Source organism: Leptosomus discolor, unplaced genomic scaffold (genome assembly GCF_034619465.1).
Source record: "Leptosomus discolor isolate bLepDis1 unplaced genomic scaffold, bLepDis1.hap2 HAP2_SCAFFOLD_27, whole genome shotgun sequence".
NCBI lineage: Eukaryota > Metazoa > Chordata > Aves > Leptosomiformes > Leptosomidae > Leptosomus > Leptosomus discolor.
In genome coordinates this window covers 1965630-2037718 of record NW_028237782.1, presented here as the reverse complement: position 1 = coordinate 2037718, position 72089 = coordinate 1965630, and positions in this window count along the sequence as shown.

Below are 72089 nucleotides of genomic sequence, written 5' to 3'. Positions count from 1 at the left end.
CATCTAGAGTTAAAGCCCAATATTAGAGTAAAAGCGCATCGTCTAGAGTTAAAGCCCAACATCTAGAGTTAAAGCCCAACATCTAGTCGTAAAGCCCAATGTCTGCAGGTAAAGCCAAAATTAGAGAGGTAAAGCCAAACATCTAGATGTAAAGCCAAACATCTAGAGGTAAAGCCTAACATCTAGAGGAACAGCCCAATATATAGATTTAAAAACCAAAATCTAGAGGTAAAGCCCAATATCTAGACGTTAAGCCCAAAATCTAGAGGTAAAGCCCAACTTCTTGATCTAAAGCCCAAAATCTAGATGTAAAGCCCAAATTCTAGATCGAACGCCCAAAATCCAGAGATAAAGACCAATATCTAGAGGTAAAACCCAACATCTAGAGGTAAAGCCAGATATCTAGAGGTAAAGCCCAACATCTAGAGGAAAAGCAAAATATATAGATTTCAAACCCAAATTCTAGAGTTCAATCCCAACATCTAGAGGTAAATCCCAAAGTCTAGATGTAAAGCTCAACTTCCAGATTTAAAGTGAAAAATCTAAATATAAATACCAATACCTAGAGGTAGAGCCCAAAATGTAGAGGTAAAGCCCAACATCTAGAGATAAAGCCAGATATATAGATCTAAACCCCAAAATCTAGAGGTGAAGCCCAATATCTAGACGTAAAGCCCAAAATCTAGATGTAAAGCCCAACTTCTAGATCTAAAGCCCAAAATCTAGATGTAAAGCCCAACTTCTAAATCTAAAGCCCAATATCTAGAGGTAAAGCCCAATATTTAGAATTTAAGCGCATCATTTAGAGGTAAAGCCCAAAATCTAGATGTAAAGACCAACTTCTAGAGGTAAAGCCCATCATCTAGTCCTACAGCCCAATGTCTGCAGGTAAAGCCCAACTTACAGAGGTAAAGGCAAACATCTAGATGTAAACCCCAAAATCTAGAGGTAAAGCCAACATCTAGAGGAAAATCCAAATATACAGATTTAAAACTCAAAATATAGAGGTAAAGCCCAACATCTAGGGGAAAAGCCAAATATATAGATATAAACCTCAAAATCTAGAGGTAAAGCCCAATATCTAGAGGTAAAGCCCAAAATCTAGATGTAAAGCACAACTTCTAATCTAAAGCCCAACATCTAGAGGTAAAGACCAATATCTAGAGGTAAAACCCAACATCTAGAGGTAAAGCCCAACAACTAGAGGAAAAGCCAAATATATAAATATTTAAAACCCAAAATCTAGAGGTAAAGCCCAACATCTAGAGGTAAAGCCAGATATCTAGAGGTAAAGCCCAACGTCTGGAGGTAAAGCCCATCATCTAGTCCTACAGCCCAATGTCTGCAGGTAAAGCCCAACTTACAGAGGTGAAGGCAAACATCCAAATGTAAAACCCAAAATCTAGAGGTAAAGACCAACATCTAGAGGAAAAGCCAAATATATAGATTTAAAACCCAAAATCTAGAGGTAAAGCCCAATATCTAGACGTAAAGCCCAAAATCTAGATGTAAAGCCCAACTTCTATATCTAAAGACCAAAATCTAGATGTAAAGCCCAAATTCTAGATCTAACACCCAAAATCTAGAGGTAAAGACCAGTATCTAGAGGTAAAACCCAACATCTAGAGGTAAAGCCAGATATCTAGTGGAAAAGCCGAACGTCTGGAGGTAAAGCCCATCATCTAGTCCTACAGCCCAATGTCTGCAGGTAAAGCCCAACTTAGAGAGGTGAAGGCAAACATCTAGATGTAAACCCCAAAATCTAGAGGTAAAGCCCAACATCTAGAGGAAAAGCCAAATATATAGATTTAAAACCCAAAATCTAGAGGTAAAGCCCAATATCAAGACGTAAAGCCCAATATCAAGACCTAAAGCCCAAAATCTAGATGAAAAGCACAACTTCTAGATCTAAAGCCCAACATCTAGAGGTAACTACCAATATCTAGAGGTAAAACCCAACATCTAGAGGTAAAGCCAGATATCTAGAGGTAAAGCCCAACGTCTGGAGGTAAAGCCCATCATCTAGTCCTACAGCCCAATGTCTGCAGTTAAGCCCAACTTACAGAGGTGAAGGCAAACATCTAGATGTAAAACCCCAAATCTAGAGGTAAAGCCCAACATCTAGAGGAAAAGCCAAATATATATATATTTAAAACCCAAAATCTAGAGGTAAAGACCAACATCTAGAGGTAAAGCCAGATATCTAGGGGTAAAGCCCAACATCTAGAGGAAAAGCCTAATATATAGATTTAAAAACCAAAATCTAGAGGTAAAGCCCAACATCTAGACGTAAAGCCCAAAATCTAGATATAAAGCCCAGCTTCTAGATCTAAAGCCCCAAATCTAGATGTAAAGCCCAAATTCTAGCTCTAACGCCCAAAATCTAGAGATAAAGACCAATATCTAGAGGTAAAACCCAACATCTAGAGGTAAAGCCAGGTATCTAGAGGTAAAGCCCAACATCTAGAGGAAAAGCAAAATATATAGATTTCAAACCCAAATTCTGAGTTAAATCCCAACATCTAGAGGTAAAGCCCAAAGTCTAGATGTAAAGCTCAACTTCCAGATTTAAAGTCAAAAATCTAAATGTAAATACCAATACCTAGAGGTAGAGCCCAAAATGTAGACGTAAAGCCCAACATCTAGAGATAAAGCCAGATATATAGATCTAAACCCCAAAATCTAGAGGTGAAGCCAAATATCTAGACGTAAAGCCCAAAATCTAGATGTAAAGCCAAACTTCTAGATCTAAAGCCCAAAATATAGATGTAAAGCCCAACATCTAGAGGTAAAGCCCAATATTTAGAGTTTAAGCGCATCATTTAGAGGTAAAGCCCAAAATCTGGATGTAAAGCTCAACCTCTAGAGGTAAAGCCCAACATCTAGAGGAAAAGCCAAATATATAGATTTATAACCAAAAATCTAGAGGTAAAGCCCAATATCTAGACGTTAAGCCCAAAATCTAGATGTAAAGCCCAACTTCTTGATCTAAAGCCCAAAATCTAGATGTAAAGCCCAAATTCTAGATCGAACGCCCAAAATACAGAGATAAAGACCAATATCTAGAGGTAAAACCCAACATCTAGAGGTAAAGCCAGATATCTAGAGGTAAAGCCCAACATCTAGAGGAAAAGCAAAATATATAAATTTCAAACCCAAATTCTAGAGTTCAATCCCAACATCTAGAGGTAAAGCCCAAAGTCTAGATGTAAAGCTCAACTTCCAGATTTAAAGTCAAAAATCTAAATGTAAATACCAATACCTAGAGGTAGAGCCCAAAATGTAGACGTAAAGCCCAACATCTAGAGATAAAGCCAGATATATAGATCTAAACCCCAAAATCTAGAGGTGAAGCCAAATATCTAGACGTAAAGCCCAAAATATAGATGTAAAGCCAAACTTCTAGATCTAAAGCCCAAAATATAGATGTAAAGCCCAACATCTAGAGGTAAAGCCCAATATTTAGAGTTTAAGCGCATCATTTAGAGGTAAAGCCCAAAATCTGGATGTAAAGCTCAACTTCTAGAGGTAAAGCCCAACATCTAGAGGAAAAGCCAAATATATAGATTTAAAACCAAAAATCTAGAGGTAAAGCCCAATATCTAGACGTTAAGCCCAAAATCTAGATGTAAAGCCCAACTTCTTGATCTAAAGCCCAAAATCTAGATGTAAAGCCCAAATTCTAGATCGAACGCCCAAAATACAGAGATAAAGACCAATATCTAGAGGTAAAACCCAACATCTAGAGGTAAAGCCAGATATCTAGAGGTAAAGCCCAACATCTAGAGGAAAAGCAAAATATATAGATTTCAAACCCAAATTCTAGAGTTCAATCCCAACATCTAGAGGTAAATCCGAAAGTCTAGATGTAAAGCTCAACTTCCAGATTTAAAGTCAAAAATCTAAATGTAAATACCAATACCTAGAGGTAGAGCCCAAAATGTAGAGGTAAAGCTCAACATCTAGAGATAAAGCCAGATATATAGATCTAAACCCCAAAATCTAGAGGTGAAGCCCAATATCTAGACGTAAAGCCCAAAATCTAGATGTAAAGCCAAACTTCTAGATCTAAAGCCAAAAATATAGATGTAAAGCCCAACATCTAGAGGTAAAGCCCAATATTTAGAGTTTAAGCGCATCATTTAGAGGTAAAGCCCAAAATCTGGATGTAATGCTCAACTTCTAGAGGTAAAGCTCAACTTCTAGAGGTAAAGCCCAATATCTAGACGTTAAGCCCAAAATCTAGATGTAAAGCCCAACTTCTTGATCTAAAGCCCAAAATGTAGATGTAAAGCCCAAATTCTAGATCGAACGTCCAAAATACAGAGATAAAGACCAATATCTAGAGGTAAAACCCAACATCTAGAGGTAAAGCCAGATATCTAGAGTTAAAGCCCAACATCTAGAGGAAAAGCAAAATATATAGATTTCAAACCCAAATTCTAGAGTTAAATCCCAACATCTAGATGTAAAGCCCAAAGTCTAGAGGTAAAGCCCAAATTCTAGATGTAAAGCTCAACTTCCAGATTTAAAGTCAAAAATCTAAATGTAAATACGAATACCTAGAGGTAGAGCCCAAAATGTAGAGGTAAAGCCCAACATCTAGAGATAAAGCCAGATATATAGATCTAAACCCCAAAATCTAGAGGTGAAGCCCAATATCTAGATGTAAAGACCAAAATCTAGATGTAAAGACCAAATTCTAGATCTAAAGCCAAAATCTAGTTGTAAAGCCCAACTTCTAGAGGTAAAGCCCAATATTTAGAATTTCAGCGCATCATTTAGAGGTAAAGCCCAAAATCTAGATGTAAAGCCCAACTTCTAGAGGTAAAGCCCTACATCTAGAGGTAAAGCCAGATATCTGACGGTAAAGCCCAACTTCTAGAGGTAAAGCCCAACTTCCAGAGTTAAAGTCCAAAATCTAGAGGTAAACACCAATACCTAGAGTTAGAACCCAAAATCTAGAGATACGCCAAATATATAGATTTAAAACCCAAAATCTAGAGATAAAGCCGAACATCTAAAAGTAAAGCAAAACATCTAGATGTAATCCAAACATCTAGAGGTAAAGCCTAACATCTAGAGGTGAAGCACAACATATAGAGGTATAACCCAACATCTAGAGATAAAGACCAAACTCTAAATGTAAAGCAAAACATCTAGATGTAAAACCCTACATCTAGAGGTAAAGTCCAATATCTAGACCTAAAGACCAACATCTAGAGGTAAAACCCAACATCTAGTGGTAAAGCCCAACGTCTGGAGGTAAAGCCCAGATTCTAGAGGGAAGCCAAAAATCCAGATGGAAAACCCAAATTCTAGAGGTAAAGCCCAACAGCTAGAGTTAAAGCCGAACGTCTTGAGGTAAAGCCCAAAGTCTAGAGTTAAAGCCCAACTTCTAGAGGTAAAGCCCAACATCTAGACGTAAAGCCAGATATCTAGACGTAAAGCCCAAAATCTAGATGATAATTCCAACTTCTAGATCTAAAGCCCAACACCTAGAGGTAAAGACCAATATCTAGAGGTAAAACCCAACATCTACAGGTAAAGCAAGATATCTAGAGGTAAAGCCCAACGTCTGGAGGTAAAGCCCATCATCTAGTCCTACAGCCCAATGTCTGCAGTTAAGCCCAACTTACAGGGGTGAAGGCAAATATCTAGATGTAAAACCCCACATCTAGAGGTAAATCCCAAAGTCTAGATGTAAAGCTCAACTTCCAGATTTAAAGTCAAATAATCTAAATGTAAATACCAATACCTAGAGTTAGAGCCCAACATCTAGAGATAAAGCCCAACATCTAGAGATAAAGCCAGATATATAGATTTAAAATCCAAAATATGGAGGTAAAGCCCAACATCTAGAGCTAAAGCCCCTAATCTAGATGTAAAGCCCAATTGCTAGATCTAAAGCCAAATACTCTAGAGGTAAAGCCCAACATGTAGAGGTAAAGACTAAGATCTAGAGGTGAATTCCAATATCTAGTGTTAAAGCCCGACACCTACAGTGAAAGCCAAACATCTAGATGTACAACCCAACTTCTAGAGGTAAAGCCGAATATCTAGAGTTAAAGCGCATCCTTTAGAGTAAAGCCCAAAATCTAGAGTTAAAGCCCTACATCTAGAGGGAAAGCCCAGAATCTAGATGTAAAGCCTAACATCTAGAGGTGAATTCCAAAATCAAGTGTTAAGGCCTGACATCTACAGTTAAATCCAACCATATAGATATAACCCCCAACTTCTAGAGGTAAGGCCCAAAATCTAGAGGTAAAGCCCAACAGCTAGAGTTAAAGCCGAACGTCTTGAGGTAAAGCCCAAAGTCTAGAGTTAAAGCCCAACTTCTAGAGGTAAAGCCCAACTTCCTGAGTTAAAGTCCAAAATCTAGAGGTAAACACCAATACCTAGAGTTAGAGCCCAAAATCTAGAGATATGCCAAATATATAGATTTAAAACCCAAAATCTAGAGATAAAGCCGAACATCTAAATGTAAAGCAAAACATCTAGAAGTAATCCAAACATCTAGAGGTAAAGCCTAACATCTAGAGGTGAAGCACAACATATAGAGGTATAACCCAACATCTAGAGATAAAGACCAACATCTCAATGTAAAGCAAAACATCTAGATGTAAAACCCTACATCTAGAGGTAAAGTCCAATAGCTAGACCTAAAGACCAACATCTAGAGGTAAAACCCAACATCTAGTGGTAAAGCCCAACGTCTGGAGGTAAAGCCCAGATTCTAGAGAGAAGCCAAAAATCCAGATGGAAAACCCAAAATCTAGAGGTAAAGCCCAACATCTACAGGTAAATCCAGATATCTAGGGGTAAAGCCCAACATCTAGAGGAAAAGCCAAATATATAGATATAAAACCCAAAATCTAGAGGTAAAGCCCAATATCGAGACGTAAAGCCCAAAAAAAGATGAAAAGCACAACTTCTAGATCTAAAGCCCAACATCTAGAGGTAAAGACCAATAGCTAGAGGTAAAACCCAACATCTAGAGGTAAAGCTAGATATCTAGAGGTAAAGCCAAACGTCTGGAGGTAAAGCCCATCATCTAGTCCTACAGACCAATGTCTGCAGGTAAAGCCCAACTTACAGAGGTGAAGGCAAACATCTAGATGTAAAACCCCAAATCTAGATGTAAAGCCCAACATCTAGAGGAAAAGCCAAATATATATAGATTTAAAACCCAAAATCTAGAGGTAAAACCCAATATCTAGACGTAAAGCCCAAAATCTAGATTTAAAGCCCAAATTCTAGATCTAACGCCCAAAATCTAGATGTAAAGCCCAAATTCTTGGTCTAACACCCAAAATCTAGAGGTAAAGACCAATATCTAGAGGTAAAACCCAACATCTAGAGGTAAAGCCAGTTATCTAGAGGTAAAGCCCAACATCTAGAGGAAAAGCAAAATATATAGATTTCAAACCCAAATTCTAGAGTTAAATCCCAACATCTAGGGGTAAACCCCAACTTCCAGAGTTAAAGTCCGAAATATAGAGGTAAACACCAATACCTAGAGTTAGAGCCCAACATCTAGAGATATGACAAATATATAGATTTAAAACCCAAAATCTAGAGGTAAAGCCCAATATCTAGACGTAAAGCCCAAAATCTAGATGAAAAGCAGAACTTCTAGATCGAAAGCCCAACATCTAGAAGTAAAGACCAATATCTAGAGGTAAAACCCAACATCTAGAGGTAAAGCCAGATATCTAGAGGTAAAGCCCAACATCTAGAGGAAAAGCAAAATACATAGATTTGAAACCCAAATTCTAGAGTTAAATTCCAACATCTAGAGGTAAATCCCAAAGTCTAGATGTAAAGCTCAACTTCTAGATCTAAAGCCCAAAATATAGATGTAAAGCCCAACTTCTAAATCTAAAGCCCAACATCTAGAGGTAAAGCCCAACGTCTGGAGGTAAAGCCCAGATTCTAGAGAGAAGCCAAAAATCCAGATGTAAAAACCAAAATCTAGAGGTAAAGCCCAACATCTACAGGTAAATCCAGATATCTAGGGGTAAAGCCCAACATCTAAAGGAAAAGCCAAATATATAGATTTAAAGCCCAAAATCTAGATGTAAAGCCCAAATTCTAGATCTAACGCCCAAAATCTAGAGATAAAGACCAATATCTAGAGGTAAAAACCAACATCTAGAGTTAAAGCCAGATATCTAGAGGTAAAGCCCAACATCTAGAGGAAAAGCAAAATATATAGATTTCAAACCCAAATTCTAGAGTTAAATCCCAACATCTAGGGGTAAACCCCAACTTCCAGAGTTAAAGTCCAAAATCTAGAGGTAAACACCAATACCTAGAGTTAGAGCCCAAAATCTAGAGATATGCCAAATATATAGATTTAAAACCCAAAATCTAGAGATAAAGCCGAACATCTAAATGTAAAGCAAAACATCTAGATGTAATCCAAACATCTAGAGGCAAAGCCTAACATCTAGAGGTGAAGCACAACATATAGAGGTATAACCCAACATCTAGAGATAAAGACCAACATCTAAATGTAAAGCAAAACATCTAGATGTAAAACCCTACATCTAGAGGTAAAGTCCAATATCTAGACCTAAAGACCAACATCTAGAGGTAAAACCCAACATCTAGTGGTAAAGCCCAACGTCTGGAGGTAAAGCCCAGATTCTAGAGAGAAGCCAAAAATCCAGATGGAAAACCCCAAATCTAGAGGTAAAGCCCAACATCTACAGGTAAATCCAGATATCTAGCGGTAAAGCCCAACATCTAGAGGAAAAGCCAAATATATAGATATAAAACCCAAAATCTAGAGGTAAAGCCAAATATCGAGACGTAAAGCCCAAAATCTAGATGAAAAGCACAACTTCTAGATCTAAAGCCCAACATCTGGAGGTAACGACCAATAGCTAGAGGTAAATACCAACATCTAGAGGTAAAGCCAGATATCTAGAGGTAAAGCCCAACGTCTGGAGGTAAAGCCCATCATCTAGTCCTACAGACCAATGTCTGCAGGTAAAGCCCAACTTACAGAGGTGAAGGCAAACATCTAGATGTAAAACCCCAAATCTAGATGTAAAGCCCAACATCTAGAGGAAAAGCCAAATATATATAGATTTAAAACCCAAAATCTAGAGGTAAAACCCAATATCTAGACGTAAAGCCCAAAATCTAGATTTAAAGCCCAAATTCTAGATCTAACGCCCAAAATCTAGATGTAAAGCCCAAATTCTTGGTCTAACACCCAAAATCTAGAGGTAAAGACCAATATCTAGAGGTAAAACCCAACATCTAGAGGTAAAGCCAGATATCTAGAGGTAAAGCCCAACATCTAGAGGAAAAGCAAAATATATAGATTTCAAACCCAAATTCTAGAGTTAAATCCCAACATCTAGGGGTAACCCCCAACTTCCAGAGTTAAAGTCCAAAATCTAGAGGTAAACACCAATACCTAGAGTTAGAGCCCAACATCTACAGATATGCCAAACATATAGATTTAAAACCCAAAATCTAGAGGTAAAGCCCAATATCTAGACGTAAAGCCCAAAATCTAGATGAAAAGCAGAACTTCTAGATCGAAAGCCCAACATCTAGAGGTAAAGACCATATCTAGAGGTAAAACCCAACATCTAGAGGTAAAGCCAGATATCTAGAGGTAAAGCCCAACATCTAGAGGAAAAGCAAAATATATAGATTTGAAACCCAAATTCTAGAGTTAAATCCCAACATCTAGAGGTAAATCCCAAAGTCTAGATGTAAAGCTCAACTTCTAGATCTAAAGCCCAAAATATAGATGTAAAGCCCAACTTCTAAATCTAAAGCCCAACATCTAGAGTTAAAGCCCAATATTTAGAGTTTAAGCGCATCATTTAGAGGTAAAGCCAGATATCTAGAGGTAAAGCCCAACGTCTGGAGGTAAAGCCCATCATCTAGTCCTACAGCCCAATGTCTGCAGGTAAAGCCCAACTTACAGAGGTGAAGGCAAACATCTAGATGTAAAACCCCAAATCTAGAGGTAAAGCCCAACATCTAGAGGAAAAGCCAAATATATATATATTTAAAACCCAAAATCTAGAGGTAAAGCCAGATATCTAGAGGTAAAGCCAAACATCTAGGTGTAAAGCCCAACATCTAGAGGTAAAGCCAGATATCTAGGGGTAAAGCCCAACATCTAGAGGAAAAGAAAAATATATAGATTTAAAGCCCTAAATCTAGATGTAAAGCCCAAATTCTAGAAGAAAAGCCAAATATATAGATTTAAAACCCAAAATCTAGAGATAAAGCCGAACATCTAAATGTAAAGCAAAACATCTAGATGTAATCCAAACATCTAGAGGTAAAGCCTAACATCTAGAGGTGAAGCACAACATATAGAGGTATAACCCAACATCTAGAGATAAAGACCAACATCTAAATGTAAAGCAAAACATCTCGATGTAAAACCCTACATCTAGAGGTAAAGCCCAACGTCTGGAGGTAAAGCCCAGATTCTAGAGAGAAGCCAAAAATCCAGATGGAAAACCCAAAATCTAGAGGTAAAGCCCAACATCTACAGGAAAATCCAGATATCTAGGGGTAAAGCCCAACATCTAGAGGAAAATCCAAATATATAGATATAAAATCCTAAATCTAGAGGTAAAGCCCAACTTCTAGATCTAAAGCCAAACATCTAGATGTAAAGCCCAAATTCTAGATCTAACGCCCAAAATCTAGAGATAAAGACCAATATCTAGAGGTAAAACTCAACATCTAGAGTTAAATCCCAACATCTAGGGGTAAACCCCAACTTCCAGAGTTAAAGTCCAAAATCTAGAGGTAAACACCAATACCTAAGGTTAGAGCCCAAAATCTAGAGATATGCCAAATATATAGATTTAAAACCCAAAATCTAGAGATAAAGCCGAACGTCTAAATGTAAAGCAAAACATCTAGATGTAATGCAAACATCTAGAGGTAAAGCCTATCAACTAGAGGTGAAGCACAACATATAGAGGTATAACCCAACATCTAGAGATAAAGACCAACATCTAAATGTAAAGCAAAACATCTAGATGTAAAACCCTACATCTAGAGCTAAAGTCCAATATCTAGACCTAAAGACCAACATCTAGAGGTAAAACCCAACATCTAGTGGTAAAGCCCAACGTCTGGAGGTAAAGCCCAGATTCTAGAGAGAAGCCAAAAATCCAGATGGAAAACCCAAAATCTAGAGGTAAAGCCCAACATCTACAGGTAAATCCAGATATCTAGGGGTAAAGCCCAACATCTAGAGGAAAAGCCAAATATATAGATATAAAACCCAAAATATAGTGGTAAAGTCCAATATCCAGACGTAAAGCCCAAAATCTAGATGAAAAGCACAACTTCTAGATCTAAAGCCCAACATCTAGAGGTAAAGACCAATAGCTAGAGGTAAAACCCAACATCTAGAGGTAAAGCCAGATATCTAGAGGTAAAGCCCAACGTCTGGAGGTAAAGCCCATCATCTAGCCCTACAGCCCAATGTCTGCAGGTAAAGCCCAACTTACAGAGGTGAAGGCAAATATCTAGATGTAAAACCCCAAATCTAGAGGTAAACCCCAACATCTAGAGGAAAAGCCAAATATATATATATATTTAAAACCCAAATCTAGAGGTAAAGCCCAACATTTAGAGGTAAAGTCAGATATCTAGGGGTAAAGCCCAACGTCTGGAGGTAAAGCCCATCATCTAGTCCTACAGCCCAATGTCTGCAGGTAAAGCCCAAGTTACAGAGCTGAAGGCAAACATCTAGATGTAAAACCCCAAATCTAGAGGTAAAGCCCAACATCTAGAGGAAAATCCAAATATATATATATTTAAAAACCAAAACCTAGAGGTAAAGCCCAACATCTAGAGTTAAAGCCAGATATCTAGGGGTAAAGCCCAACATCTAGAGGAAAAGAAAAATATATAGATTTAAAGCCCTAAATCTAGATGTAAAGCCCAAATTCTAGATCTAACGCCCAAAATCTAGAGATAAAGACCAATATCTAGAAGTAAAACCCAACATCTAGAGGTAAAGCCCAACATCTAGAAGAAAAGCCAAATATATAGATTTAAAACCCAAAATCTAGAGATAAAGCCGAACATCTAAATGTAAAACAAAACATCTAGATGTAATCCAAACATCTAGAGGTAAAGCCTAACATCTAGAGGTGAAGCCCAACATATAGAGGTATAACCCAACATCTAGAGATAAAGACCAACATCTAAATGTAAAGCAAAACATCTAGATATAAAACCCTACATCTAGAGGTAAATTCCAATATCTAGACCTAAAGACCAACATCTAGAGGTAAAACCCAACATCTAGTGGTAAAGCCCAACGTCTGGAGGTAAAGCCCAGATTCTAGAGAGAAGCCAAAAATCCAGATGTAAAAACCAAAATCTAGAGGTAAAGCCCAACATCTACAGGTAAATCCAGATATCTAGGGGTAAAGCCCAACATCTAGATGAAAAGCCAAATATATAGATGTAAAACCCAAAATCTAGAGGTAAAGCCCTATATCTAGACCTAAAGCCCAATATCTAGACGTAAAGCCCAAAATCTAGAAGAAAAGCACAACTTCTAGATCTGAAGCCCAACATTAAGAGGTAAAGACCAATATCTAGAGGTAAAACCCAACATCTAGAGGTAAAGACAGATATCTAGAGGTAAAGCCCAACGTCTGGAGGTAAAGCCGATCATCTAGTCCTACAGCCCAATGTCTGCAGGTAAAGCCCAAGTTACAGAGGTGAAGGCAAACATCTAGATGTAAAACCCAAATCTATAGGTAAAGCCCAACATCTAGAGGAAAAGCCAAATATATATATATTTAAAACCCAAAATCTAGAGGTAAAGCCCAACATTTAGAGGTAAAGCCAGATATCTAGGGGTAAAGCCCAAAATCTAGAGGAAAAGCCAAATATATAGATTTAAAACCCAAAATCTAGAGGTAAAGCCCAATATCTAGACGTAAATCCCAAAATCTAGATGTAAAGCCCAGCTTCTAGATCTAAAGCCCAAAATCTAGATGTAAAGCCCAAATTCTAGATCTAACACCCAAAATCTAGAGGTAAAGACCAATATCTAGAGGTAAAACCCAACATCTAGAGGTAAAGCCATATATCTAGAGGTAAAGCCCAACATCTAGAGGAAAAGCAAAATACATGGCTTTCAAACCCAAATTCTAGAGTTAAATCCCAACATCTAGAGGTAAAGCCCAACTTCCAGAGTTAAAGTCCAAAATCTAGAGGTAAACACCAATACCTAGAGTTAGAGCCCAAAATCTAGAGATATGCAAAATATATAGATATAAACCCCAAAATCTAGAGGTAAAGCCCAATATCTAGACGTAAAGCTTAAAATCTAGATGAAAAGCACAACTTCTAGATCTAAAGCCCAACATCTAGATCTAAAGCCCAACATCTAGAGGTAAAGACCAATATCTAGAGGTAAAACCCAACATCTAGAGGTAAAGCCAGATCTCTAGAGGTAAAGCCCAACGTCTGGAGGTAAAGACCATCTTCTAGTCCTACAGCTCAATGTCTGCAGTTAAAGCCCAACTTACAGAGGTGAAGGCAAACATCTAAATGTAAAACCCCAAATCTAGAGGTAAAGCCCAACATCTAGAGGAAAAGCCAAATATATAGATTTAAAACCCAAAATCTAGAGGTAAAGCCCAATATCTAGACGTAAAGCCCAAAATCTAGATGTAAAGCCCAGCTTCTAATCTAAAGCCCAAAATCTAGATGTAAATCCCAAATTCTAGATCTAACACCCAAAATCTAGAGGTAAAGCCCAACATCTACAGGTAAATCCAGATATCTAGGGGTAAAGCCCAACATCTAGAGGAAAAGCCAAATATATAGATATAAAACCCAAAATCTAGAGGTAAAGCCCAATATCTAGACGTAAAGCCCAAAATCTAGATGAAAAGCACAACTTCTAGATCGAAAGCCCAACATCTAGAGGTAAAGACCAATATCTAGAGGTAAAAACTAACATCTAGAGGTAAAGCCAGATATCTAGAGGTAAAGCCCAACATCTAGAGGAAAAGCAAAATATATAGATTTGAAACCCAAATTCTAGAGTTAAATCCCAACATCTAGAGGTAAATCCCAAAGTCTAGATGTAAAGCTCAACTTCCAGATTTAAAGTCAAAAATCTAAATGTAAATACCAATACCTAGAGGTAGAGCCCAAAATGTAGAGGTAAAGCCCAACATCTAGAGATAAAGCCAGATATATAGATCTAAACCCCAAAATCTAGAGGTGAAGCCCAATATTTAGATGTAAAGCCCAAAATCTAGATGTAAAGCCCAACTTCTAGATCTAAAGACCAACATCTAGAGGTAAAGCCCAATATTTAGAGTTTAAGCGCATCATTTAGAGGAAAAGCCAGATATCTAGAGGTAAAGCCCAACGTCTGGAGGTAAAGCCCATCATCTAGTCCTACAGCCCAATGTCTGCAGGTAAAGCCCAACTTACAGAGGTGAAGGCAAGCATCTAGATGTAAAACCCCAAATCTAGAGGTAAAGCCCAACATCTAGAGGAAAAGCCAAATATATATATATTTAAAACCCAAAATCTAGAGGTAAAGCCCAACATTTAGAGGTAAAGCCAGATATCTAGGGGTAAAGGCCAACATCTAGAGGAAAAGCCAAATATATAGATTTAAAACCCAAAATCTAGATGTAAACCCCAACTTCTAGATCTAAAGGCCAAAATCTAGATGTAAAGCCCAAATTCTAGATCTAACGCCCAAAATCTAGAGATAAACACCAATATCTAGAAGTAAAACCCAACATCTAGAGGTAAAGCCGATATCTAGAGGTAAAGCCCAACATCTAGAAGAAAAGCCAAATATATAGATTTAAAACCCAAAATCTAGAGATAAAGCCGGACATCTAAATGTAAAGCAAAACATCTAGATGTAATCCAAACATCTAGAGGTAAAGCCTAACATCTAGAGGTGAAGCACAACATATAGAGGTATAACCCAACATCTAGAGATAAAGACCAATATCTAAATGTAAAGCAAAACATCTAGATGTAAAACCCTACATCTAGAGCTAAAGTCCAATATCTAGACCTAAAGACCAACATCTAGAGGTAAAACCCAACATCTAGTGGTAAAGCCCAACGTCTGGAGGTAAAGCCCAGATTCTAGAGAGAAGCCAAAAATCCAGATGGAAAACCCAAAATCTAGAGCTAAAGCCCAACATCTACAGGTAAATCCAGATATCTAGGGGTAAAGCCCAACAACTAGAGGAAAAGCCAAATATATAGATATAAACCCCAAAATCTAGAGGTAAAGCCCAATATCTAGACGTAAAGCCCAAAATCTAGATGAAAAGCCCAACCTCTAAATCTAAAGCCCAACATCTAGAGGTAAAGACCAATATCTAGAGGTAAAACCCAACATCTAGAGGTAAAGCCAGATATCTAGAGGTAAAGCCCAACGTCTGGAGGTATAGCCCATCATCTAGTCCTACAGCCCAATGTCTGCAGTTAAGCCCAACTTACAGAGGTGAAGGCAAACATCTAGATGTAAAACCCCAAATCTAGAGGTAAAGCCCAACATCTAGAGGAAAAGCCAAATATATATATATTTAAAACCCAAAATCTAGAGGTAAAGCCCAACATCTAGATGTAAAGCCAGATATCTAGAGGTAAAGCCCAACGTCTGGAGGTAAAGCCCATCATCTAGTCCTACAGCCCAATGTCTGCAGGTAAAGCCCAACTTACAGAGGTGAAGGCAAACATCCAAATGTAAAACCCAAAATCTAGAGGAAAAGCCAAATATATAGATTTAAAACCCAAAATCTAGAGGTAAAGCCCAATATCAAGACGTAAAGCCCAAAATCTAGATGTAAAGCCCAACTTCTTGATCTAAAGCCCAAAATCTAGATGTAAAGCCCAATTTCTAGATCTAACGCCCAAAATCTAGAGGTAAAGACCAATATCTAGAGGTAAAACCCAACATCTAGAGGTAAAGCCAGATATCTAGAGGTAAAGCCCAACATCTAGAGGAAAAGCAAAATATATAGATTTCAAACCCAAATTCTAGAGTTAAATCCCAACATCTAGAGGTTAAGCCCAACTTCCAGAGTTAAAGTCCAAAATCTAGAGGTAAACACTAATACCTAGAGTTAGAGCCCAAAATCTAGAGATAAAGCCCAACATCTAGAGATAAAGCCAGATATATAGATTTAAAATCCACAATCTGGAGGTAAAGCCCAACATCTAGTGCTAAAGCCCCAAATCTAGATGTAAAGCCCAATTGCTAGATCTAAAGCCAAATACTCTAGAGGTAAAGCCCAACATGTAGAGCTAAAGACTAAGATCTAGAGGTGAATTCCAATATCTAGTGTTAAAGCCTGACACCTACAGTTAAAGCCAAACATCTAGATGTACAACCCAACTTCTAGAGGTAAAGCCGAATATCTAGAGTTAAAGCGCATCCTTTAGAGTAAAGCCCAAAATCTAGAGTTAAAGCCCAACATCTAGAGGGAAAGCCCAGAATCTAGATGTAAAACCTAACATCTAGAGGTGAATTCCAATATCAAGTGTTAAGGCCTGACATCTACAGTTAAATCCAACCATATAGATATAACCCCCAACTTCTAGAGGTAAGGCCCAAAATCTAGAGGTAAAGCCCAACAGCTAGACTTAAAGCCGAACGTCTTGAGGTAAAGCCCAAAGTCTAGAGTTAAAGCCCAACTTCTAGAGGTAAAGCCCAACATCTAGACGTAAAGCCAGATATCTGACGGTAAAGCCCAACATCTAGAGGAAAAGCCAAATATATAGATTTAAAACCCAAAAACTAGAGATAAAGCCGAACATCTAAATGTAAAGCAAAACATCTAGATGTAATCCAAACATATAGAGGTATAGCCCAACATCTAGAGATAAAGACCAACATCTAAGTGTAAAGCAAAACATCTAGATGTAAAACCCTACATCTAGAGGTAAAGTCCAATATCTAGACCTAAAGACCAACATCTAGAGGTAAAACCCAACATCTAGTGGTAAAGCCCAACGTCTGGAGGTAAAGCCCAGATTCTAGAGGGAAGCCAAAAATCCAGATGGAAAACCCAAAATCTAGAGGTAAAGCCCAACAGCTAGAGTTAAAGCCGAACGTCTTGAGGTAAAGCCCAAATTCTAGAGTTAAAGCCCAACTTCTAGAGGTAAAGCCCAACATCTAGACGTAAAGCCAGATATCTAGACGTAAAGCCCAAAATCTAGATGAAAAGCACAACTTCTAGATCTAAAGCCCAACATCTAGAGGTAAAGACCAATATCTAGAGGTAAAACCCAACATCTACAGGTAAAGCCAGATATCTAGAGGTAAAGCCCAACGTCTGGAGGTAAAGCCCATCATCTAGTCCTACAGCCCAATGTCTGCAGGTAAAGCCCAACTTAGAGAGGTGAAGGCAAACATCTAGATGTAAACCCCAAAATCTAGAGGTAAAGCCCAACATCTAGAGGAAAAGCCAAATATATAGATTTAAAACCCAAAATCTAGAGGTAAAGCCCAATATCTAGACGTAAAGCCCAAAATCTAGATGAAAAGCACAAATTCTAGATCTAAAGCCCAACATCTAGAGGTAAAGACCAATATCTAGAGGTAAAACCCAACATCTACAGGTAAAGCCAGATATCTAGAGGTAAAGCCCAACGTCTGGAGGTAAAGCCCATCATCTAGTCCTACAGCCCAATGTCTGCAGTTAAGCCCAACTTACAGAGGTGAAGGCAAATATCTAGATGTAAAAACCCAAATCTAGAGGTAAAGCCCAACATCTAGAGGAAAAGCCAAATATATATATATTTAAAACCCAAAATCTAGAGGTAAAGCCCAACATCTAGAGGTAAAGCCAGATATCTAGAGGTAAAGCCCAACGTCTGGAGGTAAAGCCCATCATCTAGTCCTACAGCCCAATGTCTGCAGGTAAAGCCCAACTTACAGAGGTGAAGGCAAACATCCAAATGTTAAACCCAAAATCTAGAGGAAAAGCCAAATATATAGATTTAAAACCCAAAATCTCGACGTAAAGCCCAATATCAAGACATAAAGCCCAAAATCTAGATGTAAAGCACAACTTCTTGATCTAAAGCCCAAAATCTAGATGTAAAGCCCAATTTCTAGATCTAACGCCCAAAATCTAGAGGTAAAGACCAATATCTAGAGGTAAAACCCAACATCTAGAGGTAAAGCCAGATATCTAAGATAAAGCCCAACATCTAGAGGAAAAGCAAAATATATAGATTTCAAACCCAAATTCTAGAGTTCAATCCCAACATCTAGAGGTTAAGCCCAACTTCCAGAGTTAAAGTCCAAAATCTAGAGGTAAAAACCAATACCTAGAGTTAGAGCCCAAAATCTAGAGATAAAGCCCAACATCTAGAGATAAAGCCAGATATATAGATTTAAAATGTAAAATCTGGAGGTGAAGCCCAACATCAAGAGCTAAAGCCCCAAATCTAGATGTAAAGCCCAATTGCTAGATCTAAAGCCAAATACTCTAGAGGTAAAGCCCAACATGTAGAGGTAAAGACTAAGATCTAGAGGTGAATTCCAATATCTAGTGTTAAAGCCCGACACCTACAGTTAAAGCCAAACATCTAGATGTAAAACCCAACTTCTAGAGGTAAAGCCGAATATCTAGAGTTAAAGCGCATCCTTTAGAGTAAAGCCCAAAATCTAGAGTTAAAGCCCAACATCTAGAGGGAAAGCCCAGAATCTAGATGTAAAGCCTAACATCTAGAGGTGAATTCCAAAATCAAGTGTTAAGGCCTGACAACTACAGTTAAATATAAGCATATAGGTATAACCCCCAACTTCTAGAGGTAAGGCCCAAAATCTAGAGGTAAAGCCCAACAGCTAGAGTTAAAGTTGAACGTCTTGAGGTAAAGCCAAAGTCTAGAGGTAAAGCCCAACATCTAGACGTAAAGCCCAAAATCTAGATGTAAACCCCAACTTCTTGATCTAAAGCCCAAAATCTAGATGTAAAGCCCAATTTCTAGATCTAACGCCCAAAATCTAGAGGTAAAGACCAATATCTAGAGCTAAAACCCAACATCTAGAGGTAAAGCCAGATATCTAGAGGTAAAGCCCAACATCTAGAGGAAAAGCCAAATATATAGATTTAAAACCCAAAATCTAGAGATAAAGCCGAACATCTAAATGTAAAGCAAAACATCTAGATGTAATCCAAACATCTAGAGGTAAAGCCTAACATCTAGAGGTGAAGCACAACATATAGAGGTATAACCCAACATCTAGAGATAAAGACCAACATCTAAATGTAAAGCAAAACATCTAGATGTAAAACCCTACATCTAGAGGTAAAGTCCAATATCTAGACCTAAAGACCAACATCTAGAGGTAAAACCCAACATCTAGTGGTAAAGCCCAACGTCTGGAGGTAAAGCCCAGATTCTAGAGAGAAGCCAAAAATCCAGATGGAAAACCCAAAATCTAGAGCTAAAGCCCAACATCTACAGGTAAATCCAGATATCTAGGGGTAAAGCCCAACAACTAGAGGAAAAGCCAAATATATAGATATAAACCCCAAAATCTAGAGGTAAAGCCCAATATCTAGACGTAAAGCCCAAAATCTAGATGAAAAGCCCAACCTCTAAATCTAAAGCCCAACATCTAGAGGTAAAGACCAATATCTAGAGGTAAAACCCAACATCTAGAGGTAAAGCCAGATATCTAGAGGTAAAGCCCAACGTCTGGAGGTATAGCCCATCATCTAGTCCTACAGCCCAATGTCTGCAGTTAAGCCCAACTTACAGAGGTGAAGGCAAACATCTAGATGTAAAACCCCAAATCTAGAGGTAAAGCCCAACATCTAGAGGAAAAGCCAAATATATATATATTTAAAACCCAAAATCTAGAGGTAAAGCCCAACATCTAGATGTAAAGCCAGATATCTAGAGGTAAAGCCCAACGTCTGGAGGTAAAGCCCATCATCTAGTCCTACAGCCCAATGTCTGCAGGTAAAGCCCAACTTACAGAGGTGAAGGCAAACATCCAAATGTAAAACCCAAAATCTAGAGGAAAAGCCAAATATATAGATTTAAAACCCAAAATCTAGAGGTAAAGCCCAATATCAAGACGTAAAGCCCAAAATCTAGATGTAAAGCCCAACTTCTTGATCTAAAGCCCAAAATCTAGATGTAAAGCCCAATTTCTAGATCTAACGCCCAAAATCTAGAGGTAAAGACCAATATCTAGAGGTAAAACCCAACATCTAGAGGTAAAGCCAGATATCTAGAGGTAAAGCCCAACATCTAGAGGAAAAGCAAAATATATAGATTTCAAACCCAAATTCTAGAGTTAAATCCCAACATCTAGAGGTTAAGCCCAACTTCCAGAGTTAAAGTCCAAAATCTAGAGGTAAACACTAATACCTAGAGTTAGAGCCCAAAATCTAGAGATAAAGCCCAACATCTAGAGATAAAGCCAGATATATAGATTTAAAATCCACAATCTGGAGGTAAAGCCCAACATCTAGTGCTAAAGCCCCAAATCTAGATGTAAAGCCCAATTGCTAGATCTAAAGCCAAATACTCTAGAGGTAAAGCCCAACATGTAGAGCTAAAGACTAAGATCTAGAGGTGAATTCCAATATCTAGTGTTAAAGCCTGACACCTACAGTTAAAGCCAAACATCTAGATGTACAACCCAACTTCTAGAGGTAAAGCCGAATATCTAGAGTTAAAGCGCATCCTTTAGAGTAAAGCCCAAAATCTAGAGTTAAAGCCCAACATCTAGAGGGAAAGCCCAGAATCTAGATGTAAAACCTAACATCTAGAGGTGAATTCCAATATCAAGTGTTAAGGCCTGACATCTACAGTTAAATCCAACCATATAGATATAACCCCCAACTTCTAGAGGTAAGGCCCAAAATCTAGAGGTAAAGCCCAACAGCTAGACTTAAAGCCGAACGTCTTGAGGTAAAGCCCAAAGTCTAGAGTTAAAGCCCAACTTCTAGAGGTAAAGCCCAACATCTAGACGTAAAGCCAGATATCTGACGGTAAAGCCCAACATCTAGAGGAAAAGCCAAATATATAGATTTAAAACCCAAAAACTAGAGATAAAGCCGAACATCTAAATGTAAAGCAAAACATCTAGATGTAATCCAAACATATAGAGGTATAGCCCAACATCTAGAGATAAAGACCAACATCTAAGTGTAAAGCAAAACATCTAGATGTAAAACCCTACATCTAGAGGTAAAGTCCAATATCTAGACCTAAAGACCAACATCTAGAGGTAAAACCCAACATCTAGTGGTAAAGCCCAACGTCTGGAGGTAAAGCCCAGATTCTAGAGGGAAGCCAAAAATCCAGATGGAAAACCCAAAATCTAGAGGTAAAGCCCAACAGCTAGAGTTAAAGCCGAACGTCTTGAGGTAAAGCCCAAATTCTAGAGTTAAAGCCCAACTTCTAGAGGTAAAGCCCAACATCTAGACGTAAAGCCAGATATCTAGACGTAAAGCCCAAAATCTAGATGAAAAGCACAACTTCTAGATCTAAAGCCCAACATCTAGAGGTAAAGACCAATATCTAGAGGTAAAACCCAACATCTACAGGTAAAGCCAGATATCTAGAGGTAAAGCCCAACGTCTGGAGGTAAAGCCCATCATCTAGTCCTACAGCCCAATGTCTGCAGGTAAAGCCCAACTTAGAGAGGTGAAGGCAAACATCTAGATGTAAACCCCAAAATCTAGAGGTAAAGCCCAACATCTAGAGGAAAAGCCAAATATATAGATTTAAAACCCAAAATCTAGAGGTAAAGCCCAATATCTAGACGTAAAGCCCAAAATCTAGATGAAAAGCACAAATTCTAGATCTAAAGCCCAACATCTAGAGGTAAAGACCAATATCTAGAGGTAAAACCCAACATCTACAGGTAAAGCCAGATATCTAGAGGTAAAGCCCAACGTCTGGAGGTAAAGCCCATCATCTAGTCCTACAGCCCAATGTCTGCAGTTAAGCCCAACTTACAGAGGTGAAGGCAAATATCTAGATGTAAAAACCCAAATCTAGAGGTAAAGCCCAACATCTAGAGGAAAAGCCAAATATATATATATTTAAAACCCAAAATCTAGAGGTAAAGCCCAACATCTAGAGGTAAAGCCAGATATCTAGAGGTAAAGCCCAACGTCTGGAGGTAAAGCCCATCATCTAGTCCTACAGCCCAATGTCTGCAGGTAAAGCCCAACTTACAGAGGTGAAGGCAAACATCCAAATGTTAAACCCAAAATCTAGAGGAAAAGCCAAATATATAGATTTAAAACCCAAAATCTCGACGTAAAGCCCAATATCAAGACATAAAGCCCAAAATCTAGATGTAAAGCACAACTTCTTGATCTAAAGCCCAAAATCTAGATGTAAAGCCCAATTTCTAGATCTAACGCCCAAAATCTAGAGGTAAAGACCAATATCTAGAGGTAAAACCCAACATCTAGAGGTAAAGCCAGATATCTAAGATAAAGCCCAACATCTAGAGGAAAAGCAAAATATATAGATTTCAAACCCAAATTCTAGAGTTCAATCCCAACATCTAGAGGTTAAGCCCAACTTCCAGAGTTAAAGTCCAAAATCTAGAGGTAAAAACCAATACCTAGAGTTAGAGCCCAAAATCTAGAGATAAAGCCCAACATCTAGAGATAAAGCCAGATATATAGATTTAAAATCCAAAATCTGGAGGTGAAGCCCAACATCAAGAGCTAAAGCCCCAAATCTAGATGTAAAGCCCAATTGCTAGATCTAAAGCCAAATACTCTAGAGGTAAAGCCCAACATGTAGAGGTAAAGACTAAGATCTAGAGGTGAATTCCAATATCTAGTGTTAAAGCCCGACACCTACAGTTAAAGCCAAACATCTAGATGTAAAACCCAACTTCTAGAGGTAAAGCCGAATATCTAGAGTTAAAGCGCATCCTTTAGAGTAAAGCCCAAAATCTAGAGTTAAAGCCCAACATCTAGAGGGAAAGCCCAGAATCTAGATGTAAAGCCTAACATCTAGAGGTGAATTCCAAAATCAAGTGTTAAGGCCTGACAACTACAGTTAAATATAAGCATATAGGTATAACCCCCAACTTCTAGAGGTAAGGCCCAAAATCTAGAGGTAAAGCCCAACAGCTAGAGTTAAAGTTGAACGTCTTGAGGTAAAGCCAAAGTCTAGAGGTAAAGCCCAACATCTAGACGTAAAGCCCAAAATCTAGATGTAAACCCCAACTTCTTGATCTAAAGCCCAAAATCTAGATGTAAAGCCCAATTTCTAGATCTAACGCCCAAAATCTAGAGGTAAAGACCAATATCTAGAGCTAAAACCCAACATCTAGAGGTAAAGCCAGATATCTAGAGGTAAAGCCCAACATCTAGAGGAAAAGCCAAATATATAGATTTAAAACCCAAAATCTAGAGATAAAGCCGAACATCTAAATGTAAAGCAAAACATCTAGATGTAATCCAAACATCTAGAGGTAAAGCCTAACATCTAGAGGTGAAGCACAACATATAGAGGTATAACCCAACATCTAGAGATAAAGACCAACATCTAAATGTAAAGCAAAACATCTAGATGTAAAACCCTACATCTAGAGGTAAAGTCCAATATCTAGACCTAAAGACCAACATCTAGAGGTAAAACCCAACATCTAGTGGTAAAGCCCAACGTCTGGAGGTAAAGCCCAGATTCTAGAGAGAAGCCAAAAATCCAGATGGAAAACCCAAAATCTAGAGGTAAAGCCCAACATCTACAGGTAAATCCAGATATCTAGGGGTATAGCCCAACATCTAGAGGAAAAGCCAAATATATAGATATAAAACCCAAAATCTAGAGGTAAAGCCCAATATCGAGACGTAAAGCCCAAAAAAAGATGAAAAGCACAACTTCCAGATCTAAAGCCCAACATCTAGAGGTAAAGACCAATAGCTAGAGGTAAAACCCAACATCTAGAGGTAAAGATAGATATCTAGAGGTAAAGCCCAACGTCTGGAGGTAAAGCCCATCATCTAGTCCTACAGCCCAATGTCTGCAGGTAAAGCCCAACTTACAGAGGTGAAGGCAAACATCTAGATGTAAAACCCCAAATCTAGAGGTAAAGCCCAACATCTAGAGGAAAAGCCAAATATATATAGATTTAAAACCCAAAATCTGGAGGTAAAACCCAATATCTAGACGTAAAGCCCAAAATCTAGATTTAAAGCCCAAATTCTAGATCTAACGCCCAAAATCTAGATGTAAAGCCCAAATTCTTGGTCTAACACCCAAAATCTAGAGGTAAAGACCAATATCTAGAGGTAAAACCCAACATCTAGAGGTAAAGCCAGTTATCTAGAGGTAAAGCCCAACATCTAGAGGAAAAGCAAAATATATAGATTTCAAACCCAAATTCTAGAGTTAAATCCCAACATCTAGGGGTAAACCCCAACTTCCAGAGTTAAAGTCCAAAATATAGAGGTAAACACCAATACCTAGAGTTAGAGCCCAACATCTAGAGATATGCCAAATATATAGATTTAAAACCCAAAATCTAGAGGTAAAGCCCAATATCTAGACGTAAAGCCCAAAATCTAGATGAAAAGCAGAACTTCTAGATCGAAAGCCCAACATCTAGAAGTAAACACCAATATCTAGAGGTAAAACCCAACATCTAGAGGTAAAGCCAGATATCTAGAGGTAAAGCCCAACATCTAGAGGAAAAGCAAAATATATAGATTTGAAACCCAGATTCTAGAGTTAAATCCCAACATCTAGAGGTAAATCCCAAAGTCTAGATGTAAAGCTCAACTTCTAGATCTAAAGCCCAAAATATAGATGTAAAGCCCAACTTCTAAATCTAAAGCCCAACATCTAGAGTTAAAGCCCAATATTTAGAGTTTAAGCGCATCATTTAGAGGTAAAGCCAGATATCTAGAGGTAAAGCCCAACGTCTGGAGGTATAGCCCATCATCTAGTCCTACAGCCCAATGTCTGCAGTTAAGCCCAACTTACAGAGGTGAAGGCAAACATCTAGATGTAAAACCCCAAATCTAGAGGTAAAGCCCAACATCTAGAGGAAAAGCCAAATATATATATATTTAAAACCCAAAATCTAGAGGTAAAGCCCAACATCTAGATGTAAAGCCAGATATCTAGAGGTAAAGCCCAACGTCTGGAGGTAAAGCCCATCATCTAGTCCTACAGCCCAATGTCTGCAGGTAAAGCCCAACTTACAGAGGTGAAGGCAAACATCCAAATGTAAAACCCAAAATCTAGAGGAAAAGCCAAATATATAGATTTAAAACCCAAAATCTAGAGGTAAAGCCCAATATCAAGACGTAAAGCCCAAAATCTAGATGTAAAGCCCAACTTCTTGATCTAAAGCCCAAAATCTAGATGTAAAGCCCAATTTCTAGATCTAACGCCCAAAATCTAGAGGTAAAGACCAATATCTAGAGGTAAAACCCAACATCTAGAGGTAAAGCCAGATATCTAGAGGTAAAGCCCAACATCTAGAGGAAAAGCAAAATATATAGATTTCAAACCCAAATTCTAGAGTTAAATCCCAACATCTAGAGGTTAAGCCCAACTTCCAGAGTTAAAGTCCAAAATCTAGAGGTAAACACTAATACCTAGAGTTAGAGCCCAAAATCTAGAGATAAAGCCCAACATCTAGAGATAAAGCCAGATATATAGATTTAAAATCCACAATCTGGAGGTAAAGCCCAACATCTAGTGCTAAAGCCCCAAATCTAGATGTAAAGCCCAATTGCTAGATCTAAAGCCAAATACTCTAGAGGTAAAGCCCAACATGTAGAGCTAAAGACTAAGATCTAGAGGTGAATTCCAATATCTAGTGTTAAAGCCTGACACCTACAGTTAAAGCCAAACATCTAGATGTACAACCCAACTTCTAGAGGTAAAGCCGAATATCTAGAGTTAAAGCGCATCCTTTAGAGTAAAGCCCAAAATCTAGAGTTAAAGCCCAACATCTAGAGGGAAAGCCCAGAATCTAGATGTAAAACCTAACATCTAGAGGTGAATTCCAATATCAAGTGTTAAGGCCTGACATCTACAGTTAAATCCAACCATATAGATATAACCCCCAACTTCTAGAGGTAAGGCCCAAAATCTAGAGGTAAAGCCCAACAGCTAGACTTAAAGCCGAACGTCTTGAGGTAAAGCCCAAAGTCTAGAGTTAAAGCCCAACTTCTAGAGGTAAAGCCCAACATCTAGACGTAAAGCCAGATATCTGACGGTAAAGCCCAACATCTAGAGGAAAAGCCAAATATATAGATTTAAAACCCAAAAACTAGAGATAAAGCCGAACATCTAAATGTAAAGCAAAACATCTAGATGTAATCCAAACATATAGAGGTATAGCCCAACATCTAGAGATAAAGACCAACATCTAAGTGTAAAGCAAAACATCTAGATGTAAAACCCTACATCTAGAGGTAAAGTCCAATATCTAGACCTAAAGACCAACATCTAGAGGTAAAACCCAACATCTAGTGGTAAAGCCCAACGTCTGGAGGTAAAGCCCAGATTCTAGAGGGAAGCCAAAAATCCAGATGGAAAACCCAAAATCTAGAGGTAAAGCCCAACAGCTAGAGTTAAAGCCGAACGTCTTGAGGTAAAGCCCAAATTCTAGAGTTAAAGCCCAACTTCTAGAGGTAAAGCCCAACATCTAGACGTAAAGCCAGATATCTAGACGTAAAGCCCAAAATCTAGATGAAAAGCACAACTTCTAGATCTAAAGCCCAACATCTAGAGGTAAAGACCAATATCTAGAGGTAAAACCCAACATCTACAGGTAAAGCCAGATATCTAGAGGTAAAGCCCAACGTCTGGAGGTAAAGCCCATCATCTAGTCCTACAGCCCAATGTCTGCAGGTAAAGCCCAACTTAGAGAGGTGAAGGCAAACATCTAGATGTAAACCCCAAAATCTAGAGGTAAAGCCCAACATCTAGAGGAAAAGCCAAATATATAGATTTAAAACCCAAAATCTAGAGGTAAAGCCCAATATCTAGACGTAAAGCCCAAAATCTAGATGAAAAGCACAAATTCTAGATCTAAAGCCCAACATCTAGAGGTAAAGACCAATATCTAGAGGTAAAACCCAACATCTACAGGTAAAGCCAGATATCTAGAGGTAAAGCCCAACGTCTGGAGGTAAAGCCCATCATCTAGTCCTACAGCCCAATGTCTGCAGTTAAGCCCAACTTACAGAGGTGAAGGCAAATATCTAGATGTAAAAACCCAAATCTAGAGGTAAAGCCCAACATCTAGAGGAAAAGCCAAATATATATATATTTAAAACCCAAAATCTAGAGGTAAAGCCCAACATCTAGAGGTAAAGCCAGATATCTAGAGGTAAAGCCCAACGTCTGGAGGTAAAGCCCATCATCTAGTCCTACAGCCCAATGTCTGCAGGTAAAGCCCAACTTACAGAGGTGAAGGCAAACATCCAAATGTTAAACCCAAAATCTAGAGGAAAAGCCAAATATATAGATTTAAAACCCAAAATCTCGACGTAAAGCCCAATATCAAGACATAAAGCCCAAAATCTAGATGTAAAGCACAACTTCTTGATCTAAAGCCCAAAATCTAGATGTAAAGCCCAATTTCTAGATCTAACGCCCAAAATCTAGAGGTAAAGACCAATATCTAGAGGTAAAACCCAACATCTAGAGGTAAAGCCAGATATCTAAGATAAAGCCCAACATCTAGAGGAAAAGCAAAATATATAGATTTCAAACCCAAATTCTAGAGTTCAATCCCAACATCTAGAGGTTAAGCCCAACTTCCAGAGTTAAAGTCCAAAATCTAGAGGTAAAAACCAATACCTAGAGTTAGAGCCCAAAATCTAGAGATAAAGCCCAACATCTAGAGATAAAGCCAGATATATAGATTTAAAATGTAAAATCTGGAGGTGAAGCCCAACATCAAGAGCTAAAGCCCCAAATCTAGATGTAAAGCCCAATTGCTAGATCTAAAGCCAAATACTCTAGAGGTAAAGCCCAACATGTAGAGGTAAAGACTAAGATCTAGAGGTGAATTCCAATATCTAGTGTTAAAGCCCGACACCTACAGTTAAAGCCAAACATCTAGATGTAAAACCCAACTTCTAGAGGTAAAGCCGAATATCTAGAGTTAAAGCGCATCCTTTAGAGTAAAGCCCAAAATCTAGAGTTAAAGCCCAACATCTAGAGGGAAAGCCCAGAATCTAGATGTAAAGCCTAACATCTAGAGGTGAATTCCAAAATCAAGTGTTAAGGCCTGACAACTACAGTTAAATATAAGCATATAGGTATAACCCCCAACTTCTAGAGGTAAGGCCCAAAATCTAGAGGTAAAGCCCAACAGCTAGAGTTAAAGTTGAACGTCTTGAGGTAAAGCCAAAGTCTAGAGGTAAAGCCCAACATCTAGACGTAAAGCCCAAAATCTAGATGTAAACCCCAACTTCTTGATCTAAAGCCCAAAATCTAGATGTAAAGCCCAATTTCTAGATCTAACGCCCAAAATCTAGAGGTAAAGACCAATATCTAGAGCTAAAACCCAACATCTAGAGGTAAAGCCAGATATCTAGAGGTAAAGCCCAACATCTAGAGGAAAAGCCAAATATATAGATTTAAAACCCAAAATCTAGAGATAAAGCCGAACATCTAAATGTAAAGCAAAACATCTAGATGTAATCCAAACATCTAGAGGTAAAGCCTAACATCTAGAGGTGAAGCACAACATATAGAGGTATAACCCAACATCTAGAGATAAAGACCAACATCTAAATGTAAAGCAAAACATCTAGATGTAAAACCCTACATCTAGAGGTAAAGTCCAATATCTAGACCTAAAGACCAACATCTAGAGGTAAAACCCAACATCTAGTGGTAAAGCCCAACGTCTGGAGGTAAAGCCCAGATTCTAGAGAGAAGCCAAAAATCCAGATGGAAAACCCAAAATCTAGAGCTAAAGCCCAACATCTACAGGTAAATCCAGATATCTAGGGGTAAAGCCCAACAACTAGAGGAAAAGCCAAATATATAGATATAAACCCCAAAATCTAGAGGTAAAGCCCAATATCTAGACGTAAAGCCCAAAATCTAGATGAAAAGCCCAACCTCTAAATCTAAAGCCCAACATCTAGAGGTAAAGACCAATATCTAGAGGTAAAACCCAACATCTAGAGGTAAAGCCAGATATCTAGAGGTAAAGCCCAACGTCTGGAGGTATAGCCCATCATCTAGTCCTACAGCCCAATGTCTGCAGTTAAGCCCAACTTACAGAGGTGAAGGCAAACATCTAGATGTAAAACCCCAAATCTAGAGGTAAAGCCCAACATCTAGAGGAAAAGCCAAATATATATATATTTAAAACCCAAAATCTAGAGGTAAAGCCCAACATCTAGATGTAAAGCCAGATATCTAGAGGTAAAGCCCAACGTCTGGAGGTAAAGCCCATCATCTAGTCCTACAGCCCAATGTCTGCAGGTAAAGCCCAACTTACAGAGGTGAAGGCAAACATCCAAATGTAAAACCCAAAATCTAGAGGAAAAGCCAAATATATAGATTTAAAACCCAAAATCTAGAGGTAAAGCCCAATATCAAGACGTAAAGCCCAAAATCTAGATGTAAAGCCCAACTTCTTGATCTAAAGCCCAAAATCTAGATGTAAAGCCCAATTTCTAGATCTAACGCCCAAAATCTAGAGGTAAAGACCAATATCTAGAGGTAAAACCCAACATCTAGAGGTAAAGCCAGATATCTAGAGGTAAAGCCCAACATCTAGAGGAAAAGCAAAATATATAGATTTCAAACCCAAATTCTAGAGTTAAATCCCAACATCTAGAGGTTAAGCCCAACTTCCAGAGTTAAAGTCCAAAATCTAGAGGTAAACACTAATACCTAGAGTTAGAGCCCAAAATCTAGAGATAAAGCCCAACATCTAGAGATAAAGCCAGATATATAGATTTAAAATCCACAATCTGGAGGTAAAGCCCAACATCTAGTGCTAAAGCCCCAAATCTAGATGTAAAGCCCAATTGCTAGATCTAAAGCCAAATACTCTAGAGGTAAAGCCCAACATGTAGAGCTAAAGACTAAGATCTAGAGGTGAATTCCAATATCTAGTGTTAAAGCCTGACACCTACAGTTAAAGCCAAACATCTAGATGTACAACCCAACTTCTAGAGGTAAAGCCGAATATCTAGAGTTAAAGCGCATCCTTTAGAGTAAAGCCCAAAATCTAGAGTTAAAGCCCAACATCTAGAGGGAAAGCCCAGAATCTAGATGTAAAACCTAACATCTAGAGGTGAATTCCAATATCAAGTGTTAAGGCCTGACATCTACAGTTAAATCCAACCATATAGATATAACCCCCAACTTCTAGAGGTAAGGCCCAAAATCTAGAGGTAAAGCCCAACAGCTAGACTTAAAGCCGAACGTCTTGAGGTAAAGCCCAAAGTCTAGAGTTAAAGCCCAACTTCTAGAGGTAAAGCCCAACATCTAGACGTAAAGCCAGATATCTGACGGTAAAGCCCAACATCTAGAGGAAAAGCCAAATATATAGATTTAAAACCCAAAAACTAGAGATAAAGCCGAACATCTAAATGTAAAGCAAAACATCTAGATGTAATCCAAACATATAGAGGTATAGCCCAACATCTAGAGATAAAGACCAACATCTAAGTGTAAAGCAAAACATCTAGATGTAAAACCCTACATCTAGAGGTAAAGTCCAATATCTAGACCTAAAGACCAACATCTAGAGGTAAAACCCAACATCTAGTGGTAAAGCCCAACGTCTGGAGGTAAAGCCCAGATTCTAGAGGGAAGCCAAAAATCCAGATGGAAAACCCAAAATCTAGAGGTAAAGCCCAACAGCTAGAGTTAAAGCCGAACGTCTTGAGGTAAAGCCCAAATTCTAGAGTTAAAGCCCAACTTCTAGAGGTAAAGCCCAACATCTAGACGTAAAGCCAGATATCTAGACGTAAAGCCCAAAATCTAGATGAAAAGCACAACTTCTAGATCTAAAGCCCAACATCTAGAGGTAAAGACCAATATCTAGAGGTAAAACCCAACATCTACAGGTAAAGCCAGATATCTAGAGGTAAAGCCCAACGTCTGGAGGTAAAGCCCATCATCTAGTCCTACAGCCCAATGTCTGCAGGTAAAGCCCAACTTAGAGAGGTGAAGGCAAACATCTAGATGTAAACCCCAAAATCTAGAGGTAAAGCCCAACATCTAGAGGAAAAGCCAAATATATAGATTTAAAACCCAAAATCTAGAGGTAAAGCCCAATATCTAGACGTAAAGCCCAAAATCTAGATGAAAAGCACAAATTCTAGATCTAAAGCCCAACATCTAGAGGTAAAGACCAATATCTAGAGGTAAAACCCAACATCTACAGGTAAAGCCAGATATCTAGAGGTAAAGCCCAACGTCTGGAGGTAAAGCCCATCATCTAGTCCTACAGCCCAATGTCTGCAGTTAAGCCCAACTTACAGAGGTGAAGGCAAATATCTAGATGTAAAAACCCAAATCTAGAGGTAAAGCCCAACATCTAGAGGAAAAGCCAAATATATATATATTTAAAACCCAAAATCTAGAGGTAAAGCCCAACATCTAGAGGTAAAGCCAGATATCTAGAGGTAAAGCCCAACGTCTGGAGGTAAAGCCCATCATCTAGTCCTACAGCCCAATGTCTGCAGGTAAAGCCCAACTTACAGAGGTGAAGGCAAACATCCAAATGTTAAACCCAAAATCTAGAGGAAAAGCCAAATATATAGATTTAAAACCCAAAATCTCGACGTAAAGCCCAATATCAAGACATAAAGCCCAAAATCTAGATGTAAAGCACAACTTCTTGATCTAAAGCCCAAAATCTAGATGTAAAGCCCAATTTCTAGATCTAACGCCCAAAATCTAGAGGTAAAGACCAATATCTAGAGGTAAAACCCAACATCTAGAGGTAAAGCCAGATATCTAAGATAAAGCCCAACATCTAGAGGAAAAGCAAAATATATAGATTTCAAACCCAAATTCTAGAGTTCAATCCCAACATCTAGAGGTTAAGCCCAACTTCCAGAGTTAAAGTCCAAAATCTAGAGGTAAAAACCAATACCTAGAGTTAGAGCCCAAAATCTAGAGATAAAGCCCAACATCTAGAGATAAAGCCAGATATATAGATTTAAAATCCAAAATCTGGAGGTGAAGCCCAACATCAAGAGCTAAAGCCCCAAATCTAGATGTAAAGCCCAATTGCTAGATCTAAAGCCAAATACTCTAGAGGTAAAGCCCAACATGTAGAGGTAAAGACTAAGATCTAGAGGTGAATTCCAATATCTAGTGTTAAAGCCCGACACCTACAGTTAAAGCCAAACATCTAGATGTAAAACCCAACTTCTAGAGGTAAAGCCGAATATCTAGAGTTAAAGCGCATCCTTTAGAGTAAAGCCCAAAATCTAGAGTTAAAGCCCAACATCTAGAGGGAAAGCCCAGAATCTAGATGTAAAGCCTAACATCTAGAGGTGAATTCCAAAATCAAGTGTTAAGGCCTGACAACTACAGTTAAATATAAGCATATAGGTATAACCCCCAACTTCTAGAGGTAAGGCCCAAAATCTAGAGGTAAAGCCCAACAGCTAGAGTTAAAGTTGAACGTCTTGAGGTAAAGCCAAAGTCTAGAGGTAAAGCCCAACATCTAGACGTAAAGCCCAAAATCTAGATGTAAACCCCAACTTCTTGATCTAAAGCCCAAAATCTAGATGTAAAGCCCAATTTCTAGATCTAACGCCCAAAATCTAGAGGTAAAGACCAATATCTAGAGCTAAAACCCAACATCTAGAGGTAAAGCCAGATATCTAGAGGTAAAGCCCAACATCTAGAGGAAAAGCCAAATATATAGATTTAAAACCCAAAATCTAGAGATAAAGCCGAACATCTAAATGTAAAGCAAAACATCTAGATGTAATCCAAACATCTAGAGGTAAAGCCTAACATCTAGAGGTGAAGCACAACATATAGAGGTATAACCCAACATCTAGAGATAAAGACCAACATCTAAATGTAAAGCAAAACATCTAGATGTAAAACCCTACATCTAGAGGTAAAGTCCAATATCTAGACCTAAAGACCAACATCTAGAGGTAAAACCCAACATCTAGTGGTAAAGCCCAACGTCTGGAGGTAAAGCCCAGATTCTAGAGAGAAGCCAAAAATCCAGATGGAAAACCCAAAATCTAGAGGTAAAGCCCAACATCTACAGGTAAATCCAGATATCTAGGGGTATAGCCCAACATCTAGAGGAAAAGCCAAATATATAGATATAAAACCCAAAATCTAGAGGTAAAGCCCAATATCGAGACGTAAAGCCCAAAAAAAGATGAAAAGCACAACTTCCAGATCTAAAGCCCAACATCTAGAGGTAAAGACCAATAGCTAGAGGTAAAACCCAACATCTAGAGGTAAAGATAGATATCTAGAGGTAAAGCCCAACGTCTGGAGGTAAAGCCCATCATCTAGTCCTACAGCCCAATGTCTGCAGGTAAAGCCCAACTTACAGAGGTGAAGGCAAACATCTAGATGTAAAACCCCAAATCTAGAGGTAAAGCCCAACATCTAGAGGAAAAGCCAAATATATATAGATTTAAAACCCAAAATCTGGAGGTAAAACCCAATATCTAGACGTAAAGCCCAAAATCTAGATTTAAAGCCCAAATTCTAGATCTAACGCCCAAAATCTAGATGTAAAGCCCAAATTCTTGGTCTAACACCCAAAATCTAGAGGTAAAGACCAATATCTAGAGGTAAAACCCAACATCTAGAGGTAAAGCCAGTTATCTAGAGGTAAAGCCCAACATCTAGAGGAAAAGCAAAATATATAGATTTCAAACCCAAATTCTAGAGTTAAATCCCAACATCTAGGGGTAAACCCCAACTTCCAGAGTTAAAGTCCAAAATATAGAGGTAAACACCAATACCTAGAGTTAGAGCCCAACATCTAGAGATATGCCAAATATATAGATTTAAAACCCAAAATCTAGAGGTAAAGCCCAATATCTAGACGTAAAGCCCAAAATCTAGATGAAAAGCAGAACTTCTAGATCGAAAGCCCAACATCTAGAAGTAAACACCAATATCTAGAGGTAAAACCCAACATCTAGAGGTAAAGCCAGATATCTAGAGGTAAAGCCCAACATCTAGAGGAAAAGCAAAATATATAGATTTGAAACCCAGATTCTAGAGTTAAATCCCAACATCTAGAGGTAAATCCCAAAGTCTAGATGTAAAGCTCAACTTCTAGATCTAAAGCCCAAAATATAGATGTAAAGCCCAACTTCTAAATCTAAAGCCCAACATCTAGAGTTAAAGCCCAATATTTAGAGTTTAAGCGCATCATTTAGAGGTAAAGCCAGATATCTAGAGGTAAAGCCCAACGTCTGGAGGTAAAGCCCATCGTCTAGTCCTACAGACCAATGTCTGCAGGTAAAGCCCAACTTACAGAGGTGAAGGCAAACATCTAGACCTAAAACCCAAAATCTAGAGGTAAAGCCCAACATCTAGAGGAAAAGCCAAATATATATATCTTTAAAACCCAAAATCTAGAGGTAAAGCCCAACATCTAGAGGTAAAGCCAGATATCTAGGGGTAAAGCCCAACATCTAGAGGAAAAGCCAAATATATAGATTTAAAACCCAAAATCTAGAGGTAAAGCCCAATATCTAGACGTAAAGCCCAAAATCTAGATGTAAACCCCAACTTCTAGATCTAAAGCCCAAAATCTAGAGATAAAGACCAATATCTAGAAGTAAAACCCAACATCTAGAGGTAAAGCCGATATCTAGAGGTAAAGCCCAACATCTAGAAGAAAAGCCAAATATATAGATTTAAAACCCAAAATCTAGAGATAAAGCCGAACATCTAAATGTAAAGCAAAACATCTAGATGTAATCCAAACATCTAGAGGTAAAGCCTAACATCTAGAGGTGAAGCACAACATATAGAGGTATAACCCAACATCTAGAGATATAGACCAACATCTAAATGTAAAGCAAAACTTCTAGATGTAAAACCCTACATCTAGAGGTAAAGTCCAATATCTAGACCTAAAGACCAACATCTAGAGGTAAAACCCAACATCTAGTGGTAAAGCCCAACGTCTGGAGGTAAAGCCCAGATTCTAGAGGGAAGCCAAAAATCCAGATGGAAAACCCAAAATCTAGAGGTAAAGCCCAACATCTACAGGTAAATCCAGATATCTAGGGGTATAGCCCAACATCTAGAGGAAAAGCCAAATATATAGATATAAAACCCAAAATCTAGAGGTAAAGCCCAATATCGAGACGTAAAGCCCAAAAAAAGATGAAAAGCACAACTTCCAGATCTAAAGCCCAACATCTAGAGGTAAAGACCAATAGCTAGAGGTAAAACCCAACATCTAGAGGTAAAGATAGATATCTAGAGGTAAAGCCCAACGTCTGGAGGTAAAGCCCATCATCTAGTCCTACAGCCCAATGTCTGCAGGTAAAGCCCAACTTACAGAGGTGAAGGCAAACATCTAGATGTAAAACCCCAAATCTAGAGGTAAAGCCCAACATCTAGAGGAAAAGCCAAATATATATAGATTTAAAACCCAAAATCTGGAGGTAAAACCCAATATCTAGACGTAAAGCCCAAAATCTAGATTTAAAGCCCAAATTCTAGATCTAACGCCCAAAATCTAGATGTAAAGCCCAAATTCTTGGTCTAACACCCAAAATCTAGAGGTAAAGACCAATATCTAGAGGTAAAACCCAACATCTAGAGGTAAAGCCAGTTATCTAGAGGTAAAGCCCAACATCTAGAGGAAAAGCAAAATATATAGATTTGAAACCCAAATTCTAGAGTTAAATCCCAACATCTAGAGATAAATCCCAAAGTCTAGATGTAAAGCTCAACTTCTAGATTTAAAGCCCAAAATATAGATGTAAAGCCCAACTTCTAAATCTAAAGCCCAAAATATAGATGTAAAGCCCAACTTCTAAATCTAAAGCCCAACATCTAGAGGTAAAGCCCAACGTCTGGAGGTAAAGCCCAGATTCTAGAGAGAAGCCAAAAATCGAGATGTAAAAACCAAAATCTAGAGGTAAAGCCCAACATCTACAGGTAAATCCAGATATCTAGGGGTAAAGCCCAACATCTAAAGGAAAAGCCAAATATATAGATTTAAAGCCCAAAATCTAGATGTAAAGCCCAAATTCTAGATCTAACGCCCAAAATCTAGAGATAAAGACCAATATCTAGAGGTAAAAACCAACATCTAGAGGTAAAGCCAGATATCTAGAGGTAAAGCCCAACATCTAGAGGAAAAGCCAAATATATAGATATAAAACCCAAAATCTAGAGGTAAAGCCCAATATCGAGACGTAAAGCCCAAAATCTAGATGAAAAGCACAACTTCTAGATCTAAAGCCCAACATCTAGAGGTAAAGACCAATAGCTAGAGGTAAAACCCAACATCTAGAGGTAAAGCCAGATATCTAGAGGTAAAGCCAAACGTCTGGAGGTAAAGCCCATCATCTAGTCCTACAGACCAATGTCTGCAGGTAAAGCCCAACTTACAGAGGTGAAGGCAAACATCTAGATGTAAAACCCCAAATCTAGATGTAAAGCCCAACATCTAGAGGAAAAGCCAAATATATATAGATTTAAAACCCAAAATCTAGAGGTAAAACCCAATATCTAGACGTAAAGCCCAAAATCTAGATTTAAAGCCCAAATTCTAGATCTAACGCCCAAAATCTAGATGTAAAGCCCAAATTCTTGGTCTAACACCCAAAATCTAGAGGTAAAGACCAATATCTAGAGGTAAAACCCAACATCTAGAGGTAAAGCCAGATATCTAGAGGTAAAGCCCAACATCTAGAGGAAAAGCAAAATATATAGATTTCAAACCAAAATTCTAGAGTTAAATCCCAACATCTAGGGGTAAACACCAACTTCCAGAGTTAAATTCCAAAATCTAGAGGTAAACACCAATACCTAGAGTTAGAGCCCAACATCTAGAGATATGCCAAAAATATAGAGCTAAAACCCAAAATCTAGAGGTAAAGCCCAATATCTAGACGTAAAGCCCAAAATCTAGATGAAAAGCAGAACTTCTAGATCGAAAGCCCAACATCTAGAGGTAAAGACCATATCTAGAGGTAAAACCCAACATCTAGAGGTAAAGACAGATATCTAGAGGTAAAGCCCAACATCTAGAGGAAAAGCAAAATATATAGATTTGAAACCCAAATTCTAGAGTTAAATCCCAACATCTAGAGGTAAATCCCAAAGTCTAGATGTAAAGCTCAACTTCTAGATCTAAAGCCCAAAATATAGATGTAAAGCCCAACTTCTAAATCTAAAGCCCAACATCTAGAGTTAAAGCCCAATATTTAGAGTTTAAGCGCATCATTTAGAGGTAAAGCCAGATATCTAGAGGTAAAGCCCAACGTCTGGAGGTAAAGCCCATCGTCTAGTCCTACAGCCCAATGTCTGCAGGTAAAGCCCAACTTACAGAGGTGAAGGCAAACATCTAGATGTAAAACCCCAAATCTAGAGGTAAAGCCCAACATCTAGAGGAAAAGCCAAATATATATATATTTAAAACCCAAAATCTAGAGGTAAAGCCCAACATCTAGAGGTAGAGACAGATATCTAGGGGTAAAGCCCAACATCTAGAGGAAAAGCCAAATATATAGATTTAAAACCCAAAATCTAGAGGTAAAGCCCAATATCTAGACGTAAAGCCCAAAATCTAGATGTAAACCCCAACTTCTAGATCTAAAGCCCAAAATCTAGAGATAAAGACCAATATCTAGAAGTAAAACCCAACATCTAGAGGTAAAGCCGATATCTAGAGGTAAAGCCCAACATCTAGAAGAAAAGCCAAATATATAGATTTAAAACCCAAAATCTAGAGATAAAGCCGAACACCTAAATGTAAAGCAAAACATCTAGATGTAATCCAAACATCTAGAGGTAAAGCCTAACAACTAGAGGTGAAGCACAACATATAGAGGTATAACCCAACACCTAGAGATAAAGACCAACATCTAAATGTAAAGCAAAACATCTAGATGTAAACCCCTACATCTAGAGGTAAAGTCCAATATCTAGACCTAAAGACCAACATCTAGAGGTAAAACCCAACATCTAGTGGTAAAGCCCAACGTCTGGAGGTAAAGCCCAGATTCTAGAGAGAAGCCAAAAATCCAGATGTAAAAACCAAAATCTAGAGGTAAAGCCCAACATCTACAGGTAAATCCAGATATCTAGGTGTAAAGCCCAACATCTAGATGAAAAGCCAAATATATAGATGTAAAAACCAAAATCTAGAGGTAAAGCCCAATATCTAGACGTAAAGCCAAAATCTAGATGTAAACCCCAACTTCTAGATCTAAAGCCCAAAATCTAGATGTAAAGCCCAAATTCTAGATCTAACGCCCAAAATCTAGAGATAAACACCAATATCTAGGAGTAAAACCCAACATCTAGAGGTAAAGCCGATATCTAGAGGTAAAGCCCAACATCTAGAAGAAAAGCCAAATATATAGATTTAAAACCCAAAATCTAGAGATAAAGCCGAACATCTAAATGTAAAGCAAAACATCTAGATGTAATCCAAACATCTAGAGGTAAAGCCTAACATCTAGAGGTGAAGCACAACATATAGAGGTATAACCCAACATCTAGAGATAAAGACCAACATCTAAATGTAAAGCAAAACATCTAGATGTAAAACCCTACATCTAGAGGTAAAGTCCAATATCTAGACCTAAAGACCAACATCTAGAGGTTAACCCCAACATCTAGTGGTAAAGCCCAACGTCTGGAGGTAAAGCCCAGATTCTAGAGAGAAGCCAAAAATCCAGATGGAAAACCCAAAATCTAGAGGTAAAGCCCAACATCTACAGGTAAATCCAGATATCTAGGGGTAAAGCCCAACAACTAGAGGAAAAGACAAATATATAGATATAAACCCCAAAATCTAGAGGTAAAGCCCAATATCTAGACGTAAAGCCCAAAATCTAGATGAAAAGCCCAACCTCTAGATCTAAAGCCCAACATCTAGAGGTAAAGACCAATATCTAGAGGTAAAACCCAACATCTAGAGGTAAAGCCAGATATCTAGAGGTAAAGCCCAACGTCTGGAGGTATAGCCCATCATCTAGTCCTACAGCCCAATGTCTGCAGTTAAGCCCAACTTACAGAGGTGAAGGCAAACATCTAGATGTAAAACCCCAAATCTAGAGGTAAAGCCCAACATCTAGAGGAAAAGCCAAATATATATATATTTAAAACCCAAAATCTAGAGGTAAAGCCCAACATCTAGATGTAAAGCCAGATATCTAGAGGTAAAGCCCAACGTCTGGAGGTAAAGCCCATCATCTAGTCCTACAGCCCAATGTCTGCAGGTAAAGCCCAACTTACAGAGGTGAAGGCAAACATCCAAATGTAAAACCCAAAATCTAGAGGTAAAGCCCAACATCTAGAGGAAAATCCAGATATCTAGGGGTAAAGCCCAACATCTAGAGGAAAAGCCAAATATATAGATTTAAAACCCAAAATCTAGAGGTAAAGCCCAATATCTAGACGTAAAGCCCAAAATCTAGATGTAAAGCCCAAATTCTAGATCTAACACCCAAAATCTAGAGGTAAAGACCAATATCTAGAGGTAAAACCCAACATCTAGAGGTAAAGCCAGATATCTAGAGGTAAAGCCCAACATCTAGAGGAAAAGCAAAATATATAGATTTAAAACCCAAATTCTAGAGTTAAATCCCAACATCTAGAGGTAAAGCCCAACTTCCAGAGTTAAAGTCCAAAATCTAGAGGTAAACACCAATACCTAAAGTTAGAGCCCAAAATCTAGAGATAAAGCCCAACATCTAGAGATAAAGCCAGATATATAGATTTAAAATCCAAAATCTATAGGTAAAGCCCAACATCTAGAGCTAAAGCCCCAAATCTAGATGTAAAGACCAATTGCTAGATCGAAAGCCAAATACTCTAGAGGTAAAGCCCAACATGTAGAGGTAAAGACTAAGATCTAGAGGTGAATTCCAATATCTAGTGTTAAAGGCCGACACCTACAGTTAAAGCCAAACATCTAGATGTAAAACCCAACTTCTAGAGGTAAAGCCGAATATCTAGAGTTAAAGCGCATCCTTTAGAGTAAAGCCCAAAATCTAGAGTTAAAGCCCAACATCTAGAGGGAAAGCCCAGAATCTAGATGTAAAGCCTAACATCTAGAGGTGAATTCCAAAATCAAGTGTTAAGGCCTGACATCTACAGTTAAATCCAACCATATAGATATAACCCCCAACTTGTAGAGGTAAGGCCCAAAATCTAGAGGTAAAGCCCAACAGCTAGACTTAAAGCCGAACGTCTTGAGGTAAAGCCCAAAGTCTAGAGTTAAAGCCCAACTTCTAGAGGTAAAGCCCAACATCTAGACGTAAAGCAAGATATCTGACGGTAAAGCCCAACATCTAGAGGAAAAGCCAAATATATATATATTTAAAACCCAAAACCTAGAGGTAAAGCCCAACATCTAGAGGTAAAGCCTGATATCTAGGGGTAAAGCCCAACATCTAGAGGAAAAGCCCAATATCTAGACGTAAAGCCCAAAATCTAGATGTAAACCCCAACTTCTAGATCTAAAGTACAAAATCTAGATGTAAAGCCCAAATTCTAGATCTAACGCCCAAAATCTAGAGATAAAGAGCAATATCTAGAAGTAAAACCCAACATCTAGAGGTAAAGCCGATATCTAGAGGTAAAGCCCAAAATCTAGAAGAAAAGCCAAATATATAGATTTAAAACCCAAAATCTAGAGATAAAGCTGAACATCTAAATGTAAAGCAAAACATCTAGATGTTATCCAAACATCTAGAAGTAAAGCCTAACATCTAGAGGTGAAGCACAACATATAGAGGTATAACCCAACATCTAGAGATAAAGACCAACATCTAAATGTAAAGCAAAACATCTAGATGTAAACCCCTATATCTAGAGGTAAAGTCCAATATCTAGACCTAAAGACCAACATCTAGAGGTAAAAACCAACATCTAGTGGTAAAGCCCAACGTCTGGAGGTAAAGCCCAGATTCTACAGAGAAGCCAAAAATACAGATGTAAAAACCAAAATCTAGAGGTAAAGCCCAACATCTACAGGTAAATCCAGATATCTAGGGGTAAAGCCCAACATCTAGAGGAAAAGCCAAATATATAGATATAAAACCCAAAATCTAGAGTTAAAGCCCAATATCTAGACGTAAAGCCCAAAATCTAGATGTAAACCCCAACTTCTAGATCTAAAGCCCAAAATCTAGATGTAAAGCCCAAATTCTAGATCTAACGCCCAAAATCTAGAGATAAACACCAATATCTAGAAGTAAAACCCAACATCTAGAGGTAAAGCCGATATCTAGAGGTAAAGCCCAACATCTAGAAGAAAAGCCAAATATATAGATTTAAAACCCAAAATCTAGAGATAAAGCCGGACATCTAAATGTAAAGCAAAACATCTAGATGTAATCCAAACATCTAGAGGCAAAGCCTAACATCTAGAGGTGAAGCACAACATATAGAGGTATAACCCAACATCTAGAGATAAAGACCAACATCTAAATGTAAAGCAAAACATCTAGATGTAAAACCCTACATCTAGAGGTAAAGTCCAATATCTAGACCTAAAGACCAACATCTAGAGGTAAAACCCAACATCTAGTGGTAAAGCCCAACGTCTGGAGGTAAAGCCCAGATTCTAGAGAGAAGCCAAAAATCCAGATGGAAAACCCAAAATCTAGAGGTAAAGCCCAACATCTACAGGTAAATCCAGATATCTAGGGGTAAAGCCCAACATCTAGAGGAAAAGCCAAATATATAGATATAAAACCCAAAATCTAGAGGTAAAGCCCAATATCTACAAGTAAAGCCCAAAATCTAGATGAAAAGCCCAACCTCTAGATCTAAAGCCCAACATCTAGAGGTAAAGACCAATATCTAGAGGTAAAACCCAACATCTAGAGGTAAAGCCAGATATCTAGAGGTAAAGCCCAACGTCTGGAGGTAAAGCCCATCATCTAGTCCTACAGCCCAATGTCTGCAGTTAAGCCCAACTTACAGAGGTGAAGGCAAACATCTAGATGTAAAACCCCAAATCTAGAGGTAAAGCCCAACATCTAGAGGAAAATCCAGATATCTAGAGGTAAAGCCCAACGTCTACAGGTAAAGCCAGATATCTAGAGGTAAAGCCCAACGTCTGGAGGTAAAGCCCATCATCTAGTCCTACAGCCCAATGTCTGCAGGTAAAGCCCAACTTACAGAGGTGAAGGCAAACATCCAAATGTAAAACCCAAAATCTAGAGGTAAAGCCCAACATCTAGAGGAAAAGCCAAATATATACATTTAAAACCCAAAATCTAGAGGTAATGCCCAATATCTAGACGTAAAGCCCAAAATCTAGATGTAAAGCCCAAATTCTAGATCTAACGCCCAAAATCAAGAGGTAAAGACCAATATCTAGAGGTAAAGCCCAACATCTAGAGGTAAAGCAAAATATATAGATTTAAAACCCAAATTCTAGAGTTAAATCCCAACATCTAGAGGTAAAGCCCAACTTCCAGAGTTAAAGTCCAAAATCTAGAGGTAAACACCAATACCTAGAGTTAGAGCACAAAATCTAGAGATAAAGCCCAACATCTAGAGATAAAGCCAGATATATAGATTTAAAATCCAAAATCTATAGGTAAAGCCCAACATCTAGAGCTAAAGCCCCAAATCTAGATGTAAAGCCCAATTGCTAGATCGAAAGCCAAATACTCTAGAGGTAAAGCCCAACATGTAGAGGTAAAGACTAAGATCTAGAGGTGAATTCCAATATCTAGTGTTAAAGGCCGACACCTACAGTTAAAGCCAAATATCTAGATGTAAAACCCAACTTCTAGAGGTAAAGCCGAATATCTAGAGTTAAAGCGCATCCTTTAGAGTAAAGCCCAAAATCTAGAGTTAAAGCCCAACATCTAGAGGGAAAGCCCAGAATCTAGATGTAAAGCCTAACATCTAGAGGTAAAGCCTAACTTCTAGAGGTGAAGCACAACATATAGAGGTATAACCCAACATCTAGAGATAAAGACCAACATCTAAATGTAAAGCAAAACATCTAGATGTAAAACCCTACATCTAGAGGTAAAGTCCAATATCTAGACCTAAAGACCAACATCTAGAGGTAAAACCCAACATCTAGTGGTAAAGCCCAACGTCTGGAGGTAAAGCCCAGATTCTAAAGGGAAGCCAAAAATCCAGATGGAAAACCCAAAATCTAGAGGTAAAGCCCAACATCTACAGGTAAATCCAGATATCTAGGGGTAAAGCCCAACATCTAGAGGAAAAGACAAATATATAGATATAAACCCCAAAATCTAGAGGTAAAGCTCAATATCTAGACGTAAAGCCCAAAATCTAGATGTAAAGCCCAACTTCTAGATCTAAAGCCCAACATCTAGAGGTAAAGACCAATATCTAGAGGTAAAACCCAACATCTACAGGTAAAGCCAGATATCTAGAGGTAAAGCCCAACGTCTGGAGGTAAAGCCCATCATCTAGTCCTACAGCCCAATGTCTGCAGTTAAGCCCAACTTACAGAGGTGAAGGCAAATATCTAGATGTAAAACCCCAAATCTAGAGGTAAAGCCCAACATCTAGAGGAAAAGCCAAATATATATATATTTAAAACCCAAAATCTAGAGGTAAAGCCCAACATCTAGAGGTAAAGCCAGATATCTAGAGGTAAAGCCCAACGTCTGGAGGTAAAGCCCATCATCTAGTCCTACAGCCCAATGTCTGCAGGTAAAGCCCAACTTACAGAGGTGAAGGCAAACATCCAAATGTAAAACCCAGAATCTAGAGGAAAAGCCAAATATATAGATTTAAAACCCAAAATCTAGAGGTAAAGCCCAATATCAAGACATAAAGCCCAAAATCTAGATGTAAAGCACAACTTCTTGATCTAAAGCCCAAAATCTAGATGTAAAGCCCAATTTCTAGATCTAACGCCCAAAATCTAGAGGTAAAGACCAATATCTAGAGGTAAAACCCAACATCTAGAGGTAAAGCCAGATATCTAAGATAAAGCCCAACATCTAGAGGAAAAGCAAAATATATAGATTTCAAACCCAAATTCTAGAGTTCAATCCCAACATCTAGAGGTTAAGCCCAACTTCCAGAGTTAAAGTCCAAAATCTAGAGGTAAACACCAATACCTAGAGTTAGAGCCCAAAATCTAGAGATAAAGCCCAACATCTAGAGATAAAGCCAGATATATAGATTTAAAATCCAAAATCTGGAGGTGAAGCCCAACATCTAGAGGTAAAGCCCCAAATCTAGATGTAAAGCCCAATTGCTAGATCTAAAGCCAAATACTCTAGAGGTAAAGCCCAACATGTAGAGGTAAAGACTAAGATCTAGAGGTGAATTCCAATATCTAGTGTTAAAGGCCGACACCTACAGTTAAAGCCAAACATCTAGATGTACAACCCAACTTCTAGAGGTAAAGCCGAATATCTAGAGTTAAATCGCATCCTTTAGAGTAAAGCCCAAAATCTAGAGTTAAAGCCCAACATCTAGAGGGAAAGCCCAGAATCTAGATGTAAAGCCTAACATCTAGAGGTGAATTCCAAAATCAAGTGTTAAGGCCTGACATCTACAGTTAAATCCAACCATATAGATATAACCCCCAACTTCTAGAGGTAAGGCCCGAAATCTAGAGGTGAAGCCCAACAGCTAGAGGAAAAGCCGAACGTCTTGAGGTAAAGCCCAAAGTCTAGAGTTAAAGCCCAACTTCTAGAGGTAAAGCCCAACATCTAGACGTAAAGCCAGATATCTGAAGGTAAAGCCCAACATCTAGAGGAAAACCCAAATATATAGATTTAAAACCCAAAAACTAGAGATAAAGCCGAACATCTAAATGTAAAGCAAAAGATCTAGATGTAATCCAAACATCTAGAGATAAAGCCTAACATCTAGAGGTGAAGCACAACATATAGAGGTATAACCCAACATCTAGAGATAAAGACCAACATCTAAATGTAAAGCAAAACATCTAGATGTAAAACCCTACATCTAGAGGTAAAGTCCAATATCTAGACCTAAAGACCAACATCTAGAGGTAAAACCCAACATCTAGTGGTAAAGCCCAACGTCTGGAGGTAAAGCCCAGATTCTAAAGGGAAGCCAAAAATCCAGATGGAAAACCCAAAATCTAGGTAAAGCCCAACATCTACAGGTAAATCCAGATATCTAGGGGTAAAGCCCAACATCTAGAGGAAAAGCCAAATATATAGATATAAAACCCAAAATCTAGAGGTAAAGCCCAATATCTAGACGTAAAGCCCAAAATCTAGATGAAAAGCACAACTTCTAGATCTAAAGCCCAACATCTAGAGGTAAAGACCAATATCTAGAGGTAAAACCCAACATCTACAGGTAAAGCCAGATATCTAGAGGTAAAGCCCACCGTCTGGAGGTAAAGCCCATCATCTAGTCCTACAGCCCAATGTCTGCAGTTAAGCCCAACTTACAGAGGTGAAGGCAAATATCTAGATGTAAAACCCCAAATCTAGAGGTAAAGCCCAACATCTAGAGGAAAAGCCAAATATATATATATTTAAAACCCAAAATCTAGAGGTAAAGCCCAACATCTAGAGGTAAAGCCAGATATCTAGAGGTAAAGCCCAACGTCTGGAGGTAAAGCCCATCATCTAGTCCTACAGCCCAATGTCTGCAGGTAAAGCCCATCTTACAGAGGTGAAGGCAAACATCCAAATGTAAAACCCAAAATCTAGAGGAAAAGCCAAATATATAGATTTAAAAACCAAAATCTAGAGGTAAAGCCCAATATCTAGACGTAAAGCCCAAAATCTAGATGTAAAGCCCAACTTCTTGATCTAAAGCCCAAAATCTAGATGTAAAGCCCAATTTCTAGATCTAACGCCCAAAATCTAGAGGTAAAGACCAATATCTAGAGGTAAAACCCAACATCTAGAGGTAAAGCCAGATATCTAGAGGTAAAGCCCAACATCTAGAGGAAAAGCAAAATATATAGATTTCAAACCCAAATTCTAGAGTTCAATCCCAACATCTAGAGGTTAAGCCCAACTTCCAGAGTTAAAGTCCAAAATCTAGAGGTTTAACACCAATACCTAGAGTTAGAGCCCAATATCTAGAGATAAAGCCCAACATCTAGAGATAAAGCCAGATATATAGATTTAAAATCCAAAATCTGGAGGTAAAGCCCAACATCTAGAGCTAAAGCCCCAAATCTAGATGTAAAGCCCAATTGCTAGATCGAAAGCCAAATACTCTAGAGGTAAAGCCCAACATGTAGAGGTAAAGACTAAGATCAAGAGGTGAATTCCAATATCTAGTGTTAAAGCCTGACACCTACAGTTAAAGCCAAACATCTAGATGTACAACCCAACTTCTAGAGGTAAAGCCGAATATCTAGAGTTAAAGCGCATCCTTTAGAGTAAAGCCCAAAATCTAGAGTTAAAGCCCAACATCTAGAGGGAAAGCCCAGAATCTAGATGTAAAGCCTAACATCTAGAGGTGAATTCCAAAATCAAGTGTTAAGGCCTGACATCTACAGTTAAATCCAACCATATAGATATAACCCCCAACTTCTAGAGGTAAGGCCCAAAATCTAGAGGTAAAGCCCAACAGCTAGAGTTAAAGCCGAACGTCTTGAGGTAAAGCCCAAATTCTAGAGTTAAAGCCCAACTTCTAGAGGTAAAGCCCAACATCTAGAGGTAAAGCCCAATATCTAGACGTAAAGCCCAAAATCTAGATGAAAAGCACAACTTCTAGATCTAAAGCCCAACATCTAGAGGTAAAGACCAATATCTAGAGGTAAAACCCAACATCTACAGGTAAAGCCAGATATCTAGAGGTAAAGCCCAACGTCTGGAGGTAAAGCCCATCATCTAGTCCTACAGCCCAATGTCTGCAGTTAAGCCCAACTTACAGAGGTGAAGGCAAATATCTAGATGTAAAACCCCAAATCTAGAGGTAAAGCCCAACATCTAGAGGAAAAGCCAAATATATATATATTTAAAACCCAAAATCTAGAGGTAAAGCCCAACATCTAGATGTAAAGCCAGATATCTAGAGGTAAAGCCCAACGTCTGGAGGTAAAGCCCATCATCTAGTCCTACAGCCCAATGTCTGCAGGTAAAGCCCAACTTACAGAGGTGAAGGCAAACATCCAAATGTAAAACCCAGAATCTAGAGGAAAAGCCAAATATATAGATTTAAAACCCAAAATCTAGAGGTAAAGCCCAATATCAAGACATAAAGCCCAAAATCTAGATGTAAAGCACAACTTCTTGATCTAAAGCCCAAAATCTAGATGTAAAGCCCAATTTCTAGATCTAACGCCCAAAATCTAGAGGTAAAGACCAATATCTAGAGGTAAAACCCAACATCTAGAGGTAAAGCCAGATATCTAAGATAAAGCCCAACATCTAGAGGAAAAGCAAAATATATAGATTTCAAACCCAAATTCTAGAGTTCAATCCCAACATCTAGAGGTTAAGCCCAACTTCCAGAGTTAAAGTCCAAAATCTAGAGTTAAACACCAATACCTAGAGTTAGAGCCCAAAATCTAGAGATAAAGCCCAACATTTAGAGATAAAGCCAGATATATAGATTTAAAATCCAAAATCTGGAGGTGAAGCCCAACATCTAGAGCAAAAGCCCCAAATCTAGATGTAAAGCCCAATTGCTAGATCTAAAGCCAAATACTCTAGAGGTAAAGCCCAACATGTAGAGGTAAAGACTAAGATCTAGAGGTGAATTCCAATATCTAGTGTTAAAGGCCGACACCTACAGTTAAAGCCAAACATCTAGATGTACAACCCAACTTCTAGAGGTAAAGCCGAATATCTAGAGTTAAAGCGCATCCTTTAGAGTAAAGCCCAAAATCTAGAGTTAAAGCCCAACATCTAGAGGGAAAGCCCAGAATCTAGATGTAAAGCCTAACATCTAGAGGTGAATTCCAAAATCAAGTGTTAAGGCCTGACATCTACAGTTAAATCCAACCATATAGATATAACCCCCAACTTCTAGAGGTAAGGCCCAAAATCTAGAGGTAAAGCCCAACAGCTAGAGGAAAAGCCGAACGTCTTGAGGTAAAGCCCAAAGTCTAGAGTTAAAGCCCAACTTCTAGAGGTAAAGCCCAACATCTAGACGTAAAGCCAGATATCTGAAGGTAAAGCCCAACATCTAGAGGAAAACCCAAATATAGAGATTTAAAACCCAAAAACTAGAGATAAAGCCGAACATCTAAATGTAAAGCAAAAGATCTAGATGTAATCCAAACATCTAGAGGTAAAGCCTAACATCTAGAGGTGAAGCACAACATATAGAGGTATAACCCAACATCTAGAGATAAAGACCAACATCTAAATGTAAAGCAAAACATCTAGATGTAAATCCCTACATCTAGAGGTAAAGTCCAATATCTAGACCTAAAGACCAACATCTAGAGGTAAAACCCAACATCTAGTGGTAAAGCCCAACGTCTGGAGGTAAAGCCCAGATTCTAAAGGGAAGCCAAAAATCCAGATGGAAAACCCAAAATCTAGAGGTAAAGCCCAACATCTACAGGTAAATCCAGATATCTAGGGGTAAAGCCCAACATCTAGAGGAAAAGCCAAATATATAGATATAAAACCCAAAATCTAGAGGTAAAGCCCAATATCTAGACGTAAAGCCCAAAATCTAGATGAAAAGCACAACTTCTAGATCTAAAGCCCAACATCTAGAGGTAAAGACCAATATCTAGAGGTAAAACCCAACATCTACAGGTAAAGCCAGATATCTAGAGGTAAAGCCCACCGTCTGGAGGTAAAGCCCATCATCTAGTCCTACAGCCCAATGTCTGCAGTTAAGCCCAACTTACAGAGGTGAAGGCAAATATCTAGATGTAAAACCCCAAATCTAGAGGTAAAGCCCAACATCTAGAGGAAAAGCCAAATATATATATATTTAAAACCCAAAATCTAGAGGTAAAGCCCAACATCTAGAGTTAAAGCCAGATATCTAGAGGTAAAGCCCAACGTCTGGAGGTAAAGCCCATCATCTAGTCCTACAGCCCAATGTCTGCAGGTAAAGCCCAACTTACAGAGGTGAAGGCAAACATCCAAATGTAAAACCCAAAATCTAGAGGAAAAGCCAAATATATAGATTTAAAAACCAAAATCTAGAGGTAAAGCCCAATATCAAGACGTAAAGCCCAAAATCTAGATGTAAAGCCCAACTTCTTGATCTAAAGCCCAAAATCTAGATGTAAAGCCCAATTTCTAGAGCTAACGCCCAAAATCTAGAGGTAAAGACCAATATCTAGAGGTAAAACCCAACATCTAGAGGTAAAGCCAGATATCTAGAGGTAAAGCCCAACATCTAGAGGAAAAGCCAAATATATAGATTTAAAACCCAAAATCTAGAGATAAAGCCGAACATCTAAATGTAAAGCAAAACATCTAGATGTAATCCAAACATCTAGAGGTAAAGCCTAACATCTAGAGGTGAAGCACAACATATAGAGGTATAACCCAACATCTAGAGATAAAGACCAACATCTAAATGTAAAGCAAAACATCTAGATGTAAAACCCTACATCTAGAGGTAAAGTCCAATATCTAGACCTAAAGACCAACATCTAGAGGTAAAACCCAACATCTAGTGGTAAAGCCCAACGTCTGGAGGTAAAGCCCAGATTCTAGAGGGAAGCCAAAAATCCAGATGGAAAACCCAAAATCTAGAGGTAAAGCCCAACAGCTAGATTTAAAGCCGAACGTCTTGAGGTAAAGCCCAAATTCTAGAGTTAAAGCCCAACTTCTAGAGGTAAAGCCCAACATCTAGACGTAAAGCCAGATATCTAGACGTAAAGCCCAAAATCTAGATGAAAAGCACAACTTCTAGATCTAAAGCCCAACATCTAGAGGTAAAGACCAATATCTAGAGGTAAAACCCAACATCTAGAGGTAAAGCCAGATATCTAGAGGTAAAGCCCAACGTCTGGAGGTAAAGCCCATCATCTAGTCCTACAGCCCAATGTCTGCAGTTAAGCTCAACTTACAGGGGTAAAGGCAAATATCTAGATGTAAAACCCCAAATCTAGAGGTAAAGCCCAACATCTAGAGGAAAAGCCAAATGTATATATATTTAAAACCCAAAATCTAGAGGTAAAGCCCAACATCTAGAGTTAAAGCCAGATATCTAGAGGTAAAGCCCAACATCTAGAGATAAAGCCAGATATATAGATTTAAAATCCACAATCTGGAGGTAAAGCCCAACATCTAGAGCTAAAGCCCCAAATCTAGATGTAAAGCCCAATTGCTAGATCGAAAGCCAAATACTCTAGAGGTAAAGCCCAACATGTAGAGCTAAAGACTAAGATCTAGAGGTGAATTCCAATATCTAGTGTTAAAACTCGACACCTACAGTTAAAGCCAAACATCTAGATGTACAACCCATCTTCTAGAGGCAAAGCCGAATATCTAGAGTTAAAGCGCATCTTTTAGAGTAAAGCCCAAAATCTAGAGTTAAAGCCCAACATCTAGAGGGAAAGCCCAGAATCTAGATGGAAAGCCTAACATCTAGAGGTGAATTCCAAAATCAAGTGTTAAGGCCTGATATCTACAGTTAAATCCAACCATATAGATATAACCCCCAACTTCTAGAGGTAAGGCCCAAAATCTAGAGGTAAAGCCCAACAGCTGGAGTTAAAGCCGAACGTCTTGAGGTAAAGCCCAAAGTCTAGAGTTAAAGCCCAACTTCTAGAGGTAAAGCCCAACTTCCAGAGTTAAAGTCCAAAATCTAGAGGTAAACACCAATACCTAGAGTTAGAGCCCAACATCTAGAGATATGCCAAATATATAGATTTAAAACCCAAAATCTAGAGATAAAGCCGAACATCTAAATGTAAATCAAAACATCTAGATGTAATCCAAACATCTAGAGGTAAAGAATAACAACTAGAGGTGAAGCACAACATATAGAGGTATAACCCAACATCTAGAGATAAAGACCAACATCTAAATGTAAAGTAAAACATCTAGATGTAAAACCCTACATCTAGAGGTAAAGTCCAATATCTAGACCTAAAGACCAACATCTAGAGGTTAACCCCAACATCTAGTGGTAAAGCCCAACGTCTGGAGGTAAAGCCCAGATTCTAGAGAGAAGCCAAAAATCCAGATGGAAAACCTAAAATCTAGAAGTAAAGCCCAACATCTACAGGTAAATCCAGATATCTAGGGGTAAAGCCCAACATCTAGAGGAAAAGCCAAATATATAGATTTAAAACCCAAAATCTAGAGGTAAAGCTCAATATCTAGACGTAAAGCCCAAAATCTAGATGAAAAGCCCAACTTCTAGATCTAAAGCCCAACATTTCGAGGTAAAGACCAATATCTAGAGGTAAAACCAAACATCTAGAGGTAAAGCCAGATATCTAGAGGTAAAGCCCAACATCTAGAGGAAAAGCAAAATATATAGATTTCAAACCCAAATTCTAGAGTTAAATCCCAACATCTAGAGGTAAATCCCAAAGTCTAGATGTAAAGCTCAACTTCCAGATTTAAAGTCAAAAATCTAAATGTAAATACCAATACCTAGAGGTAGAGCCCAAAATGTAGAGGTAAAGCCCAACATCTAGAGATAAAGCCAGATATATAGATCTAAACCCCAAAATCTAGAGGTGAAGCCCAATATTAAGATGTAAAGCCCAAAATCTAGATGTAAAGCCCAACTTCTAGATCTAAAGCCGAAAATATAGTTGTAAAGCCCAACTTCTAAATCTAAAGCCCAACATCTGGAGGAAAAGCCCAATATTTAGAGTTTAAGCGCATCATTTAGAGGTAAAGCCAGATATCTAGAGGTAAAGCCCAACGTCTGGAGGTAAAGCCCATCATCTAAACCTACAGCCCAATGTCTGCAGGTAAAGCCCAACTTACAGAGGTGAAGGCAAACATCTAGATGTAAAACCCCAAATCTAGATGTAAAACCCAACATCTAGAGGAAAAGCCAAATATATATATATTTAAAACCCAAAATCTAGAGGTAAAGCCCAACATCTAGAGGTAAAGCCAGATATCTAGAGGTAAAGCCCAACGTCTGGAGGTAAAGCCCATCATCTAGTCCTACAGCCCAATGTCTGCAGGTAAAGCCCAACTTACAGAGGTGAAGGCAAACATCCAAATGTAAAACCCAAAATCTAGAGGAAAAGCCAAATATATAGATTTAAAACCCAAAATCTAGAGGTAAAGCCCAATATCAAGACGTAAAGCCCAAAATCTAGATGTAAAGCACAACTTCTAGATCTAACGCCCAAAATCTAGAGGTAAAGACCAATATCTAGAGGTAAAACCCAACATCTAGAGGTAAAGCCAGATATCTAGAGGTAAAGCCCAACATCTAGAGGAAAAGCAAAATATATAGATTTCAAACCCAAATTCTAGAGTTCAATCCCAACATCTAGAGGTAAAGCCCAACTTCCAGAGTTAAAGTCCAAAATCTAGAGGTAAACACCAATACCTAAAGTTAGAGCCCAAAATCTAGAGATAAAGCCCAACATCTAGAGATAAAGCCAGATATATAGATTTAAAATCCAAAATCTGGAGGTAAAGCCCAACATCTAGAGCTAAAGCCCCAAATCTAGATGTAAAGCCCAATTGCTAGATCTAAAGCCAAATACTCTAGAGGTAAAGCCCAACATGTAGAGCTAAAGACTAAGATCTAGAGGTGAATTCCAATATCTAGTGTTAAAGGCCGACACCGACAGTTAAAGTCAAACATCTAGATGTAAAACCCAACTTCTAGAGGTAAAGCCGAATATCTAGAGTTAAAGCGCATCCTTTAGAGTAAAGCCCAAAATCTAGAGTTAAAGCCCAACATCTAGAGGGAAAGCCCAGAATCTAGATGTAAAACCTAACATCTAGAGGTGAATTCCAAAATCAAGTGTTAAGGCCTGACATCTACAGTTAAATCCAACCATATAGATATAACCCCCAACTTCTAGAGGTAAGGCCCAAAATCTAGAGGTAAAGCCCAACAGCTAGAGTTAAAGCCGAAGGTATTGAGGTAAAGCCCAAAGTATAGAGTTAAAGCCCAACTTCTAGAGGTAAAGCTCAACATCTAGACGTATAGCCAGATATCTGACGGTAAAGCCCAACATCTAGAGGAAAAGCCAAATATATAGATTTAAAACCCAAAATCTAGAGGTAAAGACCAATATCTAGAGGTAAAACCCAACATCTAGAGGTAAAGCCAGATATCTAGAGGTAAAGCCCAACATCTAGAGGAAAAGCAAAATATATAGATTTCAAACCCAAATTCTAGAGTTCAATCCCAACATCTAGAGGTAAAGCCCAACTTCCAGAGTTAAAGTCCAAAATCTAGAGGTAAACACCAATACCTAGAGTTAGAGCCCAAAATCTAGAGATAAAGTCCAACATCTAGAGATAAAGCCAGATATATAGATTTAAAATCCAAAATCTGGAGGTAAAGCCCAACATCTAGAGCTAAAGCCCCAAATCTAGATGTAAAGCCCAATTGCTAGATCGAAAGCCAAATACTCTAGAGGTAAAGCCCAACATGTAGAGGTAAAGACTAAGATCTAGAGGTGAATTCCAATATCTAGTGTTAAAGGCCGACACCTACAGTTAAAACCAAGCATCTAGATGTAAAACCCAACTTCTAGAGGTAAAGCCGAATATCTAGAGTTAAAGCGCATCCTTTAGAGTAAAGCCCAAAATCTAGAGTTAAAGCCCAACATCTAGAGGGAAAGCCCAGAATCTAGATGTAAAGCCTAACATCTAGAGGTGAATTCCAAAATCAAGTGTTAAGGCCTGACATCTACAGTTAAATCCAACCATATAGATATAACCCCCAACTTCTAGAGGTAAGGCCCAAAATCTAGAGGGAAAGCCCAACAGCTAGAGTTAAAGCCGAACGTCTTGAGGTAAAGCCCAAAGTCTAGAGTTAAAGCCCAACTTCTAGAGGTAAAGCCCAACATCTAGAGGTAAAGCCAGATATCTAGGAGTAAAGCCCAACATCTAGAGGAAAAGCCAAATATATAGATTTAAATCCCAAAATCTAGAGATAAAGCCGAACATCTAAATGTAAAGCAAAACATTTAGATGTAATCCAAACATCTAGAGGTAAAGCCTAACATCTAGAGGTGAAGCACAACATATAGAGGTATAACCCAACATCTAGAGATAAAGACCAACATCTAAATGTAAAGCAAAACATCTAGATGTAAAACCCTACATCTAGAGGTAAAGTCCAATAGCTAGACCTAAAGACCAGCATCTAGAGGTAAAACCCAACATCTAGAAGTAAATCCACATATCTAGAGGTAAAGCCCAACGTCTGGACGTAAAGCCCATCATCTAGTCCTACAGCCCAATATTTGCAGGTAAAGACCAATTTTCAGAGGTGAAGGCAAACATCTAGATGTAAAACCCCAAATCTAGAGGTAAAGCCCAACATCTAGAGGAAAAGCCAAATATATATATATTTAAAACCCAAAATCTAGAGGTAAAGCCCAACATCTAGAGGTAAAGCCAGATATCTAGGCGTAAAGGCCAACATCTAGAGGAAAAGCCAAATATATAGATTTAAAACCCAAAATCTAGAGGTAAAGCCCAATATCAAGACGTAAAGCCCAAAATCTAGATGTAAAGCCCAAATTCTTGACCTAAAGCCCAAAATCTAGAAGTAAAGCCCAAATTCTAGATCTAACGCCCAAAATCTAGAGATAAAGACCAATATCTAGAGGTAAAACCCAACATCTAGATGTAAAGCCAGATATCTAGAGGTAAAGCCCAACATCTAGAGGAAAAGCAAAATATATAGATTTCAAACCCAAATTCTAGAGTTAAATCCCAACATCTAGAGGTAAAGCCCAACTCCCAGAGTTAAAGTCCAAAATCTAGAGGTAAACACCAATACCTAGAGTTAGAGCCCAAAATCTAGAGATAAAGCCCAACATCTAGAGATAAAGCCAGATATATAGATTTAAAATCCAAAATGTGGAGTTAAAGCCCAACATCTAGAGCTAAAGCCCCAAATCTAGATGTAAAGCCCAATTGCTAGATCTAAAGACAAATACTCTAGAGGTAAAGCCCAACATGTAGAGGTAAAGACTAAGATCTAGAGGTGAATTCCAATATCTAGTGTTAAAGCCCGACACCTACAGTTAAAGCCAAACATCTAGATGTAAAACCCCAAATCTAGAGGTAAAGCCCAACATCTAGAGGAAAAGCCAAATATATATATATTTAAAACCCAAAATTTAGAGGTAAAGCCCAACATCTAGAGGTAAAGCCAGATATCTAGAGGTAAAGCCCAACGTCTGGAGGTAAAGCCCATCATCTAGTCCTACAGCCCAATGTCTGCAGGTAAAGCCCAACTTACAGAGGTGAAGGCAAACATCTGGATTTAAAACCCAAAATCTAGAGGTAAAGCCCAACATCTAGAGGTAAAGCCAGATATCTAGGGGTAAAGGCCAACATCTAGAGGAAAAGCCAAATATATAGATTTAAAACCCAAAATCTAGAGGTAAAGCCCAATATCTAGACGTAAAGCCCAAAGTCTAGATGTAAAGCCGAACTTCTAGATCTAAAGCCCAAAATCTAGATGTAAAGCCCAAATTCTAGATGTAACGCCCAAAATCTAGAGATAAAGACCAATATCTAGAGGTAAAACCCAACATCTAGATGTAAAGCCAGATATCTAGAGGTAAAGCCCAACATCTAGAGGAAAAGCAAAATATATAGATTTCAAACCCAAATTCTAGAGTTAAATCCCAACATCTAGAGGTAAAGCCCAACTCCCAGAGTTAAAGTCCAAAATCTAGAGGTAAACACCAATACCTAGAGTTAGAGCCCAAAATCTAGAGATAAAGCCCAACATCTAGAGATAAAGCCAGATATATAGATTTAAAATCCAAAATGTGGAGTTAAAGCCCAACATCTAGAGCTAAAGCCCCAAATCTAGATGTAAAGCCCAATTGCTAGATCTAAAGACAAATACTCTAGAGGTAAAGCCCAACATGTAGAGGTAAAGACTAAGATCTAGAGGTGAATTCCAATATCTAGTGTTAAAGCCCGACACCTACAGTTAAAGCCAAACATCTAGATGTAAAACCCCAAATCTAGAGGTAAAGCCCAACATCTAGAGGAAAAGCCAAATATATATATATTTAAAACCCAAAATTTAGAGGTAAAGCCCAACATCTAGAGGTAAAGCCAGATATCTAGAGGTAAAGCCCAACGTCTGGAGGTAAAGCCCATCATCTAGTCCTACAGCCCAATGTCTGCAGGTAAAGCCCAACTTACAGAGGTGAAGGCAAACATCTGGATTTAAAACCCAAAATCTAGAGGTAAAGCCCTACATCTAGAGGTAAAGCCAGATATCTAGGGGTAAAGGCCAACATCTAGAGGAAAAGCCAAATATATAGATTTAAAACCCAAAATCTAGAGGTAAAGCCCAATATCTAGACGTAAAGCCCAAAGTCTAGATGTAAAGCCGAACTTCTAGATCTAAAGCCCAAAATCTAGATGTAAAGCCCAAATTCTAGATGTAACGCCCAAAATCTAGAGATAAAGACCAATATCTAGAGGTAAAACCCAACATCTAGATGTAAAGCCAGATATCTAGAGGTAAAGCCCAACATCTAGAGGAAAAGCAAAATATATAGATTTCAAACCCAAATTCTAGAGTTAAATCCCAACATCTAGAGGTAAAGCCCAACTCCCAGAGTTAAAGTCCAAAATCTAGAGGTAAACACCAATACCTAGAGTTAGAGCCCAAAATCTAGAGATAAAGCCCAACATCTAGAGATAAAGCCAGATATATAGATTTAAAATCCAAAATGTGGAGTTAAAGCCCAACATCTAGAGCTAAAGCCCCAAATCTAGATGTAAAGCCCAATTGCTAGATCTAAAGACAAATACTCTAGAGGTAAAGCCCAACATGTATAGGTAAAGACTAAGATCTAGAGGTGAATTCCAATATCTAGTGTTAAAGCCCGACACCTACAGTTAAAGCCAAACATCTAGATGTAAAACCCCAAATCTAGAGGTAAAGCCCAACATCTAGAGGAAAAGCCAAATATATATATATTTAAAACCCAAAATTTAGAGGTAAAGCCCAACATCTAGAGGTAAAGCCAGATATCTAGAGGTAAAGCCCAACGTCTGGAGGTAAAGCCCATCATCTAGTCCTACAGCCCAATGTCTGCAGGTAAAGCCCAACTTACAGAGGTGAAGGCAAACATCTGGATTTAAAACCCAAAATCTAGAGGTAAAGCCCAACATCTAGAGGTAAAGCCAGATATCTAGGGGTAAAGGCCAACATCTAGAGGAAAAGCCAAATATATAGATTTAAAACCCAAAATCTAGAGGTAAAGCCCAATATCTAGACGTAAAGCCCAAAGTCTAGATGTAAAGCCGAACTTCTAGATCTAAAGCCCAAAATCTAGATGTAAAGCCCAAATTCTAGATGTAACACCCAAAATATAGAGGTAAAGACCAATATCTAGAGGTAAAACCCAACATCTAGAGGTAAAGCCAGATATCTAGAGGTAAAGCCCAACATCTAGAGGAAAAGCCATATATATAGAATTAAAACCCAAAAACTAGAGATAAAGCCGAACATCTAAATGTAAAGCAAAACATCTAGATGTAATCCAAACATCTAGAGGTAAAGCCTAACATCTAGAGGTGAAGCACAACATATAGAGGTATAACCCAACATCTAGAGATAAAGACCAACATCTAAATGTAAAGCAAAACATCTAGATGTAAAACCCAACATCTAGAGATAAAGACCAACATCTAAATGTAAAGCAAAACATCTAGATGTAAAACCCTACATCTAGAGATAAGGTCCAATATCTAGACCTAAAGACCAACAGCTAGAGGTAAAACCCAACATCTAGTGGTAAAGCCCAACGTCTGGAGGTAAAGCCCAGATTCTAGAGAGAAGCCAAAAATCCAGATGGAAAGCACAAAATCTAGAGGTAAAGCCCAACATCTACAGGTAAATCCAGATATCTAGGGGTAAAGCCCAACATCTAGAGGAAAAGCCAAATATATAGATATAAAACCCAAAATCTAGAGGTAAAGCCCAATATCTAGACGTAAAGCCCAAAATCTAGATGAAAAGCACAACTTCTAGATCTAAAGCCCAACATCTAGAGGTAAAGACCAACATCTAGAGGTAAAACCCAACATCTAGATGTAAAGCCAGATATCTAGAGGTAAAGCCCAACGTCTGGAGGTAAAGCCCATCATCTAGTCCTACAGCCCAATGTCTGCAGGTAAAGCCCAACTTACAGAGGTGAAGGCAAACATCTAGATGTAAAACCCCAAATCTGGAGGTAAAGCCCAACATCTAGAGGAAAAGCCAAATATATAGATTTAAAACCCAAAATCTAGAGGTAAAGCCCAACATCTAGAGGTAAAGCCAGATATCTAGGGGTAAAGGCCAACATCTAGAGGAAAAGCCAAATATATAGATTTAAAACCCAAAATCTAGAGGTAAAGCCCAACATCTAGAGGTAAAGCCAGATATCTAGTGTTAAAGCCCAACATCTAGAGGAAAAGCCAAATATATAGATTTAAAACCCAAAATCTAGAGGTAAAGCCCAATATCAAGACGTAAAGCCCAAAATCTAGATGTAAAGCCCAACTTCTTGATCTAAAGCCCAAAATCTAGATGTAAATCCCAAATTCTAGATCTAACGCCCAAAATCTAGAGATAAAGACCAATATCTAGAGGTAAAACCCAACATCTAGAGGTAAAGCCAGATATCTAGAGGTAAAGCCCAACATCTAGAGGAAAAGCAAAATATATAGATTTCAAACCCAAATTCTAGAGTTAAATCCCAACATCTAGAGGTAAATCCCAAAGTCTAGATGTAAAGCTCAACTTCCAGATTTAAAGTCAAAAATCTAAATGTAAATACCAATACCTAGAGGTAGAGCCCAAAATGTAGAGGTAAAGCCCAACATCTAGACTTAAAGCCAGATATATAGATCTAAACCCCAAAATCTAGAGGTAAAGCCCAATATCTAGACCTAAAGCCCAAAATCTAGATGTAAAGCCCAAATTCTAGATCTAACACCCAAAATCTAGAGGTAAAGATCAATATCTAGAGGTAAAACCCAACATCTAGAGGTAAAGCCAGATATCTAGAGGTAAAGCCCAACATCTAGAGGTAAAGCCCAACTCCCAGAGTTAAAGTCCAAAATCTAGAGGTAAACACCAATACCTAGAGTTAGAGCCCAAAATCTAGAGATAAAGCCCAACATCTAGAGATAAAGCCAGATATATAGATTTAAAATCCAAAATCTGGAGGTAAAGCCCAATTGCTAGATCTAAAGCCAAATACTCTACAGGTAAAGCCCAACATGTAGAGGTAAAGACTAAGATCTAGAGGTGAATTCCAATATCTAGTGTTAAAGCCCGACACCTACAGTTAAAGCCAAACATCTAGATGTACAACCCAACTTCTAGAGGTAAAGCCGAATATCTAGAGTTAAAGCGCATCCTTTAGAGTAAAGCCCAAAATCTAGAGTTAAAGCCCAACATCTAGAGGGAAAGCCCAGAATCTAGATGTAAAGCCTAACATCTAGAGGTGAATTCCAAAATCAAGTGTTAAGGCCTGACATCTACAGTTAAATCCAACCATATAGATATAACCCCCAACTTCTAGAGGTAAGGCCCAAAATCTAGAGGTAAAGCCCAACAGCTAGAGTTAAAGACGAACGTCTTGAGGTAAAGCCCAAAGTCTAGAGTTAAAGCCCAACTTCTAGAGGTAAAGCCCAACATCTAGATGTAAAGCCAGATATCTGACGGTAAAGCCCAACATCTAGAGGAAAAGCCAAATATATAGATTTAAAACCCAAAATCTAGAGATAAAGCCGAACATCTAAATGTAAAGCAAAACATCTAGATGTAATCCAAACATCTAGAGGTAAAGCCTAACATCTAGAGGTGAAGCACAACATATAGAGGTATAACCCAACATCTAAAGACCAACATCTAAATGTAAAGCAAAACATCTAGATGTAAAACCCTACATCTAGAGGTAAAGTCCAATATCTAGACCTAAAGACCAACATCTAGAGGTAAAACCCAACATCTAGTGGTAAAGCCCAAGGTCTGGAGGTAAAGCCCAGATTCTAGAGAGAAGCCAAAAATCCAGATGGAAAAACCAAAATCTAGAGGTAAAGCCCAACATCTACAGGTAAATCCAGATATCTAGGGGTAAAGCCCAACATCTAGAGGAAAAGCCAAATATATAGATATAAAACCCAAAATCTAGAGGTAAAGCCCAATATCGAGACGTAAAGCCCAAACTCTAGATGAAAAGCACAACTTCCAGATCTAAAGCCCAACATCTAGAGGTAAAACCCAACACCTAGAGGTAAAGCCAGATATCTAGAGGTAAAGCCCAACGTCTGGAGGTAAAGCCCATCATCTAGTCCTATAGCCCAATGTCTGCAGGTAAAGCCCAACTTACAGAGGTGAAGGCAAACATCTAGATGTAAAACCCCAAATCTAGAGGTAAAGCCCAACATCTAGAGGAAAAGCCAAATATATATAGATTTAAAACCCAAAATCTAGAGGTAAAGCCCAACATCTAGATGTAAAGCCAGATATCTAGGGGTAAAGGCCAACATCTAGAGGAAAAGCCAAATATATAGATTTAAAACCCAAAATCTAGAGGTAAAGCCCAATATCAAGACGTAAAGGCCAAAATCTAGATGTAAAGCCCAACTTCTTGATCTAAAGACCAAAATCTAGATGTAAAGCCCAAATTCTAGATCTAACGCCCAAAATCTAGAGATAAAGACCAGTATCTAGAGGTAAAAACCAACATCTAGAGGTAAAGCCAGATATCTAGAGGTAAAGCCCAACATCTAGAGGAAAAGCAAATTATATAGATTTAAAACCCAAATTCTAGAGTTCAATCCCAACATCTAGAGGTAAAGCCCAACTTCCAGAGTTAAAGTCCAAAATCTAGAGGTAAACACCAATACCTAAAGTTAGAGCCCAAAATCTAGATGTAAAGCCCAATTGCTAGATCTAAAGACAAATACTCTAGAGGTAAAGCCCACATGTAGAGTTAAGGACTAAGATCTAGAGGTGAATTCCAATATCTAGTGTTAAAGCCCGTCACCTACAGTTAAAGACAAACATCTAGATGTACAACCCAACTTCTAGAGGTAAAGTCCAACATCTAGAGATAAAGCCAGATATATAGATCTAAAATCCAAAATCTAGAGGTGAAGCCCAATATCTAGACGTAAAGCCCAAAATCTAGATGTAAAGCCCAACTTCTAGATCTAAAGCCCAAAATATAGCTGTAAAGCCCAACTTCTAAATCTAAAGCCCAACATCTAGAGGTAAGGCCCAATATTTAGTGTTTAAGCGCATCATTTAGAGGTAAAGCCCAAAATCTAGATGTAAAGCCCAACTTCTAGAGGTAAAGCCCATCATCTAGTCCTACAGCCCAATGTCTGCAGGTAAAGCACATCTTACAGAGGTGAAGGCAAACATCTAGATGTAAAACCCAAAATCTAGAGGTAAAGCCCAACATCTAGAGGAAAAGCCAAATATATAGATTTAAAACCCAGAATCTAGAGGTAAAGCCCAATATCTAGACCTAAAGCCCAAAATCTAGATGTAAAGCACAACTTCTAGATCTAAAGCCCAAAATCTAGATGTAAAGCCCAAATTCTAGATCTAACACCCAAAATCTAGAGGTAAAGTCCAATATCTAGAGGTAAAACCCAACATCTAGAGGTAAAGCCAGATATCTAGAGGTAAAGCCCAACATCTAGAGGAAAAGCAAAATATATAGATTTCAAACCCAAATTCTAGAGTTCAATCCCAACATCTAGAGGTAAATCCCAAAGTCTACATGTAAAGCTCAACTTCCAGATTTAAAGTCAAAAATCTAAATGTAAATACCAATACCTAGAGGTAGAGCCCAAAATGTAGAGGTAAAGCCCAACATCTAGAGATAAAGCCAGATATATAGATCTAAACCCCAAACTCTAGAGGTGAAGCCCAATATCTAGACGTAAAGCCCAAAATCTAGATGTAAAGCCCAACTTCTAGATCTAAAGCCCAAAATATAGCTGTAAAGCCCAACTTCTAAATCTAAAGCCCAACATCTAGACGTAAAGCCAGATATCTGACGGTAAAGCCCAACATCTAGAGGAAAAGCCAAATATATAGATTTAAAACCCAAAATCTAGAGATAAAGCCGAACATCTAAATGTAAAGCAAAACATCTAGATGTAATCCAAACATCTAGAGGTAAAGCCTAACATCTAGAGGTGAAGCACAACATATAGAGGTATAACCCAACATCAAGAGATAAAGACCAACATCTAAATGTAAAGCAAAACATCTAGATGTAAAACCCTACATCTAGAGGTAAAGTCCAATATCTAGACCTAAAGACCAACATCTAGAGGTAAAACCCAACATCTAGTGGTAAAGCCCAAGGTCTGGAGGTAAAGCCCAGATTCTAGAGAGAAGCCAAAAATCCAGATGGAAAAACCAAAATCTAGAGGTAAAGCCCAACATCTACAGGTAAATCCAGATATCTAGGGGTAAAGCCCAACATCTAGAGGAAAAGCCAAATATATAGATATAAAACCCAAAATCTAGAGGTAAAGCCCAATATCTAGATGTAAAGCCCAAAATCTAGATGAAAAGCACAACTTCTAGATCTAAAGATCAACATCTAGAGGTAAAGACCAATAGCTAGAGGTAAATCCCAACATCTAGAGGTAAAGCCAGATATCTAGAGATAAAGCCCAACGTCTGGAGGTAAAGCCCATCATCTAGTCCTACAGCCCAATGTCTGCAGGTAAAGCCCAACTTACAGAGGTGAAGGCAAACATCTAGATGTAAAACCCCAAATCTAGCGGTAAAGCCCAACATCTAGAGGAAAAGCCAAATATATAGATATAAAACCCAAAATCTAGAGGTAAAGCCCAATATCTAGAGGTAAAACCCAACATCTAGAGGTAAAGCCAGATATCTAGAGGTAAAGCCCAACATCAAGAGGAAAAGCAAAATATATAGATTTCAAACCCAAATTCTAGAGTTCAATCCCAACATCTAGAGGTAAATCCCAAAGTCTAGATGTAAAGCTCAACTTCCAGATTTAAAGTCAAAAATCTAAATGTAAATACCAATACCTAGAGGTAGAGCCCAAAATGTAGAGGTAAAGCCCAACATCTAGAGATAAAGCCAGATATATAGATCTATACCCCAAACTCTAGAGGTGAAGCCCAATATCTAGACGTAAAGCCCAAAATCTAGATGTAAAGCCCAACTTCTAGATCTAAAGCCCAAAATATAGCTGTAAAGCCCAACTTCTAAATCTAAAGCCCAACATCTAGAGGTAAAGCCCAATATTTAGAGTTTAAGCGCATCATTTAGAGGTAAAGCCCAAAATCTAGATGTAAAGCCCAACTTCTAGAGGTAAAGCCCATCATCTAGTCCTACAGCCCAATGTCTGCAGGTAAAGCACATCTTACAGAGGTGAAGGCAAACATCTAGATGTAAAACCCAAAATCTAGAGGTAAAGCCCAACATCTAGAGGAAAAGCCAAATATATAGATTTAAAACCCAAAATCTAGAGGTAAAGCCCAATATCTAGACCTAAAGCCCAAAATCTAGATGTAAAGCCCAACTTCTAGATCTAAAGCCCAAAATCTGGATTTAAAGCCCAAATTCTAGATCTAACACCCAAAATCTAGAGGTAAAGACCAATATCTAGAGGTAAAACCCAAGATCTAGAGGTAAAGCCAGATATCTAGAGGTAAAGCCCAACATCTAGAGGAAAAGCAAAATATATAGATTTCAAACCCAAATTCTAGAGTTCAATCCCAACATCTAGAGGTAAAGCCCAACTTCCAGAGTTAAAGTCCAAAATCTAGAGGTAAACACCAATACCTAAAGTTAGAGCCCAAAATCTAGATGTAAAGCCCAATTGCTAGATCTAAAGCCAAATACTCTAGAGGTAAAGCCCAACATGTAGAGGTAAAGACTAAGATCTAGAGGTGAATTCCAATATCTAGTGTTAAAGCCTGACACCTACAGTTAAAGCCAAACATCTAGATGTACAACCCAACTTCTAGAGGTAAAGCCGAATATCTAGAGTTAAAGCGCATCCTTTAGAGTAAAGCCCAACATCTAGAGGGAAAGCCCAGAATCTAGATGTAAAGCCTAACATCTAGAGGTGAATTCCAAATCAAGTGTTAAGGCCTGACATCTACAGTTAAATCCAACCATATAGATATAACCCCCAACTTCTAGAGGTAAGGCCCAAAATCTAGAGGTAAAGCCCAACAGCTAGAGTTAAAGCCAGATATCTGACGGTAAACCCAACATCTAGAGGAAAAGCCAAATATATAGATTTAAAACCCAAAATCTAGAGATAAAGCCGAACATCTAAATGTAAAGCAAAACATCTAGATGTAATCCAAACATCTAGAGGTAAAGCCTAACATCTAGAGGTGAAGCACAACATATAGAGGTATAACCCAACATCTAGAGATAAAGACCAACATCTAAATGTAAAGCAAAACATCTAGATGTAGAACCCTACATCTAGAGGTAAAGTCCAATATCTAGACCTAAAGACCAACATCTAGAGGTAAAACCCAACATCTAGTGGTAAAGCCCAACGACTGGAGGTAAAGCCCAGATTCTAGAGAGAAGCCAAAAATCCAGATGGAAAACCCAAAATCTAGAGGTAAAGCCCAACATCTACAGGTAAATCCAGATATCTAGGGGTAAAGCCCAACATCTAGAGGAAAAGCCAAATATATAGATATAAAACCCAAAATCTAGAGGTAAAGCCCAATATCTAGACGTAAAGCCCAAAATCTAGATGAAAAGCACAACTTCTAGATCTAAAGCCCAACAACTAGAGATAAAGACCAATAGCTAGAGGTAAAACCCAACATCTAGAGGTAAAGCCAGATATCTAGAGGTAAAGCCCAACGTCTGGAGGTAAAGCCCATCATCTAGTCCTATAGCCCAATTTCTGCAGGTAAAGCCCAACTTACAGAGGTGAAGGCAAACATCTAGATGTAAAACCCCAAATCTAGAGGTAAAGCCCAACATCTAGAGGAAAAGCCAAATATATATATATTTAAAACCCAAAATCTAGAGGTAAAGCCCAACATCTAGAGGTAAAGCCAGATATCTAGGGGTAAAGCCCAACATCTAGAGGAAAAGCCAAATATATAGATTTAAAACCTAAAATCTAGAGGTAAAGCCCAATATAAAGACGTAAAGGCCAAAATCTAGATTTAAAGCACAACTTCTAGATCTAAAGCCCAAAATCTAGATGTAAAGCCCAAATTCTAGATCTAACACCCAAAATCTAGAGGTAAAGACCAATATCTAGAGGTAAAACCCAACATCTAGAGGTAAAGCCAGATATCTAGAGGTAAAGCCCAACATCTAGAGGAAAAGCAAAATATATAGATTTCAAACCCAAATTCTAGAGTTCAATCCCAACATCTAGAGGTAAAGCCCAACTTCCAGAGTTAAAGTCCAAAATCTAGAGGTAAACACCAATACCTAAATTTAGAGCCCAAAATCTAGAGATTAAGCCCAACATCTTGAGATAAAGCCAGATATATAGATTTAAAATCCAAAATCTGGAGGTAAAGCCCAACATCTAGAGGTAAAGCCCCAAATCTAGATGTAAAGCCCAATTGCTAGATCTAAAGCCAAATACTCTAGAGGTAAAGCCCAACATGTAGAGGTAAAGACTAAGATCTAGAGGTGAATTCCAATATCTAGTGTTAAAGGCCGACACCTACAGTTAAAGCCAAACATCTAGATGTACAACCCAACTTCTAGAGGTAAAGCCGAATATCTAGAGTTAAAGCGCATCCTTTCGAGTAAAGCCCAAAATCTAGAGTTAAAGCCCAACATCTAGAGGGAAAGCCCAGAATCTAGATGTAAAGCCTAACATCTAGAGGTGAATTCCAAAATCAAGTGTTAAGGCCTGACATCTACAGTTAAATCCAACCATATAGATATAACCCCCAACTTCTAGAGGTAAGGCCCAAAATCTAGAGGTAAAGCCCAACAGCTAGAGTTAAAGACGAACGTCTTGAGGTAAAGCCCAAAGTCTAGAGTTAAAGCCCAACTTCTAGAGGTAAAGCCCAACATCTAGACGTAAAGCCAGATATCTGACGGTAAAGCCCAACATCTAGAGGAAAAGCCAAATATATAGATTTAAAACCCAAAATCTAGAGATAAAGCCGAACATCTAAATGTAAAGCAAAACATCTAGATGTAATCCAAACATCTAGAGGTAAAGCCTAACATCTAGAGGTGAAGCACAACATATAGAGGTATAACCCAACATCAAGAGATAAAGACCAACATCTAAATGTAAAGCAAAACATCTAGATGTAAAACCCTACATCTAGAGGTAAAGTCCAATATCTAGACCTAAAGACCAACATCTAGAGGTAAAACCCAACATCTAGTGGTAAAGCCCAACGTCTGGAGGTAAAGCCCAGATTCTAGAGAGAAGCCAAAAATCCAGATGGAAAACCCAAAATCTAGAGGTAAAGCCCAACATCTACAGGTAAATCCAGATATCTAGGGGTAAAGCCCAACATCTAGAGGAAAAGCCAAATATATAGATATAAAACCCAAAATCTAGAGGTAAAGCCCAATATCTAGACGTAAAGCCCAAAATCTAGATGAAAAGCACAACTTCTAGATCTAAAGATCAAAATCTAGAGGTAAAGACCAATAGCTAGAGGTAAATCCCAACATCTAGAGGTAAAGCCAGATATCTAGAGGTAAAGCCCAACGTCTGGAGGTAAAGCCCATCATCTAGTCCTACAGCCCAATGTCTGCAGGTAAAGCCCAACTTACAGAGGTGAAGGCAAACATCTAGATGTAAAACCCCAAATCTAGAGGTAAAGCCCAACATCTAGAGGAAAAGCCAAATATATATATATTTAAAACCCAAAATCTAGAGGTAAAGCCCAACATCTAGAGGTAAAGCCAGATATCTAGGGTTAAAGGCCAACATCTAGAGGAAAACCCAAATATATAGATTGAAAACCCAAAATCTAGAGGTAAAGCCCAATATCAAGACGTAAAGGCCAAAATCTAGATGTAAAGCCCAGCTTCTTGATCTAAAGCCCAAAATCTAGATGTAAAGCCCAAATTCTAGATCTAACGCCCAAAATCTAGATATAAAGACCAATATCTAGAGGTAAAACCCAACATCTAGAGGTAAAGCCAGATATCTAGAGGTAAAGCCCAACATCTAGAGGAAAAGCAAAATATATAGATTTCAAACCCAAATTCTAGAGTTCAATCCCAACATCTAGAGGTAAATCCCAAAGTCTAGATGTAAAGCTCAACTTCCAGATTTAAAGTCAAAAATCTAAATGTAAATACCAATACCTAGAGGTAGAGCCCAAAATGTAGAGGTAAAGCCCAACATCTAGAGATAAAGCCAGATATATAGATCTAAACCCCAAAATCTAGAGGTGAAGCCCAATATCTAGACGTAAAGCCCAAAATCTAGATGTAAAGCCCAACTTCTAGATCTAAAGCCCAAAATATAGCTGTAAAGCCCAACTTCTAAATCTAAAGCCCAACATCTAGAGGTAAAGCCCAATATTTAGAGTTTAAGCGCATCATTTAGAGGTAAAGCCCAAAATCTAGATGTAAAGCCCAACTTCTAGAGGTAAAGCCCATCATCTAGTCCTACAGCCCAATGTCTGCAGGTAAAGCATATCTTACAGAGGTGAAGGCAAACATCTACATGTAAAACCCAAAATCTAGAGGTAAAGCCCAACATCTAGAGGAAAAGCCAAATATATAGATTTAAAACCCAAAATCTAGAGGTAAAGCCCAATATCTAGACCTAAAGCCCAAAATCTAGATGTAAAGCACAACTTCTAGATCTAAAGCCCAAAATCTAGATGTAAAGCCCAAATTCTAGATCTAACACCCAAAATCTAGAGGTAAAGACCAATATCTAGAGGTAAAACCCAAGATCTAGAGGTAAAGCCAGATATCTAGAGGTAAAGCCCAACATCTAGAGGAAAAGCAAAATATATAGATTTCAAACCCAAATTCTAGAGTTCAATCCCAACATCTAGAGGTAAAGCCCAACTTCCAGAGTTAAAGTCCAAAATCTAGAGGTAAACACCAATACCTAAAGTTAGAGCCCAAAATCTAGATGTAAAGCCCAATTGCTAGATCTAAAGCCAAATACTCTAGAGGTAAAGCCCAACATGTAGAGGTAAAGACTAAGATCTAGAGGTGAATTCCAATATCTAGTGTTAAAGCCTGACACCTACAGTTAAAGCCAAACATCTAGATGTACAACCCAACTTCTAGAGGTAAAGCCGAATATCTAGAGTTAAAGCGCATCCTTTAGAGTAAAGCCCAACATCTAGAGGGAAAGCCCAGAATCTAGATGTAAAGCCTAACATCTAGAGGTGAATTCCAAATCAAGTGTTAAGGCCTGACATCTACAGTTAAATCCAACCATAAAGATATAACCCCCAACTTCTAGAGGTAAGGCCCAAAATCTAGAGGTAAAGCCCAACAGCTAGAGTTAAAGACGAACGTCTTGAGGTAAAGCCCAAAGTCTAGAGTTAAAGCCCAACTTCTAGAGGTAAAGCCCAACATCTAGACGTAAAGCCAGATATCTGACGGTAAACCCAACATCTAGAGGAAAAGGCAAATATATAGATTTAAAACCCAAAATCTAGAGATAAAGCCCAACATCTAAATGTAAAGCAAAACATCTAGATGTAATCCAAACATCTAGAGGTAAAGCCTAACATCTAGAGGTGAAGCACAACATATAGAGGTATAACCCAACATCTAGAGATAAAGACCAACATCTAAATGTAAAGCAAAACATCTAGATGTAGAACCCTACATCTAGAGGTAAAGTCCAATATCTAGACCTAAAGACCAACATCTAGAGGTAAAACCCAACATCTAGTGGTAAAGCCCAACGTCTGGAGGTAAAGCCCAGATTCTAGAGAGAAGCCAAAAATCCAGATGGAAAACCCAAAATCTAGAGGTAAAGCCCAACATCTACAGGTAAATCCAGATATCTAGGGGTAAAGCCCAACATCTAGAGGAAAAGCCAAATATATAGATATAAAACCCAAAATCTAGAGGTAAAGCCCAATATCTAGACGTAAAGCGCAAAATCTAGATGAAAAGCACAACTTCTAGATCTAAAGCCCAACATCTAGAGGTAAAGACCAATAGCTAGAGGTAAAACCCAACATCTAGAGGTAAAGCCAGATATCTAGAGGTAAAGCCCAACGTCTGGTGGTAAAGCCCATCATCTAGTCCTATCGCCCAATGTCTGCAGGTAAAGCCCAACTTACAGAGGTGAAGGCAAACATCTAGATGTAAAACCCCAAATCTAGAGGTAAAGCCCAACATCTAGAGGAAAAGCCAAATATATATATATTTAAAACCCAAAATCTAGAGGTAAAGCCCAACATCTAGAGGTAAAGCCAGATATCTAGGGGTAAAGCCCAACATCTAGAGGAAAAGCCAAATATATAGATTTAAAACCTAAAATCTAGAGGTAAAGCCCAATATAAAGACGTAAAGGCCAAAATCTAGATGTAAAGCCCAGCTTCTTGATCTAAAGCCCAAAATCTAGATGTAAAGCCCAAATTCTAGATCTAACACCCAAAATCTAGAGGTAAAGACCAATATCTAGAGGTAAAACCCAACATCTAGAGGTAAAGCCCAACATCTAGAGGAAAAGCAAAATATATAGATTTCAAACCCAAATTCTAGAGTTCAATCCCAACATCTAGAGGTAAATCCCAAAGTCTAGATGTAAAGCTCAACTTCCAGATTTAAAGTCAAAAATCTAAATGTAAATACCAATACCTAGAGGTAGAGCCCAAAATGTAGAGGTAAAGCCCAACATCTAGAGATAAAGCCAGATATATAGATCTAAACCCCAAACTCTAGAGGTGAAGCCCAATATCTAGACGTAAAGCCCAAAATCTAGATGTAAAGCCCAACTTCTAGATCTAAAGCCCAAAATATAGCTGTAAAGCCCAACTTCTAAATCTAAAGCCCAACATCTAGAGGTAAGGCCCAATATTTAGTGTTTAAGCGCATCATTTAGAGGTAAAGTCCAAAATCTAGATGTAAAGCCCAACTTCTAGAGGTAAAGCCCAACATCTAGACGTAAAGCCAGATATCTGACGGTAAAGCCCAACATCTAGAGGAAAAGCCAAATATATAGATTTAAAACCCAAAATCTAGAGATAAAGCCGAACATCTAAATGTAAAGCAAAACATCTAGATGTAATCCAAACATCTAGAGGTAAAGCCTAACATCTAGAGGTGAAGCACAACATATAGAGGTATAACCCAACATCAAGAGATAAAGACCAACATCTAAATGTAAAGCAAAACATCTAGATGTAAAACCCTACATCTAGAGGTAAAGTCCAATATCTAGACCTAAAGACCAACATCTAGAGGTAAAACCCAACATCTAGTGGTAAAGCCCAACGTCTGGAGGTAAAGCCCAGATTCTAGAGAGAAGCCAAAAATCCAGATGGAAAACCCAAAATCTAGGGGTAAAGCCCAACATCTAGAGGAAAAGCCAAATATATAGATATAAAACCCAAAATCTAGAGGTAAAGCCCAATATCTAGACGTAAAGCCCAAAATCTAGATGAAAAGCACAACTTCCAGATCTAAAGCCCAACATCTAGAGGTAAAGACCAATAGCTAGAGGTAAATCCCAACATCTAGAGGTAAAGCCAGATATCTAGAGGTGAAGACCAACGTCTGGAGGTAAAGCCCATCATCTAGTCCTATAGCCCAATGTCTGCAGGTAAAGCCCAACTTACAGAGGTGAAGGCAAACATCTAGATGTAAAACCCCAAATCTAGAGGTAAAGCCCAACATCTAGAGGAAAAGCCAAATATATATATATTTAAAACCCAAAATCTAGGGGTAAAGCCCAACATCTAGAGGAAAAGCCAAATATCTAGGGGTAAAGCCCAACATCTAGAGGAAAAGCCAAATATATAGATTTAAAACCCAAAATCTAGAGGTAAAGCCCAATATCAAGACGTAAAGGCCAAAATCTAGATGTAAAGCCCAGCTTCTTGATCTAAAGCCCAAAATCTAGATGTAAAGCCCAAATTCTAGATCTAACGCCCAAAATCTAGAGATAAAGACCAATATCTAGAGGTAAAACCCAACATCTAGAGGTAAAGCCAGATATCTAGAGGTAAAGCCCAACATCTAGAGGAAAAGCAAAATATATAGATTTCAAACCCAAATTCTAGAGTTCAATCCCAACATCTAGAGGTAAATCCCAAAGTCTAGATGTAAAGCTCAACTTCCAGATTTAAAGTCAAAAATCTAAATGTAAATACCAATACCTAGAGGTAGAGCCCAAAATGTAGAGGTAAAGCCCAACATCTAGAGATAAAGCCAGATATATAGATCTAAACCCCAAAATCTAGAGGTGAAGCCCAATATCTAGACGTAAAGCCCAAAATCTAGATGTAAAGCCCAACTTCTAGATCTAAAGCCCAAAATATAGCTGTAAAGCCCAACTTCTAAATCTAAAGCCCAACATCTAGAGGTAAAGCCCAATATTTAGAGTTTAAGCGCATCATTTAGAGGTAAAGCCCAAAATCTAGATGTAAAGCCCAACTTCTAGAGGTAAAGCCCATCATCTAGTCCTACAGCCCAATGTCTGCAGGTAAAGCACATCTTACAGAGGTGAAGGCAAACATCTAGATGTAAAACCCAGAATCTAGAGGTAAAGCCCAATATCTAGACCTAAAGCCCAAAATCTAGATGTAAAGCCCAACTTCTAGATCTAAAGCCCAAAATCTAGATGTAAAGCCCAAATTCTAGATCTAACACCCAAAATCTAGAGGTAAAGACCA